Source organism: Carassius auratus, unplaced genomic scaffold (genome assembly GCF_003368295.1).
Source record: "Carassius auratus strain Wakin unplaced genomic scaffold, ASM336829v1 scaf_tig00044128, whole genome shotgun sequence".
NCBI classification, from domain to species: Eukaryota; Metazoa; Chordata; class Actinopteri; order Cypriniformes; family Cyprinidae; genus Carassius; species Carassius auratus.
In genome coordinates, this window is record NW_020526811.1 from 42,116 (window position 1) to 101,035 (window position 58,920).

A 58,920-nucleotide genomic window follows, 5' to 3' on the forward strand; every position below is an offset into this window, starting at 1 on the left:
ATAATCTAGCACAATCTTTGTTTGGCCTGAGCATTATAAATTGAGTCTGTTCTCGGAGACAAATTGACATTCATTAAAGCAACATCTGTAATTCTGCAATAGAAGACCTGGATTTTTATGTGAAATCCAGAGTTTAAGAATTCTGATTAAGAAAAAAAAATGCGATGGAGAAGGGAAACTTTCTCTTTGGCACTAAGTGACATCAAGAACCAGCATATGATTCTCAAGAATGGTGACAGACAGCATGATGGGATCCATAAATTAGTTTTGATTGGTGGCACCCAGAATGCAGTGCAGCAAGATTTTTGATGGTCACCATTGTTGAGATTCTCAGGCTGATTCTTGATGTTTGTGTGCCTAAATAAAATTTTCTTTGTTTTTTTTTTTTTAAATGTCCAGACCTTATGCTGTTCAAACATAGGACAACTGAAATCCAGACCAAATGCTGTCAAAACAAACAACACCACCTGATCTTACTCTTTATTGGCTTATCTAGCGGCAATCTCACAATTACAGCAACCAAAAAAAGTTTTGTTTGAAAGGTTAAGGGTAAAGTTCCCAACTACAGCAAACACTGACCACCGTAATGGTAACCAAAATTTAGATTATTCTCCTGCAGTGATTTTGTTTGTTAACATCAGGTGTCTCCAGTTTTGGTAGCTTGAAAACATGAGCTTTTGAACATGATGCCTGTATCATCTCCATGTAATCAACTAAAACATGACTTTGTAAATTACATTTTTGGGCTGTGTTTCTTAGTCGCCAACTACTGGCCTGGTATGCATAACATAATGTTCATAGTGTGTTGTTTTTCTTAAAGAAATGTAATTTTTTTGTTGTTGTTTCTATTTGTTTAAACTTAGCTTATTTTTTGTGCTATTTAACTCATTTTGAATGGTTAATTTCTAAGTATCTCATTTGATTAATTCTAATGAATTCTTATGTGTTAAATTTAATTAATAATATTGCTTGTAATCTGTTGCCACAATTTTATTAACTAAATATAATGTATTATTTTTAACAGTGTACACCAACTACACACGCATTTCCTATCATGTATGCCTATGAAAGATGGTCAAACCAATCACAGTAGGTATGGGGCGGGTTAATTTGTGCCACCCCGCCTCTATATGCAGGCTGCAGCTGGGTGCTTCTCGTTTTATCCAACAAAACCGATATTTTTAAATATATTTTAATTATTTTTTTCATGTTATTTTACTCATTTTGAATAATTTCTTTCAAGCATCTCATTTGATTAATTCCAATTAATTCTAATGTGTTAAATGTAATTAACAATATTGCTTGTAATCTGTTGCCACAATTTAATTGAGTAAATATAGAGTATCACTTTTTACAGTGTAGTTCTGCGTTATGAAAATGTGTGCATTGAATTGATTCAGTCATGTTCAAATGATCACTAAACGTTTGTCATGGTATCTCTCTTTGCATGATAAATATATTTGTAGAAATTAATAATTATTTTAGTTTAACGGTGATAACTATGAAAAAAAAAAGATGTACGACTATCTGAATACAGATACGAATCATTTAATAACACTTGTTAATCAAGTATACTTAAGTAAAGCTGACTCAAAATCATTTGTTGTGTTAACTTCTTATTATTGTTACAGATGCAAATACAGATATAAATACTGGCTGTTAGCCCATATGAAAATGTAACAAAATTTAACATATAATTATGAGGTTTTTTAATTATCTATATGTAATTAGGATATAAATTAATAAGCGTTTATTGATAAGAGCTATTTCATGTCTTTTCATTTACAGTAGCATGAACAACGAGTAGTCGAGTAACTCGAGTATTTTTTTAAATAAGAAATCGACTAGCAGAAATCAGTAGTCGTTCAACCCCTAATATATATATATATATATATATATATATATATATATATATATTATATATATATATATATATATATATATATATATATATATATATATAGATTTATATATATAGTATTTAATAATTAATGATCTACTTAAAATGTCCCACATACCAAAACAAGTGCCTTATTTCAATGGACATTTCAGCCATCTCTGATTTTTCTTATATCGTGTTATATTGTTATTGGACAAAATGCAGGTGATCCCAAAAAAAATTGTGTTCTTTAGCCCCGTAATGAATATGCAGAAGTGACCGCATATTGGATAGACTACAGTATTCTAATGTTCCAGATATATGTTTGCGCTCTGCTTAAACACTGGGTTTTGTTATAGGCCTAAACCATAAATATTTGACTGAAAGTCTATTGATATCTGTTTGCATGAACCTTAACGTTGAAATATTTTAACTGTTGCCCCACCTTCTATTTCTCAAACCTTGTATTTTCTATGATATAGTGCTAAAACACGGAGGAACATTGTGCTTCGCGAGTCACCCATCGAGAAGGGTATTCCTGCACAACCGGAGGCTGCAGTTTCAGGACCGCAGTTCTGGGACCCTAGTTTTTTTTGTGACAGCGCCACCTACTGTACTGGATCAACACTAATTAAAGATGGACGACGTGGACAGCAATCAGACGGTGAGTACCAATATTTAATTAAGTTTTATTTTATAACGTTTAAACGGTGCAAAGTTTACATAGTGAGAACTGCTAACTATTAATTATTAATTAATTCCCACCAAATTAAGAATTTGTGAGCTAGTTTTATCAATTACTACCCATGTTAATTCGTGGCCATGATTTCATAAATCCTTGAGTTTTAATGATGAAGTATTATAAGTGAATCTAGCCTGCACATTAATTAAACTTATCAGATGACAAGAGCATGGTTGACGTAAGGTTAGTAAGATTTACCTGCAGCTTAATGTATTAGTGTGAATACTGGCTTAATAGTCGTTGTTTTATCATATTTATGTATAAAATATCTTTCATAATGTAATAATAAAATCTCCAGAACTACGGGAAGAAGGAAGCGGGAATCGGCGGACAATCCAAATGAAACTTTAATAATTCAAAATAAACACAAAACAGCGCATCAGCCCCTCACGGACGACTGATGTGCACAAATAAAAGCCAAAACATAAAATAATGGCCCAGGCCTGGTCCTCTCTCGTCCTTCACTGTCGTCGCTCCAGTTTTATATCCTTCCATCTCCTCTGTGGGACTCGAGACCTGTGGTGGGTCGCAGGTGTTGCTCATTTCCCAATCACTCCACCGGCCTCGCTCGTTCCCACATCCCTCGGCCCCGCCCCACTCGTCACACATAATTAAACTGCACTGACTGCCTAGTTGCAGTATGTGTTAGCCTGTTGTTTTGGCATTGTTTTGCAATGATGAATTAGGCGTTTGGCAGTGTTAATAGCTTGTTCCAATTTGGCCTAATCTGCAGGTCTACTCCACATACAGTCTATTGATATCATGTGTTAGTTTCTGTCATGTTCTGCATGGGCGATATGAAATGATTTTATGGATTTGGTTAGGCTCATTGTAGGACAGATGATTAAAAAAGGCACTAGGGATATTTTCATGATCTCAAAATATTCTAACAAGTAGGCTCTCTCTTTTTCAAGATACATATAACAATCCAAAAATGTATATATATATATATATATATATATATATATATATATATATATATATATATATATATATATATATATATATATATATTCCAGTTGAATTTGTTAAATGTGTTAAATGTTTCTTATTTATCTCTCTCTGTCTGTTGAAGTTGAAGCCTACAGCCATTCTATCCATGCAGCAACTGATGGAAAAGGGGTTCACTTTGGTGCTGTTGTCGAGAAGGGTATTCCTGCACAACCGGAGGCTGCAGTTACAGGACCGCAATTCTGTGACCGCAGCTTTAGGACCCTAGTATTTTTGTGACAGCGCCACCTACCGTACTGAATCAACACTAATTAAAGATGGACGACGTGGACAGCAATCAGACGGTGAGTACAGATATTTAATTAAGTTTTATTTTATAACGTTTAAACGGTGCAAAGTTTACATAGTGAGAACTGCTAACTATTAATTATTAATTAATTCCCACCAAATTAAGAATTTGTGAGCTAGTTTTATTAATTACTACGACGTTAATTCGTGGCTATGATTTCATAAATTATAATTGTGTTTTAATGACGAAATATTATAAGTGAATCTAGCCTGCACATTAATTAAACTTATCAGATGACAAGAGCATGGTTTATGTAAGGTTTGTAAGATTTACCTGCAGCTTAATGTATTAGTGTGAATACTGGCTTAATAGTCCTTGTTTTATCATATTTATGTGTAAAATATCTTTCATAATTAAACTGCACTGACTGCCTAGTTGCCTGTTGTTTTGGCATTATTTTGCAATGATAAATGAGGCATTTGGCAATTTTAATAGTTTGTTACAATTTGGTCTAATCTGCAGGTCTATTCCACATACAGTTATACATTGCTATCATGTGTTAGTTTCTGTCATGTTCTGCATGGCCAATATGAAGTGATTTTATGGATTCGATTAGGCTCATTGTAGGACAGATGATTAAAAAAGGCACTAGGGATATTTTCATGATCTCAAAATATTCTAACAAGTACACTCTCTCTTTTCCAAGATACATATAATATAATATGGGAGATCCCTGCCTGAATTGAAGAGATGCACCACATGCTGCAAGGACTTTCACTTTTCATATATATATATATATATATATATATATATATATATATATATATATATATTCCAGTTGAATATGTTAAACAAATGTTTCTTATTTATCTCTCTCTGTCTCTAGAGTTGAAGCCTACAGCCATTCTATCCATGCAGCAACTGATGAAGAAGGGGTTCACTTTGGTGCTGTTGTGATGTTGTCACAAAAATGACATGTATAGACTGTACAGACCAAGAGTTTGGACGCACCTTCTCATTCAAAGAGTTTGCTTTATTTTCATGACTATGAAAATTGTAGATTCACACTGAAGGCATCAAAACTATGAATTAACACATGTGGTATTATATATGGAATTATATACATAAATAAAAAACGTGTGAAACAACTGAGAATATATCATATTCTAGGTTCTTCAAAGTAGCCATCTTTTGCTTTGATTACTGCTTTGCACACTCTTGGCATTCTCTTGATGAGCTTCAAGAAGTAGTCACCTGAAATGGTCTTCAACAGTCTTGAAGGAGTTCCCCGAGAGATGCTTAGCACTTGTTGGCCCTTTTGCCTTCACTCTGCGGTCCAGCTCACCCCTAAACCATCTCGATTGAGTTCAGGTCCGGTGACTGTGGAGGCCAGGTCATCTGGCGCAGCACCCCATATATATATATATATATATTAAAAAAAAAAAAAAAAAATATATATATATATATATATATATATATATATATATATATATATATATATATATATATATATATTTATGTATGTATGTATGTATGTATATAAATAAACATTCTTGAATCATTCTTGTGTTTTGTCTTGCCTCTCAACAACTTTTAAAATATTGGCAGTAATTTAGTGACTCGATACCCTGATTCCAACTTTAACTTACCTGATAATGAGCTAATTCACCTTAAGGAAGTGAAACAATATACTGTATAATTCAAGAGACTTTTCAAGAGACAATTCAAGACTTTTAAGGTTCTTCATTTTTTACAATTGTTTTAACATTGATATACATCAATTTTACAAAATGGACATTTCATTTATATTTTGTGTAAATTCATGTTTAAATTTAAAATTGTGACTCAAAGCACACTTAGTAATTAAACTCTGCTGCATTTTGAATCAAAAATCACATTTAAAAACAAATGCTACTGAGATTAATATATTGACGCTATATACAAAGTAACGTGACTGCAAACTAAACCAACAGGATACTAGAACTGCGTTCCTGAAACTGCAGCCATCGCTATATCGTCCAGTACGGTAGGTGGCGCTGTCACGAAAAACTAGGGTCCTAGAACTGCGGCCCAGATCCGCGGTCCTGAATCTGCAGCCTCCGGTTGTGCAGGAACATACTATTGCTGTTGTCGCAAAAATGACTATATATATATATATATATATATTAGTGGTGGGCCGTTATCACCGTTAACGTGCTGCGTTAACGTGAGACTCTTATCGGGTGATTAAAAAAATATCGCCGTTAATCTATTCTCAAAGTTGGGTTGGGAGCTGGGTCTATACTAAGCAAGCTATGATGACTTTCACCTTAATATTTTATATAACCGCCTGACTGAGGCCAGCCTATAGGGACAGCGACACTGAACCGAGCTCTCTTCTGCGAAGTTCTCCTCAAAGTCCCTCCTGCACCGGAACGAACAAATACAAATCGCAGTTTGAAACAAACAACAAGATGTGAAAGAGCCCGATTCAGTACTCGCGTTGTTCTGGTGTTCAGGACTCACGCAGAGAAAGGCGTCTCGAGACGTTGCCTTGTACCTTACATGTGCAGTGACAATAAAGTTGAATCTAATCTAATAAAAAAATAAGCGTTTTCTAGTGGTTTTGATCAAAACACTTGAATATCGAATTTGCTTATTTTTGCTCTAGTGCCGACAAATACATACGAAATGTGTCAAAATATCCACCTTGGAAATTATGCTCAAAAAAAAACTGTCAGTTATTTCTTAAGTGAAAGTAAACAGTTGAGGAAAAAAAATGGGATGTGTATTATATTGGATGCGTTCATCGTCTCTTAAAGGGACCGCGCCTAATTTAGCGACTGGCTGCTGTAATCTTAATCCAAGAAAATGAAAGAAAATCACTCACTGCTCTTGACTACTTTGTAGTTTTAACAGTCAAACCAAAAATTATTCAGACACCAGATATATTTTTTTATATATATAGCAAAACTGTAATAATGTGAGAAATGTTGAAAGTGTCTGAATAAATGTAGGTTTGATTGTATATTTCATTTTTACATTGAAGACTATCCAGTGCTATTTTACATTTAATTATTTGGTTTCTGTACCTTGACACCTACAAACTTGAAAAAAACGTAAACATTGTGTAAATATCACAAATAAATCAAAATAAACGAACATACAAATAAAACAATTTCAAACAGGGCCCACTGGTACAGCCTTCACCGGGTCCCCGCTGACCCCAGCTACGGCCCTCACGCCTGTTTCACACATACTCCGTCTGCAGTGCGTTTGCAGTCCGTGTGCGTTACGGATGTGGTTCAGCACGGACTCGATGTGCTTTCACACAGGACGTGTTTGCAGTCCGCTACTCGGTACGTAAACGATCGCTGCACTGCTGCAGACGCAACGCTCCTGGAACACAACTGGAATCCGTTAACATGGGTGCATTAAAAAATATGAAACACATACGCACTGCAGACGGAGTATGTGTGAAACAGGCGTATGGTTGTTTGCACCTTGTGCAATGTGGAATTAGTTTACAGCTTTTTCAAGCAGTTTGTGATACATTTTGGAAACAGGAGATGAGCCCCTTTTCTAATGCACCACCTAGCTTGATAAACCCCTTCTCAAAGACTTACTGTTTGACAGTTTTATTTGGGTAACACACATATTCTGAATGCCATTGGCAGAATTCGAATGAGCCATTTTAATCTAGATTAATCTAGATTAATTTCAGGATCACAGTGAGATTAATCTACATAAAAAAAAAATAATCTATGCCCACCTCTAATATGTATATATTTATATTTATAAATAAACATTCTTGAATCATTCTTGTGTCTTGTCTTGCCTCTCAACAACTTTTAAAATATTTGTAGTAATTTAGTGACTATACGCTGACTGATGATGAGCTAATTCACCTTAAGGAGGTTCATCAATATACTGTATAATTCAAGAGACTAAGACTTTTAAGGTTCTCCATTTTTTACAATTATTTTAAAATTGATATACATCAATTTTACAAAATTGATATTTCATTTATATTTTTTGTAAATTCATGTTTAAATTTAAAATTGTGATTCAAAGCACATTTCGTAATTAACCTCTGCTGCATTTTGAATCAAAAATCAAATTTAAAAACAAATACTACTGAGATTAATATATTGATGCTATATACAAAGTAAAGTGACTGCAAACTAAACCAACAGGATACTAGAACTGCGTTCCTGAAACTGCAGCCATCAACAACCCAAGATTTTAGAATTTAAAATTAAACTGAGAAACAATTATCCATTTGTGAATTATTCCAAAGAAATGGAAAATGAAAGTGTGAAGCCAATTTTTCATTTTGTTCATTTTGATGGTGCAAATTGAACAACGCACTGCAAAGCGTTACACGGACCAACAGACCAGACACAAAACTCTTTAAATGTAATTGTACATTTTCTTGTGTATGTTCTGCCGTCATACTGTTCATTCTGTTTTACAATTTCTAAATTTCACACAATATTTTAACCATTGTTTATCTCTGTTAGTTGAAGAGAAGTTGATGCTACTGATTCTTTAAGATACATGTACATTTGTGAGATTTCCTATTTCTAATGTAACCAGAATTGTAATATTGCTGTTCCTTTTCTTATTAGGACTGTGATTGTGACACACCCCAGATTTCCATCGGGATTCTGACTGTGATAACAGAAGGCAAACAGGATTCTTAACAAGCACTGCATTTAGAGGATTCACACACAGCAATTATCCTCGAAGGAGTCATTGTGAGGGACAATACTGAAAACCTCCCGGATGCCATGTGGCTACTTTTTGGGATGATATATGCACTCAATTTGGAGTACCCTCAAATCCCTGAAACCAAAACTACAGTCCCTTAAAAACATGCTGCTCATGTAAGTGAAAGCTTTTTCAGATTGTTTTAAAGTGATAGTCCGCCCAAAACTGAACGTTCTGTCATTATTTACACTTCCTCATCTCGTTCCAAAACTGTAAGAGAAAGGGTCTATAGCCTTAAAAACAAGTCACAAAGAAATCTTAATCTTTTTGGATCTTTTAAGTTTTGGTTATGAGATGTGGGAGAGTTAAGGTTTGGTATGAGATGTGGGAGAGTAAATAATGACAGAACTGTCAGTTTTTGGCTATCCCTTTACTATACCTTTAAGCTTGTTGTTGATCAAAATTTCTAAAATGCAGAAAAAAGTGTTTCATTTAACATATTTTTACACTACAAGGTGTTTTTATTTTTTCATTATTATTATTTCTTAATATGTGTAAAAAATTGTCCTGCATTAAGCTAAAGTTTATGGCTCTTAAAAGGTCAACTGTTCTGTTCATTTCAGGTCACAGATTGTCAAATTTGAAATTCATTCATCAGTCATGTTTTATTTTGGTTGCACTTGCACTGCACATTTGTTAAGGAGAGATGTGCTTTTTGTGATTAAAATAAAAACATATTTTATATTTAGGAGTGTCTAAATGACTGTTTGGTACACTGTATTTTACAATTGATAATAAATAATGTTTTACCTGAAGCCAGGTGTTGTTGTTTTTTTTTTTTTGTTAGTTTTTTTTAGTTCAGAATCAGACTAAAAAAGTTTGGTTCTTACTTCAAATTTTTAAGGCAACCGGTTTCCAAATTTTTTCCTAGTAATGTGAACTCTAATAAGAAGTTAACACAACAAATGATTTTGAGTCAGCTTTACTTAAGTATGCTTGATTAACAAGTTTACTATACAAGTGTTATTAAGTTGTGCCAACTAAAAACTAATAAAATACTTTACTTGGAAATTTAAAGGCAATCAGTTTCCTACATTTTTCTAAGTAAAGTCAACTAATTACAGTTTACAGTTCATTGACTGTATTATTGTAGCTTTACAAATTTAAAACAGCCTTGTGTCTCAGGAGATGTAATATAAACACTAAAGACAAAACACTATCAGCTGCATTTGAGACAAAAAAAGACATTGAAGTTGTTGAAAATGGCACTTTTTAATTAAATTTTCCTTCACATCTGAGCCAAACTTATCTGTCACAGAATAAAACTACTACTTTGAGATGGTGTTCAGTTACTTTCTCACTTCTCATCTTCTCACGCCACATCTGTTTTATCTTGCAACTAAAAAATAATGCATAGCAAAGATGACACTGACAACAGGCCATCAGACAAGAGAATAGTTTACTGTCAGCTTTCAAAGTATATTATCTTTTTATAGTTTACAGTCATTTACTATTTAATGTGATTTATTTCTTTATTTTGGACAAACACCAGCACTGATGGGCATTTCAAAGTAAAGCTATTCTGTGTAAAGCATAAGGCTTTAAAAAAAGCTGTGAATATCATATGCCTCGAATAGAAAAACACCGTTAAACCACACGCTACTGACACATCAAGACAAACACGCACTGACGTTACCCACACATGTCCAGTAATAGACTCATGTACGTGAAGACTCTGTCTATCCAACAGATCAAACCACATCTCTGAACAGATGGAAATATATCAGACCACAGCAGCTCTTATTTATATCTTAAAAACTGAGCTGCTAGAGCCTCATACTGCCAGGGGTCTCTAAAAGTAGTAGAACAAAAAAAGTAATATTTACAGAATAACAGTAAAATTGCAATAGGTCTACTAATATTTATGGCCATCTTAATTTCTTTGATTTGAAATGTTAAACCATCAGGTTTTAATGATAGTTATACATACACTCTGCATTTGGTGCTTGCAGAGTTTTAATATTAGTGACGTGACATTCAGCCAAGTTGGTGACCCATACTCAGAATTCATGCTCTGCATTTAACCCATCTAAAGTACACACACACAGCACAAAATAAAAATGCACATTTTAATGGTAATGTGATCACACAGCTGATCTTGCACTGAATAAAGAAGTTTGCTTATCTTCTGACACCTGCGTACACCACTTCATCCTCTCTAACATTCTGTAAGAAACAAAACAAACAAACAAAATACAAGATATTAATAATAATAATAAAATGTTTGAAACCTGAACATTAAATGAGATTGGGTTTGAGGTCATTTGATATAGCATTGATACACATAACTCCGACATGCAAATATTCAAACAAATTCTATTACAGTGGACACTGATGACAAAAATGAGAGAATTGAAGCAGATGGACAGGAACCAAACAGGCATATAATGTTGTAAGTTCAAATAATAAAAAAGTTATTTTTTTGTGTGTGTTTTAAGCAAATACGGCCCTATTATAAAGCAAGATTGACTTTTTATTGAAGTTAGAGATCCTGCAATGTTTTTTGCAGTGTTTCTCAGTTGCTTAAAAAAATATATTAAATACCTTACATGGACATTAGGTTCTGAAGTTGTTTATTAAAAATGCTGGACAGTGATGTCATCAGCTGACACAGGAAGTACTTTATCTTTGGCTCATCTTGAGCACTATGGAAATATAAGCTTATGTTCTTTAAATTGACCTGTTGATCTGTTATTCTTCAGTTGTCATGGTGCAATCAGTGTCTTAAATATGGAATATGAGTCAGTTTCTTGACTAATGGTCCTAGGATTTTCATAAATATCTCATATGGTGCTATTTATGATTGTGTTTGTGAAATTACACGTCACGTACAAGCACACTACTATAAATCTGACTGCTAAAATCATGCAGAGATTTATAACATAAATGAGCAATAAATGATCTTACTGGTTTCTGTGTTGTTCTTTTGTAGAACGTTGGATCAGCGTAAGTGATCTCTTTTGGATGCGTCTCAGCTGTTTAAACAGAAATGACAGAAGAATTATTAACCCAAAACTCAATTTGATCTAGATCTGAAGTAGTTTCGGTACAACATGTTATTAACATCCTACATTTGTTTTAGTTCCAGAAACTGTTTTCACTTGGATATACATCACAATAGGAAAATAATAGAATATTGCAACTTGTTTTCACTCAAACTTTAATCAATTCCGAATATAATATTGACCAAAATAATAGATTTTTCTTTTTTAAAGTAAATCCTTCAGTTATCAGTCAGTCAAAAAGTTGATTGCTAAATATTTTATTTTAATCCGTAAATAATAATTTTTTGTTTGCATTGTTCATAAATAACACAACTTCTACACTGTACATACTTCAAAGATGACATTCTTGTTCAAAGCTGTTAGTGTTAATGCAGAAATATGTTTCATGCATACTTGTTTTTAGTGATATTAACAAATTCATATAGACATTAATAGCTGTTTAACTTTTACAAACCAGTCCGATGAATTTATAATTTAAAAGGAAGAACAAAGCATTATTTGCAGATAATTTATAAATAAAACCCAGAGGAAAGTTTAATAAAAGTAATTAGCTTTTTTTGTATGGTGAACTGTAATTTTCATTGAAGCTTTCATTGAATATAGAAATGTTTGAACACCAGCAATGGGCTGCATCTTGACAAACGTCATAAAATTTTAAGAAAGCTGATTTATTATTAAAATAATTTGGATTTGCATTTTTGTTTTGATGCAGTTTTGAGAAATACAGAGTTGTGTTTTGTGTGAGTGAGATGAGTAAAAAGTGCTGACTGGTGCAAATATAGATAATTGCCAAACACAATAATATTGTAGCTTCTTCCATAAAAAGGAACTCTAAAGCGTTAACTACATATTTACGGCAATAACTGTGATTAAACCATAATTAGGTCTATTACAATATGGCATTTTAATTAACTCATTTTAAGTATTACTTATAGTCACACGTTTGTTGCACTTGCCTTCTTGACCAGTATTTCTGTGTTTCCTGCAGAAGCAGAAGATCCCGACTGAAGCTACAATCAACAGAGATCCAGCAACAGCAGAAACCAGCACTATCTGAGATACTGAATCTGTAATTATAATCATTAATGAAAGTGAATATTTCAGATTGATGTACAACAAAAGACAAGATCAGCTCAGGAAATAGTCACATATATCAGCGCTTCTGTACCTGAACATATGTGACAGAGTTGAGTGATGTTCAGATGTTGAGTCTGGTTGCTGCAGAGTTTGCTGATGTCCAGATGTGTGGTCTGGTTTGTGATGGGATTGTTGATCACACAGCTGTAGCTGTTTTTCTCCTGATATTCCACCTCCAGAGGTAGAGAGAGACTGATGCTGAGATCAGACACACTGATGCTGGACAATAAACTGTTTCCTTTGTACCAGGAGAGAGTCACATGACCCACATTCACCACTGAACACACCAGTGAACAATTCTGCTGTGATGAAGATGATGATGAAGAACAGTTTGAAGAGTCTCTGATGATGACAGGAACAGGAAGACGAGCTGAAAAATAAGCATCAGATTTCACTTTTGATGTTTAAAAGATTACACTGTTTGAGATTTTGATGATTAATAATAAGAAAAAACATTAAAAAGTGTGGAAAGGGAATTCTGAGTTAAATGAATCAGTATTTAACTCACCGTAGACAGTGAGAGTGAATCTCTTCCTCACACTGCTGGTCTGTAATTGATAGTCTCCAGTGTGTTCAGTTCTGGTGTTTGTGATGATCAGAGATCCAGTTTTATGATCCAGCTTCAGTCTGTCTCTGAATCTCCCACCAAGAACATTATCAGGTACAGTGACGGTGCCGGCCAGTACATCGATTTCAGCTATTAAAGTGTTTTCAGATCCAAACCTCCACAGAATCTGTTCTACATCTGTTATAGCAGTCACACCAGAGTGAAGAGTGCCTGAATCTCCCTCCGTCACTGACACTGACTCCACTGTAACCGTATCAGCAAACACACCTGAAGAACAGAGAGTTTGTCACAGTTTAAAAGGTAAATAATGCTATAGTGGCTTAATTAATATATAGTTTTTGCTATTTAAAAGTTTAAAAATTGAAAGCTCCACAAAAATGACACTATAATGCCACATTAAAATAAAAATAAAATACTGAAAGCTAAAACCAATAACTAAATTAGTAACATATAAAACATAGTTATAACTTACCGGCTGAATGCCACAAACAGAAGAGGATCAAAACAACATGAAACATTTTCTTTAAGATTACAACCCTGCACATTTCTGCATTTCTGATAACAGACTGCTTCAAGATGAACAAACTAATGTGTATTTGAATCCACCCCTAACAGGAATTAACCACTGTTCTGCTGACGCGCTCTAGCTGTGATCACATGTATTACAGTTACAGTATATTCACCACAGGGCAGTGGTCTCAAACTCAGTTCCTGGAGCACCACTGCTTTGAACAGTTTAGCTCCAACCAGCTCCATCTATCTATCTATCTATCTATCTATCTATCTATCTATCTATCTATCTATCTATCTATCTATCTATCTATCTACCTTATTTTTATCTTTTTTTTCTTTAATGTATACACATACATTGTTTTTGAATTTCTTTGTTACCTTGATTTTATTTCCACACTTTAAACAATGATTTGGTTTTGTACGAAGAAATATGATTCCTGACAGCTCTCTCCCATGTTTGTGGATTATGCATGAGAGATAAGAATCCTGTACTTAAACAGCAGTGTGGATGGATTCACTTTATTTCAATAAAATTGTTCTGCTTCGAGTAGAAGATCAAATTCATATTACCAGAAAGAGGAAAAAGAATAAGCAAAGAAAGTACAGAAACACTGATGTGTCCAGCAATAGACACTCTAATGCAGAATCTGTTTCTCCACCCAACAGATCTGACCACATCTATTCAAATAAATATGTAAATAACTGCGATCACAGCAGGGTTCAGTTGACTGTCTGCTGAAGTGTCACATGCATTCAGTGAATTATATTCTCTCCTCTAGACAAAACACACACTGAGGTCTACGGTGAACCTATAAGCTTTAAGCAAATTTCAACTCTTTTTTTCTTTTTCTTTTATTAAATACAGTTGAGGGAAATACTCTGCAGCCAGCTGTATTTTAAAGGCTATATGATTCAAATTATTAGTGTGTGCATTATAATCTTCTTGATGGCTCTTGTATAAAGCTAAGGATTATGCACCTGATAAACGCAGCCACGATAATAAAATAAGGAAATCAAAAATGGCACGTAAGGCTTGAAGTCCTCGTTCTTCCTAGTTAGTCAAGCCTGAGACACTTTCACTTTCGCTTGACCAAGATTAGTATGCAATAGCCAAGTTTTAAAGGGGTCATGAAATGAGAAACCAAATTTGCCTTGATCTTTTGGAATATAAGAGGTCTTTGTACCATTAAAACGTCCTGCAAGTTTCATAGCTTAAGACGTCCTCCCCATTATAAACGAGCCATTTATTTAATCAAGCTCTAAATACAGCTCGTTCTGGATCCATGGTAAGAAGTGACGTCACGGTGCGAAGTGACGTTCCAACCATTTGCATATGACCGCCTCCAGCACAAGACAACTACGCTCATTTCGGATCGTTGTCGCGCTGCGCGCCTCACAAGTGTTCAGTCGACGGACAGCGAGTGGGTCTGTGTACAGGAAAATTACAATGCCACGCAGATGTGCTGTTCCTGGCTGTGTACAAACAACATCTTTGAATACGCTGCCGAAAGATCCTGACGTCAGGGAAAAATGGATGCAGTTTATTTGTATAAGAGAATCTTGAAAATATGTCGCCTTTCTAGTAGGCCTACATGTAATAGAAGATTAAAAATGTTGCCTTATCAATGCTGCATCTTCAAATATGGCCTGTGCATGCATTTTTGTCCGCAGTACACCCTATCATTTCATTGAAATTAGGTAAATAATGTTGAACTGTTAGCATATTAAACTATAGAATAATTATGCAACAATAAACCGTTTTCAAGTGTCTCGGGTTACAATTTTTTTATTAATTCAAAATAGTTTCACTTTCCATGTGGACACGGGCTGATCCAGTCTTCGTTGTTGTGGTGATGGTTCATTTTCCTCTGATTCCTCATCTGATTCCGGCTCAAACATATAAGGTTTTATCATTGCAAGAGCCATCGCTTCGAATGCATCACTCGCTACTAAACAGTTACGCTCAATCCGCAAATGTTCCGTCAAATGTCGTTAGCCAATCATAACAGTGGGCGTTAACACTGAACTCTTAAAGGGGAAACAACCCAAAACAGACTGTTTGAATCAAAGGATGAGAAACAGGGTGGGAAAATGTCATAATTCACTACATTTTAAAAGTTTTTTTTTTTTTTAACTATAGTAATACTATAATTGCACCTAGGGGACCATAATAATAAAATAAAAAAAAACCATGTCATGACCCCTTTAATTTAATTTGACGCAAAACAACGGTTAATGTCATTCCATCTGTGTAAAGAAGCAAACTGTGTTGTTTGTATATATATATATATATATATATATATATATATATATATATATATATATATATATATATATATATATATATATAATGACTTTTTTTCTAACTTTAAATCTGTATGCTAATAAAAGTAACTCGCCGTTACTGAAGTGAAATGACGCATTGAGCAGTGTTGCCAAGTCCTCGGTTTTCCCGTTGAACTGGGTTACCTTATCACTGTTGCCTCGGGTTGTTATTCATGTCCCCCGCGAAATGCGATTATGCTAGTTTAGAGTTGCAAATTAGCGGGTTTTGTTATGAAAACCTGGCAACCGTGGCATTGCAGGCGGGGTTTCCTGTCTCCTACTGAGACAGGAAAAGAAACCACAGACTCCATTACAGCTCAGCGAAAGACCATCTATCTGATCTCCAACAATTCTCCAGTGTTTAAATCTTCAGAGTTGCGCCAGTTAAAATGATGGGAAGATATATGCTCATTCTGTTTGCTTTTCTCGTCGAGGGTAAGATGATGTATTTATTTCTGTAGGCTATTTTTTACACGTTACGTTTTCCACTGACTATAAAAAACGAGACATTTTCAACTTTGTCCAACAACATTTCACCTATCTTGCCTTTTATTCAGCGCTATTTTAGACATTACTATAATGAATGAATACAATGATTTTGTTCATATAAATCCACTTCATGGGTGGAAGTTGTTTTGTTTCATTAGTTTTTCCTGTTCTAGACTAGACATGGCGGACGAAAGTGACGCAGTTAAAATTCTTTAAGGTCATGTCCACACTAATACGTTTTCGTTTGAAAGGGTATATTTTTCTCTCCGTTTTCGCCTTCCGTCCATACTGAGACGGCGTTTTAAGTCAACAAAAACTTAGCTTTTGGAAAACGCTCTTTAAAGCGGATAGATTTTAAAAAACGCCGTTCTCGCGTCGTAGTGGACTGTGAAAACGGAGGCTTTTGAAAACGATGACGCAAGCTTAGTCACAGTTTGTTTTATTTGAATATTTGTAATGTTTATCTTTCTTCTCATTTTTAATAACAGAGAAAATAATGACAAAGGTATTTACGATCTTTGCCCACTTTGGCAAAATATTAACCATTTATTTTTTATTAAATATTTTGTTACCTTGAAAGGCTTTGTCTTTATAATGGGGAAAATAGTTTGGCTGTAATGCTCAAACCACTTGGAATATTAAAAAAACCCACATGGCAAAGAATCGTGAGATTTCTAATAAAAAATAAATATTTTTGTTTTATTGCCCATCCCCATTTAACATTTACTCTATTAACGAAGGTTAGAAAAAAAGGGGGTTATGTGGTTTTGTCAGATTTAGTTCATTTCTGTTTTCAAATGTATTCTAAAAATATTTCTAAGTCACACACAAACACACGCGGTGTGTATATATATATATATATAATAAGTACAGAACAAACGTTTGGAAACATTACTATTTTTAATGTTTTTGAAAGAAGTTTCTTCATCAAGCCTGCATTTATTTGATCAAAAATACAGAAAAAACAGTAATATTGTAAAATATTATTACAACTTAAAATAATAGTTTTCTATTTGAATATACTCTAAAAAAATATATATATATATATATATATATATTCCTGTGATGCAACGCTGAATTTTCAGCATCATTACTCCAGCCTTCAGTGTCACATGTAACATCAGTCTATCACATGATCATTTAGAAATCATTCTAATATTCTGATTTATTATGAGTGTTGGAAACAGTTCTGCTGTCTAATATATTTGATTAATAAAAGGTTAAAAAGAACTGCATTTATTAAAAAAAAAAAAATTCTAATAATATATTTTCTTTACTATCACTTTTTATCAATTTAACACATCCTTGCTGAATAAAAGTATTGATTTTATTAAAAAAAAGAAAAAAAAAAACTACTGACCCCAAATTACTGACCAGTAGTGTATATTGTAACAAAATATTTACATTTTAAAAACATAGCTTCTTTTTTTTTTTTTTTTTTTTTTTTTTTTTTTTACTTTTTATTCATCAAAGTATCCTAAAAAAGTATCACATGTTCTGAAAAAATATTAAGCAGCAGAATTGTTTCCAACTTTGATAAGGAATCATCATATTAGAATGATTTCTAAACGATGATGTGATAATGATCCTAAAAATTCAGCTTTGCATCACAGAAATAAATAATAATTTAAAGTATAATAAATTAAAAAACAATTATTTTAAATTGTAATGTATCACAATATTACATTTTGTTCTGTATTTTTGATCAAATAAATGCAGGCTTGATGAGCAGAAGAAACTTCTTTCAAAAACATTAATGTTAATTAGTAATGTTAATTAGTAATGTGGTCTGTACTGGATATATATATATATATATATATATTATATATGTTGGAATATTATTTTGCCATCTGTTGTATTTATATTATTATATATAATGAGTATTAGTGGCGTGCAATTATATATCGTCTATTATAATTTCATAAAGTTGTGGCCTAATGGTTAGAGGGTTGGACTCCCAATCAAAGGGTTGTGAGTTCTATTCTCGGGCCGGACGGAATTGTGGGTGGGGGGAGTGCGTGTACAGTTCTCTCTCCACCTTCAATACCACGACTTAGGTGCCCTTGAGCAAGGCATCGAACCACAAACTGCTCCCCGGGCGCCGCAGCATAAATGGCTGCCCACTGCTCCGGGTGTGTGCTCACAGTGTGTGTGTGTGTTCACTGCTCTGTGTGTGTGCATTTCGGATGGGTTAAATGCAGAGCACAAATTCTGAGTATGGGTCACCATACTTGGCTGAATGTCACTTCACCATAATTGTCTTTAAAAAATCACATTATGGAAGGTTAATTTTATAACGAAGGCTAAAAGTGTTGACTAAAAAAATATTTTCGTAAAGTGTAATTAAATAAAACTGTAAAAATAAATGAAAAACTCAACAAAACAAACAACAGTAACTGAAAAACTAAATAATTAGCAAAAAAGTCTCCTGACCTGTGGTTGTTAAGGGAAATACCTGTAGATGGCGCTTTATGCACGTGAGCTGATTCATAAGTGGCTATTCTACTCACCGAGAATGCCTTGCTGCTTTTGAAAAACAGACATGGGAAATGCAATCATAAAAAAAAAACTATCATGCAAATATGAAATTGGAAATAATAATAACACACGGATGTTTATAAGGAGGCTTGATGTGCGAGAAAAACACGAAAGTGAGTTAACTCATTTTTATTTATTTTTTGGATGAGCTGACTTTAGAGAATAGTCATTTTGTCACGCTTTACTAATACTATGGCAATTTTTGCCTGGAGTTCATGACACAAGCACTGCTTTGACTGTACAAAACACATCCAAACTGAGGGAAATCAGCAGCACACAGTGTTTTCACCGCTTACCATGTCATGTGTAAAAGGGGCTTTATGGGATTGATTGTGTCGCTCATCTGAAGTGTGTGCGCGCTGGAGCGGCTTGACAAAGTTAAGTGCAAACATCATTTAAATCACCAAATCTCATTTAGTTTCGACTAGTTTGAGGTGTCTGTATTATTTTTTTATAAATGATGACAGGACTTCTCTGTGAACTTCTACACATGCGGTCTCATGTTTTATTTCCTATTACTTCTGCCGCATACATTGCATCACCTCCTATTCACCCACTGCCCCCTAGTGTCTATATGCAAGAACTACGTAACCCATCAGAATTACAAATCTATATTCAACAACTTGAATATTACAGTGTCAAAGCATTTTAGATTGTTTCTTCTTATTTTGTACGTTCATAGAGGAAGACACAGAACACACAGTAGTGTACAATGGTGGCTCTGTGCAAAAGATCCAATAAACACAGATGGACAAAAATAATGATTACAAAGAATAGGATTTCTCAAATCCAGTGCAAGAGGGTCATTTTCCTGCAGAATAAAAACTCAACTGTCTGTACCTTGTTTGTAAACTATTGGCATGTTTAACAATATTACATCTTTAATATGAACAAATATGAACCCAAATATGAATTAACATATTTTATATATATACATATATAAGCTGCATATTTTTGTTTTTTGTTAATTTTGTGAATAATAGTTTTAGTTTCATTATTAGGAGGTTTGCACAAGAGGTAACTGTAAACTGTGCAAACATTAAACTTAGCTAAGATTAAATGTCTTGCTTTGGTCTACACTGGAATAACTCTGCTAAACTATAAATACTAAAACTGAAAGTAAAATATATATACAAAAAACTCAATAGAAATGTGTTCATGAAATAAAACCTGAACTAAAACTAACACAGCCATCAATGAAACTAACTAAAACTAAATTGAAATGACAGGAAATGTGAAAACGATGTTAAAATAAAAATTAAAAATTAAAAACTAATATATACTTGTTTTGGAGTGATAAAACCAAACACACTGAGAGAGTGCACATTGTGTGATGTAGGTTAGACTTCTGTGCACGTGTATTTAGAGTTCAAGCATTTACTGCATGATTTAATTTATAAATGTACATTAGTAATGAATCCCCCAGAATACAAGATATGAGCGCAAAAAATTCTGTGACTTTGTCTTTTATATAATCTGATGCAGTTAATCAATATCAGTTTTTCTCAGACCGTAGTTAGTTTTTTTTTTCTTCTCTTTTTTCTATTTCACCAAAATCGTTCCAAGCAACCCACAGCAGACCCTGTGAGATCACCCATACACAATATGATCATGCTAATTTATTGAATTATTTAATAACTAAGTTTCATAGCCAGAGAGTGAACCGACTGCAGCATAAAGTTAAAAGTAGCCTACTGTCTGTGTAATGCACTAACTACACACTTTCAGTCAAGTAGCACATGGATGGATGTCATGTCATTAAATGGTTTTAATATGACTGAACTTGTATTTTACAGGATAACTGCTTAATTAAAACATTGTAAGTTAATATTTATAATGCTTACATTTTTTATTTCAAAAAGTTTTTCAAAAAGCAGCTACAGAAAACGAGCAAAAAACATATTGCACATACATATACATTTTAATGGTGAGAATTTGCAGTAGAGCAGAATTCAGTCAGAGTCAGCTCACCAAAACTACAGTGACTCGTCTGAATGTCTCTGATTGACACTGCATTCAGAAACTCAATGGAAGCGTTTGTGTGATTGGTTATAATGTGCAACACTGTAAAACATGTCAGAAGAAATACGATCTTCTTGATATCGTCAAAGGCATCACCCACAGGTCGTCTATCAGCACAACTCTACCCTGCAGTATAATAGATTTTTATACATCTGGTCCCCGCATTATATGCAAGATACAGATTCTCACACACACTAGTAACTGTTCATTTGTGTCTGTCTGCAGGTGTGTTTGGAGCTGAAGTGAAGTCAGTGAAGGAGGGAGATCCTGTCATTCTACACTCTGGTGTTATCAAAGAACCAGATGACATGATGCTGTGGTACTTTAATAACACTCGCATAGCTCTGTTCAATGGAGATCCCAAGGAGACCTGTTTATATGATGGTCCTGACGGGAGATTCAAAGACAGACTGATGCTGGACGTCAAGACTGCATCTCTGATCATCACAAACAGCAGACCTGAACACACTGGACGTTATGAAGCAGAGTTCAAAAAAGGAGACAATACTACAAAGTTGGACAGAGAGAAGCTCGAGTGTAAAAACACAACAATCATTACCAAAAAGGGCAACCTTGATAAAACCATAAAATCATTCAGTCTGACTGTCAGTGGTGAGTTGTTTGTCATTTAACCTGAAATAATTACATTTTCATTTTGGACACTTTAAAAAGTGATCTCCAGACCTGCTTATAGTCTTTTCTCATATGTTATTGTTCATCTACATAACCTATTTTACTGCTGATTTCTTGCAGAAGAAAATCGTGTGAAAAGAAATCAGTTTTCATTGCCAGTGCTGTTAGTTTCATTGCAACATTGAATATTTTTCATTGGTCAAGATTAAGATGTCTCCCATTGATCATAGTGAGGACAAATATTCTGTGAATAACTCGTACTACAATACTATTTTAAACATAATATAAATAGTGTTTTCTTTATCTTTATCAGCTGATACACTGCAGTAAGTTTATTTCCTGTTTTTACATAAATGACCCAAAATATGGCCCAATTAGTACCAGAGGACAAAGAGAAGAAAAGTATGTGCCATCCTTCTTTGTCAAATTACACAAAATATATTACAGTGTAATCATAAATGTAGATTGATCTGAATCTGAAGGGGGTGTTTTCCTTGTACTTCTGTTAGTCATGTTCAAGTGTGTCAGCAAGAATGTTACTGTTATTAAATTTATGAATAATAATAATAAGTCACCACTGATAAGCTATATCCAAATATTGTAGAAACGTACTTTTCTGTAAAGTTGCTTTGCAACGATTTGTATCATTAAAAAGCGCTGTACAGATAAACTTGAAATAAACTGAATTAAGCAAAGCAAGTTGGTAATTTAAAGTTCTCTGCATAAAAGTATTTTTTTTTTTTAATTGTAATCAAAAATAGGTTAATGCTAAAAAAAAAAAAAAAAAAAAACTAAAAGGAAATATTTAAGAAAAAATCTGAATTGAAGAAAGTTTAACATTAAAATGAATGTGAGGAACCCAAAATGACAAGGGGCCTAAATAAACAGTACACTACAAGAAACTGTGTTCAGTCAGGGAATACACAGATAAAAAGATGTGTTTCTTTCAATCTGGATCTAAGAGGAGTTACTTAGAGGCTCATCTGACGTCTTCTAGGAGCTGATTTCATCTCATCATGTTTTAAATGAACTAGATGTTATGAACTGGTTTGATCTTTCTGATCTGAGAGCTCTTTGTTTTTAAACCATCTATAATATGAAATAATCTCTGTATGTTAATAAATAAATAAGTTTTTTGACATCTTCACACTGGCCCTGTAAATGTATCCAGAGAATATATATAAACAATGAAAATGGCATAAACTCACTGTCAGATTCACTCTCACAATAATGATGGTCTGTCTTCATCTGTTCCAGGTTCAGGTCTGTCTTCATGTGAGGTAGCAGTAATTGTTGGTGTTGTTCTGCTGCTGGTTGTTGGTGTTGGTGTTGGTGTTGTTGGTGTGATTTACCTTCACTGCAGGAGCCCCAGAAATGGCAAGTATCAGCTACAGATACTGTAGTGAGAGGAAAACCTTTTCATTTTGCAAAATTTGGCGTTTAATTGTGTGTAATGATTTTTCAAAACAGACGAGAAGAAAAACAAACAAGTGCCTGAGAATAAGGTAAGATACTGGACTCCTGTAGTGTGTTGTTAGATCAGTGTTTGATTTCACCTGCACTGATAGAATCATCTCCATAAGAAACATATTTAAAACAGTAATTCTGACTGATGACAGATGTGCTGTAAATGGCTGTAAATGACATTAATTTCTCTCTCTTTACTTTGTCAGTCTTTCTTCCCGAATGGAAAAGTCTAATGATCTGAGAGGATCGCAACAGCTTGGGCAAAGAAAGCTTCTCTAAAAATATGTAATAGCAAAATGAGCTGAAACATTGAAATGCTTTGCCGATCTCTCATTAATGATTAAGCGCTTGGTGTTATCTGTTATTAAAATAATAAAACAGCTGTTACAGGAAACATAGCTAATATTAACTGTGTGATGCTCAGTCATATTGTCTTTCTTATTGTCAATTTCAAATTTTATCATTTAAATATCCTGTAATTATTTGTCAAAGACAGATGCTTTTATCCAAAACAACAAAAGAACATCTGCAGTTTATAGTTTTTATATAATAAGTACTTTTTGGTTTATTGTTGTTTTATTTTTAAACCGTAAGTGAATGTTGTTTGTGCTTCATTAATTATTTTTACCTTTGTAAGTGGTTTGCATTTAAATATCAAATACATTTATTGTCTAAATTCATACTACCGATGCTTTGTGATTATTAAAATAATGAAACTAGCTAAAAAGCCCATTTATCAGAAACAAAGAATCAGTTGAGCTCACTGATGAAGATGAATGAATGTTTGTAGCACCAAAACAAGGACAAAAAGACACTGTTCATAGCTTTTACTTTGACAGAAGTTGACAAAGAAAAGAGCTGTAATAACTTTTTTTTTTTTTTTTTAAGTATATAAACTTGTACATCTGAAGTTAAGTTTGTTGTATTTTTTTCCTTTTCAGACTAAAGTGTGTACTGGTCTGATTTATATTTGAGATTTTAGTAAAATCCTGATAGAAAAAAACAAATAAATAGGAGAAATACTTCCAGATCTAAGGCTACTGAAACTGTCGCTGTATTGCACTTATATTGTCTCATAATAAACTTTACACTTGGTTTTAAATAAACTGTTTACTGCTGCAAATGTTTCTATTCAACCATAATATAGATATAAATCTGATTCTGAATTTTTATTAATTCTGATTATTTTATTATGGCATTCCTGCAGTTAAAATATAGGCCTGTGTATGATTCATAGATGTATATGAGTTCGGTCTGTAAATATTCAGTTTCAGTTCAATTCTAGTGATTTATTGGTGTGACAAATATTACATTTTTATTTTCATGGTTACTGAAATCTGTTAGAAAACAAAATGAAAAAAAGCAACATTATATAAATTAATTTAAAAAAATAATAAAAATAATAACTGTAAATAAAGAAATGTACAGTCCATACTTGCGTACACTGTAAAAAATGATTCACTTTATTTACTCAATAAAATTGTTTAAAATGTTACATTCAATATTATTAATTACATTTAACACTTTATAATTAATTATAAATAATCAAATTAGATGGTTACAAGCAACCATTCAAAATGAGTAGAATAACATGAAAAAATTAAGTAACATTTTCACAAAAATATTGATTTTATTGAAAACAAACAAAAAACACTATGCTGAAGAATACTATGTTATACATGCCAGGCCAGTAGCTGGCGATCATGAAACACTATACATGTTCACATTTTTGTTGCTTACATAGATATGATACAGGCATCATGTTCAGAAGTGTGTGTCTTAAGGCCCCCCAAACAGAGTTATTGAAGACACCTAAAGTTCACAAACAGAATCACTGAAGGAAAAAAAGGGTACATTTATAGGGTTACCATTATAGTGGTCAGTGTTTGTTTTAGTTGGGCTCTTGACCCTTGACTTTTTAATGTTAACATTTTGTACTGCTGTTGTAACTGAATTATAACAGCTAGACTTGCTAAGAGTATTGTGGTGGTCCTGGTTGCAATTTAGCACAATCTTTGTTTGGCCTGAGCATTATAAATTGAGCCTGTTCTCGGAGACAAATTGACATTCATTAAAGCAACATCTGTAATTCTGCAATAGAAGACCTGGATTTTTATGTGAAATCCAGAGTTTAAGAATTCTGATTAAGAAAAAAAATTGTGACGGAGAAGGGAAACTTCCTCTTTGGCACTAAGTGACATCAAGAACCAGCATATGATTCTCAAGAATGGTGACAGAGAGCATGATGGGATCCATAAATGAGTTTTGATTGGTGGCACCCAGAATGCAGTGCAACAAGTTTTTCATTGTCACCATTGTTGAGGTTCTCAGGCTGATTCTTGATGTCTGTGTGCCTAAATAATTTTTTTTTTTTTTAAATGTCCACACCTTTTGCTGTTCAAAAATAGGACAACTGTTGCCTGTAAGACAAAACCAACTCAGAAATCCAGACCAAATGCTGTCAAAACAAACAACACCACCTGATCTTACTCTTTGTTGGCTTATCTAGCGGCAATCTCACAATTACAGCAACCAAAAAAGTTTTGTTTAAAAGTTTAAGGGTCAAGATCCCAACTACAGCAAACACTGACCACCGTAATGGTAACCAAATTTAGATTATTCTCCTGCAGTGATTCTGTTTTGGTAGCTTGACAACATAAGCGTTTGAACACGATGCCTGTATGATCTCCATGTAATCAACTAAAACATGAATTTGTGGATTACATTTTTGGGCTGTGTTTCTTAGTCGCCAACTACTGGCCTGGTATTAGGGCTGGGCGATATATCGAGCGATATGATCATGCGCATCTAATCAGTAAACCTGCTTCCGTGATCACCGCTAAAATCTCCATCACCTGCTTATAATTGGAGTGGCGTTTAATAGACAGAGCCGTAGATCGCTGACAAGCCACGCCATATCGCGTTCATTATCGCAGATGAATCGCCTTCGATAATGAGAGCGATATGGCGTGGCTTGTCAGCGATCTACGGCTCTGTCTTTCAGAGGTGGGACTTTCAACTCACAATCAAGTCTTCAAGTCATATTCAAGTCCTCAAAGGGTTAAAGCTAAAGAGATAATTAAGTGACTAATTAAATGATGATTGTGCATTAGTGATGAACATCTGCTGTTAACAATCAACATCACTGAAGTAAAGCGAAACACAAGAACTACAACTGAATTTAGCCACACTTCAACTGAAAAAAAAAAACACTATGTCACCATAATTGTGGTCAAGGTTTGCTTTAAGTAGTGTCTTGACCCTTTTACTAATTCAAACCAATTTGATTCAAAGCAATTGCAATATTATTTTTGCAACAAACATGTATGCATTGCTGAATCGAACCTTGCAGTAACAGACGATCTTATGCTTTTTCTGTTTATAACTCATGTTGACTGAACATCATGAAATGGTGTTTATCTTTGGATAGTAGACTGACACTCAGCTATTACTGAACTGAAGTAAAAAAAAACAAAAAAACAATTACAATGCTTCAATGTTGAAAGACACAAAAGGAGACAATCAGTTCAGGTTTTTAGACAAACACACTTATCACACGATCCTCAACAGTGGTGACAATTTTTCATACTGCAGTGCATGACGGGAGTTTTTACTAAGGTTTTACCCAGCATGCAACATTTTGTTGATTGTCACCACTGTTGAGAGTCATATGCTGGTTCTTGATGTCTGTGTGTGTCTACAGAGTATAGTTTTTCAACTTTTGTATGCACTTACTTTAATTTTTTTTCCCCCATAGTGTTGATTTACTGGGTTGATTATGCTAAACTTAAATAGAGCTAATGTTATTTTAATGGAAATCTGACCACCTATCACATAGAGATTAATTTCTTCTCTCTGCTTTACAGCACCTCATGCAATGCTACATAAAGAGATCTAACATGACAGTCAAGGGTCAAGAGCCCCACTAAAGCAAACACTGATCTCCATTATGGTTGCGTCACTTTAACCAATAAAACATCAACATCTGATCCTCTGTAATTCTCAAGAACAGCAGGTGTTCATCATTAATGCACAGTCATCATTTAATTAGTCACTTAATTATCTCATTAACTTTAACCCTTTGAGGACTTGGATATGACTTGAAGACTTGCTTGTGACTTGAAAGTCCCAACTCTGGTAAAAGCTGAATGTCAGTCAACAATCCAAAGAAGACTATCTCATGATGTCCAAGTCAACATGAGTTATAAGCAGAAAAAGCATAACATCATCTGTCACTACAAGCTTTGATTCAGCAATGCATACATGTTTGTTGCAAAAACAATATTGAAATTGTTTTGAATCAAATTGCTTTGAATTAGTAAAAGGGTCAAGAGACTACCTAAAGCAAACCCTGACCACAATTATGGTGACATAGTGTTTTTTTCTTTTTCTTTTTCAGTTGAAGTGTGGCTAAATTCTGTTGTAGTTCTTGTGTTTCTCTTTACTTCAGTGATGTTGATTGTTAACAGCAGAAGTTCATCACTAATGTACAATCATCATTTAATTAATCACTTAATGATCTCATTAACTTTAACCCTTTGAGGACTTGGATATGACTTGAAGACTTGCTTGTGACTTGAAAGTCCCACCTCTGCTGTCTATTAAACGCCACTCCAATTATGTGATGGAGATTTTAGCGGTGATAAGGGAAGCAGCTTTACTGATTAGATGCGCATGATGATATCGTTAGATATATCGCGCAGCCCTACCTGGTATGCATAACATAGTGTTCATTAGCATAGTGGTTTTTTTTTTCTTTCTCAAAGAAATGTTTTTTTTTTGTTGTTGTTTCTATTTGTTTAAACTTAGCTTATTTTTATCTCATTTTGAATGGTTAATTTCTAAGTATCTCATTTGATTAATTCTAATGAATTCTTATGTGTTAAATTTAATTAATAATATTGCTTGTAATCTGTTGCCACGATTTTATTAATTAAATATAGTGTATTATTTTTAACAGTGTACACCAACTACACACACATTTCCTATCATGTATGCCTATGAAAGATGGTCAAACCAGTCACAGTAGGTATGGGGCGGGTTAACATGTGCAACCCCGCCTCTATATGCAGGCTGCAGCTGGATATGACCGATATTCTTGAATACATATTAATTATTTTTTTCATGTTATTTTACTCATTTTGAATAATTGCTTTTAAGCATCTCATTTGATTAATTCTAATTAATTCTAATGTGTTAAAGGTAATTAACAATATTGCTTGTAATCTGTTGCCATAATTTAATTGAGTAAATATAGAGTATCACTTTTTACAGTGTAGTATTAAAGAAGAAAATGAAAGATTAAAGAATGTTCATCGTTTTGGCCACCAGATGTCTCCTAAACCACCAGATTCAGGTAATGAACACTTTCTGTTTAAATTCAGAGGAAAATGGTGAGAAAAGCTGTGTTTCACCATCATTAAACACTTTTAGACCACAATAGTTTCATCTTTACAAATAAAGTTAGAATAAATGTCAGAATATTTATATCTATGGCTGCTCTGTTTTCTTTTATCCTCTAGCTGATCTGACGTCATTGATCAGAAGAACAGCAGCAGCTGAAGAAGCCACGCCCATCAGAGCAGAGACGACCAATCAAATCACAGCTTCAACTGTATCACAGCTATGGATGTAGACTTCTGTAAGTAATGCATACAAATAATTGTGACATTTTCAATAAGCTGACTTTAGTTTCTAGGTGGGACTTAAAAACTGAACTTTTCTTCAAGCCTTTAGAACAGTGTTTCTCAACCTTGGTCCTGGGCAGCCCCCAACACTGAACATTTAACTGTTGTACTGAAACTGTCCCTATATTGCATTTTATATTGCCTCATAATAAACTTTTTAATAAACTGGATAATGCTGCAAATGTGTTTATATTTGGCCACCATTAAGATCTGATTCTGAATTCTGATTAATTCTCATTATTTTATTATGACACCCTGCTGTTATAATATAGACCTGTGTAAGATTCGAAGATGAATCTATGCTTTTTAGGTAAATATTCAGTTTTCAATTAAACTGAGAAAATTTCAGATTTGTATTTTCATGATAGCTGCTAATAAGTATAAAACAAAATGGAAACTACAACATAATATATTAAGAAGTTTATTCATATTAAAAGTGTAATTAGGAATTGTAAAAATAATAAAATGAAACATTTAAGAATATTTATATCATTTTGGCCACCAGATGGCCCTAATACACAAGATTTAGGTAATAAACATTTTCCAGATTGGTTCAGATGAAAGCATTGGTAAGCAAAGTTTCATTATAACATCACTAAATAATTAAACCACACATATTTTAATCTTTACAATTAAAACTAAAACAGCTCTGTTTTCTTTTATCCTCTAGCAGATCTGACGTCATTGACCAGAAGAACAGCAGCAGCTGCAGAAGCCACGCCCATCAGAGCAGTGACGACCAATCGCATCACAGCTTCAACTGTATCACAGCTATGGATGTGTACATCTGTAAGTAAAATGTAATAAATAGTACATTTCAATAAGCTGACTGTAGTCTCTATAGATTAACTCAAAAACTAAACTTTTTACTGAAGTGTATATCTGCACGATATAGCCTCAAATTAATTAATCATTTCATTCATTGTTTCTGGCATCTTGAGTTATCAATTTCAGTAAAATCAACTGATTTGGTGAATAAAAGATGCTTGTATCAGCGCTTCTGTACCTGAACATCGTTGACAGAGCTGAGTGATGTTGAGATGTGTGGTCTGGTTTGTGATGGGATTGTTGATCACACAGCTGTAGCTGTTTTTCTCCTGATATTCCACCTCCAGAGGTAGAGAGAGACTGATGCTGAGATCAGACACACTGATGCTGGACAATAAACTGTTTCCTTTGTACCAGGAGAGAGTCACATGACCCACATTCACCACTGAACACACCAGTGAACAATTCTGCTGTGATGAAGATGATGATGATGATGATGAAGAAGAACATTGTGAAGAGTTACTGATGATGACAGGAACAGGAAGACGAGCTGAAAAATAAGCATCAGATTTCACTTTTGATGTTTAAAAGATTACACTGTTTGAGATTTTGATGATTAATGGTAAGAAAAAAACATTAAATAGTGTGGAAAGGGAATTCTGAGTTAAATGAATCAGTATTTAACTCACCGTAGACAGTGAGAGTGAATCTCTTCCTCACACTGCTGGTCTGTAATTGATAGTCTCCAGTGTGTTCAGTTCTGGTGTTTGTGATGATCAGAGATCCAGTTTTATGATCCAGCTTCAGTCTGTCTCTGAATCTCCCACCAAGAACATTATCAGGTACAGTGACGATGCCGGCCAGTACATCAATTTCAGCTATTAAAGTGTTTTCAGATCCAAACCTCCACAGAATCTGTTCTACATCTGTTATAGCAGTCACACCAGAGTGAAGAGTGACTGAATCTCCCTCCAGCACTGACACTGACTTCACTGTAACTGTATCAGCAAACACACCTGAAGAACAGAGACACAGATTTGTTGTTTTACTTAAATACTCCACACAGAACAAAACTGCAGCTGTTCAATCTTTAAAGCCCTTGATTTCTAAACATACACTCTGCTTACTCATGTGAAACAGCACAGATATATACACAACAAATTACAGTAGCGCAGTCCTTCTTCAGATCAATCAGTCATCAATTCAGTGTCATTGTTTATGTGGCAAATCATGAATTATTTGAAATAAAACAGATTTGCTGTTATTGCACCTGCCATATGATTCACAATCATTTGTCTCTGAATTATTGTGACATTTTATTTTGGAAATTATCTGGCTGATTAAAAATTACTCTGTTAAACTCTGTAAATGCAATCTATTAAACTAAACTAAAGCAAGAAGTGATTTCATAAAATGGATATCAAAACTTACCAAGCAGACGACACAAGAAGAACAAAATAAACATGAGAACCATTTTCAGATAACAGCACTTACACGTATGTGTCAGATTGTGAACCCACAGGACAGTGTTAAACTGCCAGAGTGATTCATCCACCAATAATATTTGAGCACCACCCACTCGTTACACATGCACACGCTTCTGCTTGCATTGGTTATACATATTCAGTTATATATATATATATATATATATATATATACATACATACATACATACATATATATATATATATATATATATATATATATATATATATATATATATATATATTTTTTTTTTTTTTTTTTTTTTAATCTTTGTTTTTTAAATAAAATTATTTTGCTCTTGAAAGTATAAAATGCCATTGTAAAAGGTGTTGATTATAACTGTTTTTCTGAAAAAAAAAAAAACAACAACAACTAATATACATGTGAAGAAAGGAAATAAAAAAAAAAATATCCACGGGCTCTATGTGTATCACAGTTGTTAGTGAACTGGTGTCATGTGCAAGTTTAGCAGGAGCAGGCAACTAATAATGAATGCTTGTTTCCACACAAGATAAAAGAAAGAGCACTGAAGCAGCAGCAGACTGACTCCAGAGTTTATTCCACACTTCACCACACAACACACAATACAACACACAACACAACAACAACACAACAGAACACAACACACACCACACAACACACAATACAAAACACAACACAGATGTGCAGCATCAGCAGATCACACTCACAAAAAAACACATTTGAATATAGAAATGCAGAAGCTGTTTTTTTTTTCACTCAGCAGATTAAACCACATCTCACGAGTTCATTAGAAGTTTCAGTTTGACTCAGAGATCAGAGAAGTGTCTATCATTAGATTATTTTCATCTATAGTCTCAAGTCAGATAAGACCAAGAATCATCAGGAGCTATTTATGAACAGTCATCTCAAGAACATAAAACAAGGAAATGAGGTTGTATCTATTTGGATCCCAGCCATTATAGGAAATTAATATAAAATATTTGAATTATAAAATAGCCAATTAAGATTTTGAAAAAAAATAAAAATAAATAATATGATGACCAAAACAACAACAATATTTGAAACAATAAACACTTAACAGAGAAACATCAGAATGGATTGTGTGGACACTGGAGCACAGAACATGTGTTTGATATTTGCAGGAAATATGAAATGGAGAGGAAGGATATGATAACAGACATGGACAGAACAGGACTAACAGAACATGGAGTAAAGAACATGGGGAAGTGATGTGAGTGATCAACTGGACGTTCGTAAGGTATGGTGGATATGAGATATTACTTTTGTTTTCTTAAAAATTTGCATTTAAATAGCTTTTAATTATAAGAATGCTTTGGTCATAATCATAGAGAGTATCATTGCAAATGTGTGTGATTTCAAACATTTATGACATGTTTTATGATATAGTATTCGAATGCTGGTCTTTCAAATTTTTATTTAGCCTAAAATGAACCATTAAAGATGTCTTAAAATAGAGCAGAAAGACTTTATTAATGTAAGTAATGCCATTGATGGTTGCATGCATTGCAAAAAAATATCATATGTGTAATCTTTTTCATTAACATTATCAAAGATTAATAGATACTGTAAGACATGTATTGTTCATTGTTAGTTCATGTTAATTAATACATTAACAAGTGTTTACCAATGACACCTTATTGTAAAGTGTTACCTCTTAAATTGACCTTCATATGTCTTAATATGACTTTTTGGGGACATTGTCAGTGAGAAGAAATTCAGAGAAGAGACCCACTTCATGTGGCTAGAGTATTGTAATTATCTGTTTTTCTTCCTCTGACAGACTGTATAGCCCTCAACTGTAACATTTTCAAATTGACAAAAACTTCAAACGTTCAGGCCATGCTTTCTCAAGCTAAGCCAACCTAAATTTTGACTTGACAAAATGTATTAATTTAGTTGATGTTAATGCTGGTTATAAATTAAATCTCTTAGGTAGTTTACAGACAGAGCAAATAACACTTTTTCTAACACCATGCTATAATATATTTAAAAATACATGAAAAATATTTTCCTTGTATGGCTCTTCTGCCTTTCTTCAAAATGATTTAATATTGCTTTAGTATTTGTAGTAAGTTCGTGTGTGGCAAGGAAGAGGACAAAGGGGTCGGCTAGACTGCTGACGTATTTATTTAACAGAAAATAACTAAAACTTTGCCACCTTTTTGCCAACTTTTTTTTCTTGTGTCATGTCTTGTGTAAAATGGGATGCAGACACTGAAAATATACTGTATGTAGTCAACTGAACTTAAAACTACTTTATTGGGTTAAATGTTTCACATGCAGAATTGCCAAAGTAAAAGAAAAATGTCCAAATTTATAGTTAAAAAATAGATAAACAAGAACCATAGCATAAGAAAGATTAAAATAAGAAAGGCAGTGGCTATTTACACTAAGTGCAAATGGCTATAGATTCTATTTATACTATGTTTTCTGCTATTTATATTACTTATTGCAAATAGTGGCAATTATTTGCACCTCAGTATTTTAGTACATTATAAAACAGTATGCAATAATTACTGAGTGTAAATTATAATTTTAATTCAAATTATTAAATGGATGCCACCATATTAGGACAATAAAGCCCCCCCCCCCACAACTTTTTGATTATTTCCTTCATTTTTATTTAAAATAAATGCTTTTCTGATGTGATTTGAAATTTGAAAAGGGAGAAAAAAACTGTCAAAAGGCACTATTAGAGCTGACGACTGTACTTTATCTGTTGTAATTTTGACTAGCTCAATAAGAAATATAAGGTGCCATTAAAGTGTAATATTACAATATACACAGTGAAGTAAAGTGCAACAGAATGTTAATATATTGTAAATAACATACTACACAGATATTGTAGATTTGTCAATAACTGAAACAATGCAGACTGGATTTAACCGAACGTGTTCCTCGTTTTATTTTCCTTCTCTCTCTAGCTTACACTCATGCAATCCTGCACACTGGTGCACCCCGACCTCACCCACCTTCCCATGTAACATCACCCTTAAAGGTCTATAGCATTTATCAGCTATGATATAACATTTATCAACACTACATCCCTTCCCTTAAGCTAACACTCACCAACTGAACATATGAATAAACAGTATAACATGTAACACTGTAATAACTGTGACGGGCATTTTTAGCCAGTTACATAGTCCTGATAACGTGGGTTAGGATGGCTAACTCTCCCTGAACGAGTCAGTACAGGTTGGGCAGTTTCAGCGACAACACCAGTGGCAGGTGCTTCGCTCTGAGGTGGTGATACTGTAGATGACAAGAGGTTTGTAAGAGGTGACACTGGTGGAAGTGGTCTGTAATCATCTTCTGAACAATCAGTGGGCACAGGCTCTTGAACACCGAGAAGCAGACGTCGATTTCTTACGTATTGTCTGCCCTGAGAGGTCACCACATAGCTGTTAGGTTGAGCAGCATGGCCCTGTACAACTGCCAGTTTGTCGAAACCGCGAGCCGTCTGCATCCTTACTGTCTGACCCTGTTGTAGGGGTGGAAGGGTATGGGCATTGCGGTCATAGTATGCTTTGCTTTCCTTTCTCCTCCTGATAAGAGCTGCCTGGACGTTGCTGCATACAGAGGGCATCAGTCTGTCTTTCAGCTCAGGAAGAAAAGTTCTCGTCCGTCTAGAGAGGAGCAGTTGGGCAGGTGATGGCAGGTCAGCGCGTGAAAGGTTACGCAAGTGGAGTAAAGCAGCCTGAATGTCACTGTGCTCTCTATGGGATTTCTCTAGCAAATGCTTGGCAGATCGCACTGCACGTTCTGCAAGCCCGTTGGATTGTGGGTAATATGGGCTACTCCGAATGTGCTCAAAGTCCCATGCACGTGCAAAACCAGAAAATTCACTACATACAAACTGCCGTGCATTGTCTGTCATGAGCGTCTGAGGAATGCTGTGGACGGCAAAGTGCCTCTTAAGTTTTGTAATTACAGTGACACTTCTCATATCAGGTAGGTGGTCAAGCTCGAACCAACCAGAGAATGAGTCCACTAGAACCAAATGCATTTTTCCATGCCATTCAAATATGTCTGCCGCAGTGAACATCCAAGGAAGATCAGGAACATTGGGTGGAAGCATCGGTTCATGTGATTGATGGGGTCTAAGGACGTTACAAGGAGCACAACGAGAGATTGCTCTCTCGATATCATCATGCATCGTGGGCCAGTACATTGTTTCTTTTGCCCTGCGTTTTGTGGCCGCCAGACCTGGATGGCCTTGATGTAGCTGAGTCATGTAGTAACTTTGTAGCGATGGTGGTATCAGGAGTCTCTGTCCTCGAGAAATCAGTCCATCATAAACAACAAATTCCTCTCTCATGGAAAAGAATGGGCGGTGGTCATGTCAGAGCTCTTTAAAGGAGTTCGGCCAGCCATGCATTATCATGTTAACCAGTCTTTGGCATGTGGGATCAGATTTTACAACAGTTCGGAGTTCCTCTGTCCGCTGTGATGAGAGAACTTGAAGTGTCATAACCTCTAGCAGGTCATCCGAAAGGGGAGGGTCAGTGGAGGGGAGATGAGCACGTGATAGGGCATCAGCGACAAAGAGTTCCTTGCCCCGTTTATAAATCACGTTGAGACTGTAACGTTGGAGCTTGAGCATCATACTTTGAAGACGTGCTGAGGTGGTGTGTAACGGCTTTTTTAAGATTGTGATGAGGGGCTGGTGATCTGTTTCCACGGTGACAGGTCGACCATAGATGAAGTCGTGGAACTTCTTAGTTGCAAATACTAATGCCAACATTTCTTTCTCGATTTGGGCATACCGAGATTCAGTTGGCGTTAGGGCACGTGAAACAAATGCAACAGGAGTGCCCTGCTGAAGACACAAAGCACCCAGTCCATGTTGGGATGCGTCAGCTGAAAGGATGACAGGTTTGGTGACATCAAAGTATTGCAGAACTGGGGGACTGGACACAGCATCCTTCAGCTTTTGGAAAGCGGCATCCTGCAGCTCATGCCACGACCATTCCACATCCTGCTTCAACAGTTCACGTAAAGGGCCTGTAATATCACTATGATAAGTAGTTGGTCATACCAAGAAATCGTTGTAAGGCCTGTTTGTCCTCAGGTTTTGGCATTTGGCGAATAGCTGTGGTCTTGTCGGGGTCGGGTTTGACACCATGAGCAGTCAGGAGATTGCCTATGTAGGAAAGTGAGGTGACACGAAATTTGCACTTGTCAGGGTTTAATTTCATGTTACTGCCGTGGATTTTGTGGAGTACCTGTTTCAGTCGCTCATCATGTTCCTGTAGTGTGCAGCCCCAGACTAGTATGTCATCTACCACAATTTGACATTGTTGTGCATCAAAGAGCTGCTCCATGGATCGCTGGAACACTTCACTGCCAGTCGAAATTCCATACGGCATGCGCAGGAATCTGTACCTGCCAAAAGGCGTCATGAATGTGGTCAGCTTCGAGGATGCCTCGTCCAAGGGGATTTGCCAAAATCCACATTTTGCGTCGAGAATACTGAAAACCTTGGCAGCCGGCATGTCAGCGATGACCTGCTCAATGGTTTTCAGTGGATGGTGGGGCCTTAGGAGTGCCTTGTTGAGATACACTGGATCTATGCAGATTCTTACAGAGCCATCTTTCTTTTTGGCAGCGACCATGACAGACACCCATTCAGTGGCTTCGGTTTCAGGGGTGATTACACCCAATGTAGTCATTCTCTCAAGCTATGCCATGACTTTCCCTTTCATTGCTATGGGCACTTTCTTAGGTGCACAGACAGAGGGCGCTATTGACATGTCTAATCGCATGTGATAAACAACAGGCAGTTTGCCAAGCACTGGAGAAGGGTATTCCTGCACAACCTGAGGCTACAGTTACAGGACCGCAATTCTGTGACCGCAGCTTTAGGACCCTAGTATTTTTGTGACAGCGCCACCTACTGTACTGAATCAACACTAATTAAAGGTGGACGACGTGGACAGCAATCAGACGGTGAGTATCGATATTTAATTAAGTTTTATTTTATAACGTTTAAACGGTGCAAAGTTTACATAGTGAGAACTGCTTACCTATGAATTAATAATTAATTCCCACCAAATTAAGAATTTGTGAGCTAGTTTTATTAATTACTACGACGTTAATTCGTGGCTATGATTTCATAAATCCTAATTGTGTTTTAATGACGAAGTATTATAAGTGAATCTAGCCTGCACATTAATTAAACTTATCAGATGACAAGAGCATGGTTGATGTAAGGTTTGTTAGATTTACCTGCAGCTTAATGTATTAGTGTGAATAATGGCTTAATAGTCATTGTTTTACCATATTTGTGTATAAAATATATTTCATAATTAAACTGCACTGACTGTCTAGTTGCCTGTTGTTTTGGCATTATTTTGCAATGACAAATGAGGCATTTGGCAATTTTAATAGTTTGTTACAATTTGGCCTAATGTGCAGGTCTACTCCACATACAGTCCATTGATATCATGTGTTAGTTTCTGTCATGTTCTGCATGGCCAATATGAAGTGATTTTATGGATTCGATTAGGCTCATTGTAGGACAGATAATTAAAAAAGGCACCAGGGATATTTTCATGATCTCAAAATATTCTAAGTACACTCTCTCTTTTCCAAGATACATATAACAATCAAAAAGGGAAATCCCTGCCCGAATTGAAGAGATGCACCACATGCTGCAAGGGCTTCCATTTTTCATATATATATATATATATATATATATATATATATATATATATATATATATATATATATATATATATATATATTCCAGTTGAATATGTTAAACAAATGTTTCTTATTTATCTCTCTCTGTCTCTCGCTCTCTCTTTCTCTAGAGTTGAAGCCTACAACCATTCTATCCATGCAGCAACTGATGAAGAAGGGGTTCACTTTGGTGCTGTTGTGATGTTGTCACAAAAATGACATGTATATACAGTACAGACCAAAAGTTTGGACACACCTTCTCATTCAAAGAGTTTTCTTTATTTTCATGACTATGAAAATTGTAGATTCACACTGAAGGAATCAAAACTGTGAATTAACACATGTGGTATTATATATGGAATTATATACATAACAAAAAAAGTGTGAAACAACTGAAAATGTCATATTGTAGGTTCTTCAAAGTAGCCACCTTTTGCTTTGATTACTGCTTTGCACACTCTTGGCATTCTCTTGATGAGCTTCAAGAGGTAGTCACCTGAAATGCTCTTCCAACAGTCTTGAAGGAGTTCCCCGAGAGATGCTTAGCACTTGTTGGCCCTTTTGCCTTCTGTCTGCGGTCCAACTCACCCCTAAACCATCTGGATTGGGTTCAGGTCCGGTGACTGTGGAGGCCAGGTCATCTGGCGCAGCACCCCATCTCTCTCCTTCTTGGTCAAATAGCCCTTGATGCCTTCAGTGTGACGCTACAATTTTCATAGTCATGAAAATAAAGAAAACTCTTTGAATGAGAAGGTGTGTCCAAACTTTTGGTCTGTACTATAATATATATATATATATATATATATATATATATATATATATATATATATATATATATATATATATATATATATATATATATATATATATATTTATGTATGTATGTACGTATATAAATAAACATTCTTGAATCATTCTTGTGTTTTGTCTTGCCTCTCAACAACTTTTAAAATATTGGCAGTAATTTAGTGACTCCATACACTGATTCCAACTTTAACTTACCTGATAATGAGCTAATTCACCTTAAGGAAGTGAATCAATATACTGTATAATTCAAGAGACTTTTCAAGAGACAATTCAAGACTTTTAAGGTTCTTCATTTTTTACAATTGTTTTAACATTGATATACATACATTTTACAAAATTGACATTTAATTTATATTTTGTGTAAATTCATGTTTAAATTTAAAATTGTGACTCAAAGCACACTTAGTAATTAAACTCTGCTGCATTTTGAATCAAAAATCACATTTAAAAACAAATACTACTTAGATTAATATATTGATGCTATATACAAAGTAACGTGACTGCAAACTAAACCAACAGGATACTAGAACTGCGTTCCTGAAACTGCAGCCATCGCTATATTCACCAGTACGGTAGGTGGCGCTGTCAGGAAAAACTAGGGTCCTAGAACTGCGGCCCAGATCTGCGGTCCTGAATCTGCAGCCTCCGGTTGTGCAGGAACATACTATTGAAGCACTGTGGTGTCAAACAGATCACTGAACTCTTGTACCTCTGGTTCTTGGTTTTGTACAGCATGCACATGTGGTCCTAACTGTATCAGACCCATGGCTATACTGTCTTGCAATCCTAGTAGTGGTCTGACATTGCGATTTACCACATGGAATTTTAGTTGGCCTTGTTCACAATCCAGTATCGTTGTGCCCTCAGTATTGATGGTTTGCCCACCATATGCAATGAGATTGACTTTTTCAGTAGTGTTTATGTGAGCTGAGGGTGCGATGAGATATAACTGGTGGGCGGATATAACGTTGCACTTGGCACCTGTGTCCACCTTAAGTTTCAATTGGCCAAGCCCGTGTGTCAGTTGCACTGTTGTGAATATTTCACCTTTCTGCGAAACATTATCCACTGTCTCACAATAGAAGGTGTCCTGAGGGGCATCCAGATTCGTGCCTAATTCATTCACCCAATTACGCTTATAGTTTCTGAATTGTGCAGTAGTTCGTTTGGGATGGTAATCATGAGTTTGTGACTGTGGGCCCGTTTTGTATGATGGAGTTGATCTATTTGATCCATTTTGCAAAATGGTTCCATTTTCCACAGTTGTTGCACTGTTTACTGAAAGCAGAGCACTTGAGTTTATCAGGGACGTGATATCTGTTGCAATTTATGCAGCGCTCTTGTATTGCACATACTTCAGTCTCGTTTTTCAGTTCTTTTGTGCTCTTTTCAGATTGCTCATATAACAGGCATATATTAACTGCAACGTCAACGTCAGGAGTCCAACGTCAGGTTTTTTTTCACGGAGCAGCTATTTCCCCGCACGCCGTCACTTTCAATCCCGCAAACAATGCGGTCACGGATTAGCTCGTCATTTAAAGTTCTGAAGTTGCATTTTTTTGCGAGTAACTTTAAGGTGGAGACATACGACTGAATGGACTCACCAGGTTTTTGATTAGTCGTGTTGAAGACGTGTCTGTCCATTATAATGTTCTTTGTAGGCAAGCAGAGTTCTGCAAACTTTTTCAGTAATACTTCGGGATCTTCTCTGTCCTCTCCCTCTGCAAACGTGAAAGCCTCGGATTTCTCCACCGCGTCGGGGCCCACTAAATTCAGCAGAGTGTACGCCTGCACCTTTTCCGATTTGTCTGATAGACCAGCATTGCAATATATGCGCCATTCTTTTTCGAATTTGCTCCACTTGTCAGCAATGTGCTCGTCGAAGATGAGCGGATCAATACAGCGGAGACCTTGTGCCATGTTCGACCTCTTCTGACACCATGTAGATTTGTCAATAACTGACACAATGCAGACTGGATTTAACCGAACGTGTTCCTCGTTTTATTTTCCTTCTCTCTCTAGCTTACACTCGTGCAATCCTGCACACTGGTGCACCCCGACCACACCCACCTTCCCATGTAATTCAAGTGTAATTCAAATGTCTATTCAGATTCAAACTGAAGCGCGCAGCTTAAATACGCCCACACAGAAGAAAAAGCAGCGAGACTGTTCAAGTTTTTTATTTTACTGTTTGCTTCACGATGAGAGGAATAAGACATAATTCACCCCAAAAAGATGCTAACGCATTGTTTACCATGAAGTTGTGTGCGGAACAACCAATCAAAACTGACTATGTTAGTTGACCAATCAGAACACAGTATGCTACCGAAAGGTGGGGTTTAAGGAAACTGAATCTTTTGAACAGCTTTGCGCGAACCGTTTGGGGATCTCTGAGAATTGAGGTAATTTTAAAATGATATTTTGATAACCTTGGATGGATTTAAACCTATTGTACAGGACTTATAAACAGTGATTTATAAGTCCTATAAAAAGAGTTGTCAGACTGCAAAATCACACTAGATTATTGTTAAAATGAATGGCAAACTGACATATCCTTCAGACACACTACAGCAAAATATATAAATAATTGGCTTAAAACCCTTTTTGGGGTGAAAATACTACTGTGCCTAAGATTTTGCACAGTACTGTATTTTACAAATGACATTGTTGCTACTTTATAAAGACTGAGCATCCAGTAATTCACAGAACTGATTTAAGACACTGACAGACAGCACTCATCTTAACTAAATATCAGAGTGATTGACAGAGATACAGTAGAAACATTATGTGTGGTTTTGTATTAAATAATGACCCAGATTGTGAAATACATTTATTAGCCTTAGATTAAGGGAAGCACAACTTGAGAAATTAGTGCATCCAAGGAGCGTGGGAAAGCTATGGATTTATTTTAAATATTTGTAATATTCTTTAATGTTATCCATAGTTTTTTTTTTTTGTGGTTCTTTTTTTTTTTAAGTATCGGTTCAGGCACCGTTTAGGCCCCGGTACTAGAGCTGTAATCGGGCCTTAAAAGTTAGGCCCGACAGGACCCGAGCCCGACAGGTTTCGGCCCGAGCCCGACAAGTACATTTTTGATTGACAGCTTTTTTAAAGGGGTGGTGAAATGTTATTTCATGCATACTGAGTTTTTTACACTGTTAAAGAGTTGGATTCCCATGCTAAACATGGACAAAGTTTCAAAAATTAAGTTGTACGTTTGAAGGAGTATTTCTGTTCCAAAAATAATCCTTCCGGTCTGTCACAAGTTTCGGAAAGTTTTTTTCGAGTATGGCTCTGTGTGACGTTAGATGGAGCAGAATTTCCTTATATGGGTCCTGAGGCACTTCTGCCGGAAGAGCGCACGCTCCCGTATAGCAGAGCACTGAGAGCACAACAGACAATCACTGATCAGAGCGAGAGCGTCGCGAAATGTCACAAAAGGAGTGTGTTTTTGGTTGCCAGGGCAAGACAACCCTGCACAGATTACCAAAAGAAAAACAGCATTAAGGGACCAGTGGATGGAGTTTATTTTTACAGAGCATCAACGGAGTTGTGCAAGTGTTTGTGTTTGTTCCCTGCATTTCTAAAATGCTTGTTTTACAAACAAAGCCCAGTTTGACGACGGATTTGCGTATTGTTTATTTCTTAAGGATGATGCAATCCCAACGGAAAAGGGTCACGATTGTGTGTTGGAACCACATGCGGTGAGTAAAACTGCTTAAAATATCTCTGCCTCCTTGTTAGTGCGTCCGCCTCCCATCGGAGACCCGGGTTCGAGCCCCACTCGGAGCGAGTCGTTGCTGCTGCTGCTCTCGTTCAGTTTCAGCCTTCACAGCTGTCACAGCTTCCAAACGCTCTCAACGCAAAAGCTTACTGGCGCTCGTGATTCTTTAGCTCCGCCCACACGTCACGCCTCCAGGCGCTCGTGTTTTTCCGGGAAAAATCGGTACAGACTATCTTTCTCTTATGAATATAATAAAACTAAAGACTTTCTGGAGTTATGAAGGATGCAGTACTACTCTATAGGTACTCATAAATTTACTCATAAATCACCAAACTTGTCGGACAATGAATATCTTGAATTATTCACACTTCAAAGCCAATTATATGATATTTATAAAAGGAGGGCAGAGGGTGCCTTCATTAGATCTAGACAGAGATGGTTGGAAAAAGGTGAACAGAATTCAGCATTTTTCTTCAATTTAGAAAAAATCCATGCAAAAACAAATACAATTGTGCAACTGAATATTAATCGTACAATAACAAGTGATTCAAAGGACGTTGCAGATTACTGTTCAACCTTTTTAGCACCCTCTACAATTCAAGATTTAATGAGGATAATTCCTCTGTTTTTATAGATAGTCTTACTAATTCGAAAACTATAAGTGAAGCTCAAAAAGAATATTGTGATAGTCCTTTATCTTTAAATGAAGTCCTTTAAGCTATTACAGAACTCAAGTTGAATAAATCCCCTGGTATAGATGGTTTAAACTCTGAATTCTATAAAACCTTCTCAGAAGAACTTGCTCCTTTCCTTTTAAAACTCTTCTTACAATCTATTGAGTATGGTAAACTCCCGCCTACCCTGACACAAGGCCTAACTATCTTAATTCCCAAACCAAAAAAAGACACTTTAATTTTAGACAGTTGGAGACCAATTTCCTTACTTAATAATGATTATAAAATTTTAGCCTCCATATTAGCTTCTAGAATTAAGACAACCCTGGATTCCATTATCGATTACACACAGTCAGGTTTTATGCGTAATAGACACATTTCAAATAACATTCGCTTGGTACTTTACCTCATCGATTACCCACATCTATATCCAGAGGAGAGTTTCATTCTTTTTTTAGACTTCCATAAGGCCTTCGATACTATTGAACATCATTTCATGATTTGTGATTTCTTTATTAAAGCTGCGGTAGGTAACTTGTGACACTCTAGCGGTTAATAAACAGCACTGCTTGCGTCTTGCGGAAGAACATCGTTGCCGGAACTACTTCTCTCTGTTTATATCTATGAAGAATCACAAAGGTACTGGGCAGAGATGTATAGTAACGAAGTAGAACTACTTCACTACTGTACTTAAGTACTAAAAGGCGGTATCTGTACTTTACTAGAGTATTATTTTTTCCCCTACTTCCACTTTTACTTCAGTACATATTTTCGATGAGTTTAATACTTTTACTCCGTTATTTTTGTTATGTGCTGCATCGTTACTCGTTACCCACATTACCACTGCCAGAACTGTAGATGGCAGGTTTGATGAAGCTGGCACATCATTGAGCGAATCAAGCGATTAAGAAGACTGCGCATGCTGACTGAACTGAACTGCTGTGAAGAGAGACATGAACACAGAGCCGAGCCAGATAATGACTCGTTCACGAGTGAAGAACCGGTTGCATCGGTTTCCGGATCACCAGTAGTTCTTTCTGACAGTTCGATTCAATAAACCGGTTGAAGAAAACAGTTTACCGGTTCTTTTGCGCTTGACGTAATGACGTCATTGGCGATGATTGCAAGCCTTCGGTTTACCTGGGCTCATAACATTAGCACTTAATCGGTCCAGCGCTGTGTGTCGGTTTGCTTCATGCTGAATCACACATGCGCAGTATCATCAGCTCCTCGGTTCTCGAATCGGACACGAATTCGTAAACGGTTCTTGACTCGTGAATGAGTCAGTCTTTTGTTCGTTATCTGGCTCGACTCGGTGTTCATCTTCAATTCTCTCTTCACATCAGTTCAGTCAGTGTACTGTTTGAGTAAATGAATTACTCCTGGATATTGGTTTGTTTTAACTCAGAGGGAGTGTCAGCCACATAGAACAAGTTAACAGCTTAAGTAATTTGTGGATTAATGCGTATTAGAGAAGTGAACAGTTTAAAACGATTCAGTTCGATTTGGTGAACTGTTTCAAAAAGATCCGGTTACATCTAATGATTCGTTCGTGAACTGGATATCACAAACTGCTTTGTTTTGGACAGACACGGAAGAGAAGACAATGCTGAATAAAGTCGTAGTTTTTGCTATTTTTTATATTTAACTGACCCTCTGATGTCACATGGACTACTTTGATGATGTTTCTCTTACCTTTCTGGACATGGACAGTAGACCGTACACACAGCTTCAATGGAGGGACTGAGAGCTCTCGGACTAAATCTAAAATATCTTAAACTGTGTTCCAAAGATAAACGGAGGTCTTATTACAGGTTTGAAACAACATGAGGGTAAGTTATTAATGACATAATTTAGCAAATTGGGCGAAATAACCCTTTAATCATTTTTTTGGTTTACAAAAAGTTACAGTCAAAGGAATTGTGATGGTCCTTTAGGTTAATCATTTGAAATAGTAAAAACAATATGTTCAAACTTTTGACTACTTTCTTTAATAGCTACATAACACAATACTTCTACTTTTACTTTCAGTACTTGAGTAGTAAATTTTAAAATAGACTACTTGCAATACTTAAGTACAATTTTTTTTTTAATACTTTAGTACTTCTACTTAAGTGTGGTGCTTAAAGAGCACTTCAACTTCTACTCAAGTTACTTTTTTCATAGAGCACTTGTACTTTTACTCAAGTATGGGTCTCTAGTACTTTATACATCTCTGGTACTGGGTTACTCCGCCGCGGTACCCCCGAAGCAATCTAAAATAGTCAGAATATAAACACTTATTATAGGTGCACCCTAGTGATTCAGGACAAGCCAAAAACACGGTTTGGAAAATGGATTCATGGTGTACTCGCTTATTATATACATTTTTCTACATTTTGAACACAAACAAAGTTACGGACCGCAGCTCTGATTGGTTGTTTTTTACCGGGAGCGATGGATTTCTGCAAATGGCAATAGGAGCACTGGGAGGAGCCAGAGGAGCTTGATTTATACACAGATTATCTGTCTCATATTCTACTGTCAGGACATAATGACAGGTTTAATAAATATGTAAAAAATATTTTTTTACAAAAGTTCCCTACAGCACCTTTAACTCCATTAAAACTTTATATTATGATGCAAATTGTTCAATCAAGTTGCGTAATGGCACCTCACCCAGATTTAATCTCAGTCGTGGTATCAGACAGGGATGCCCTATTTCTCCTTATTTATTTTTACTTTGTTCACAACTTCTTGCAGACCATGTTAAACAGAGCCCTTTAAGAGGAATCACTGCAGTTGGCAGAGAAATTATCATAAGCCAATTAGCAGACGACACTACCCTTTTTTTTTAAAGATGCAGGGGAAATACCTTTAGCCCTTAATATTATCCACAGTTTCTCTAAAGCTTCAGGGCTTTACTTGAATTTAAATAAGTGTGAATTAATGTCCCTTAAAAGCAGTAATCTTCTGTCAATTTGTAATATTCCCATTAAAGATGAAATCACATATTTAGGCATTAAGATCGTAAAGAATGAAGAGGAACGATGTAAACTTAATTTTACACCAGTCATTGACAAAACAAAGAAAAAGTTAAATCAGTGGTTACTAAGAGACCTATCCTTGAGGGGGAGAGTACTGATCACAAAGGCAGAGGGCATATCGAGACTTACGTATGCAACGCTATCCCTAGCAGTTAACGATAATACTTGTAAAATTATTGATAAAATGCTATTTAACTTCTTATGGACAAATAAAACCCACTATATAAAGAAATCTGTGGTTATGAACTCAACTGAAAATGGAGGCTTCTTAGATTTCACCACCCTTAATCACTCCTTCAAAGTTAACTGGATTAAGCAATTCCTTAAAAAACCAACATCTATCTGGAATATTATTCCTCATTTTATCTTTTCACAAGTTGGTGGACTTCAATTCCTTTTATTTTGTGACTACAGTATTACCAAACTTCCTTTAAAACTATCTAATTTTCACAAACAGATGCTTCTTTCATGGAATTTAATCTATAAACACAACTTCTCTCCTAACAGGTGTTTTATCTGGAATAATAAGCACATTCTATATAAATCTAAATCTTTATTTCTTTTGAATTGGTTTTGTAATGATATAATTTTTGTCAGGCAACTTTATAACCATGATGGTCTTATGTTGACCTACTCTGAATTTCTTTCTAAATATAATATTCCAGTAACTCCTAGGGATTTTGCTGTGGTTATGGATGCTATCCCCTCTGGTCTTAAAATTCTTCTTAAAAATACCTGTCCTCTGCTCTCTCCATACTCATTGGATCCTGCTGATACTGAAATAGGACGGATCTGTTTCTCTATTCCTTGTATTAAAAATAATAACCGTTGTATATAGGCTTTGTTTCAAAGGGATATTGTCTCCAGACCTGCTATTATATCATTCTGGAATAGATATGCCGATAATTTGTTATGGTTTAAAATCTGGAAACTCCCACATAAATACTTAATTACTAATAAAATCAAAGAAATCTCGCTTAAACTTATTTATAAATTTTACCCATGTAATTATTTCCTTGTGAACAGATTTAATTGTGAAATTGATACATTGTGTACATTTTGTGATCTACACAATGAAACATTGTATCATTTATTTTGGAGTTGTCCTCATTCAGTTTGTTTTTGGTCAGATTTCTGTTCCTTTATTAAGGCTCATATCATGTCCAGCTTTCAACTGTACTTTAAAAATTTATTATTTGTTTTTTTCTCTTATGACAAATCTTACCATAAGGAATATTATTTAATTAATCTGCTTCTTCTGTTAGCTAAATTTAGTATTCATAAATGTAAATTTGGAGGAAATAAGCCTTTATTTTTTAGAAATTTTGCAATACCTAAATAAATACAATAGTGGGGCTGAAAAATAAGAAAGCTGCAAAATGTGTTTCAATCTGTAAGCATTTTCACATCTTTAGCCTTTAAATTTTCTCTGAATTTGTATATGTATTTATTGTATGTTTATTTGCTTTACTTTTTGTACCCCCTGACTGCAGTTGTAATTCCTAAAAGTCAAAAAAAAAAAAAAAAGACTGTAGCGCGGCGACGTCACATATGTATGCTTTGTTCATAATCATAGAGAGTATCATTGCAAATGTGTGCGATTTCAAAAACTTATGATATGTTTTATGATATAGTATTCAAATGCTGGTCTTTCAAAGTCTTATTTCAACTAAAATGTCTCTAATAAATCTGAGCAACTGGAAAATGACCCTGTTGTACTGAGCCTTCCGAACTCCTTCCTGGCCTCTCAGTCACTTCTACCCAACAAGCATCTATTGCATCTTTTTTGTTCACTGGATTTATTTGTTGATTTTACTGAAACTGATAACTTAAGATGCCAGAAATCATGAATCAAATAATGAATGAACTTCAGTAAAATCACTCATGTATTTCTAAACAGGCTATGTTGTGCAGGTAACTTTTTTTTTTTTTTTTTTTTTACAATAAAGGACAAAAATATCAGCATCTAATATCAGATATATAGAAATTAAAGTCAGCTTATTGAAAATGACTATTTATTAAATTAATTTATTTACAGCCCTGCACATCCATCATTAGGATACAGTTGAAGTTGTGATCCGATTGGTGGTCACTGCTCTGGTGGGCGTGGCTGCTGCGGTTCTTCTGCTCAATGACATCAGATCTGCTAGAGTTCAAAAGCAAATATAACAGCTATAGAAATTAATAATGCTTTTTTTTTTCTTAAGTTTTTTTATTTTTATTTTTTGTATATTTATATTTATTAATTTTTTTGTGATTGTAAAACGAAGCTTTACTAACAAATGCTTTCATCTGAACTGGATTTTAAAAAATCTGGTGTACTGAGGCCATCTGGTGACCAAAACGATTAATATTCTTTAATGTTTATTTATATATTTATTGTCTTTAATGTGAAAAGCATAGTATTAATTACAGTGTTCTCAGCTTTTCATTAATTTATGTTATGTGACTATTTTCATTTTGTTTCATTATTGTACGTAGCAACCAAGGAAATACAAATCTAATGTTTGTTACACTAATAATTCACAACATAATTGAAATTGAAAGCTGAATTTACATTTATTTACCATAGCTACATAGGTCTATATTGTAACTGCAAGGGAGGGAGAATACATTTGAATGGTGGTTAAATATCAACACATTTACAGCATAAAAATAGTTAATTCAAAAAATCAAATAGTGAAAAGTTCATTATAAGGTGATGAAGTACAATGGACTGTTTCAGTGCAACAGTTCAGAATCACTACAGTAGTCTGAAGCAAAACAAAAAAAGTTTTACCAGGGAATCCTTTTCACATTTTATGTCATGTCGCTGCCTTATGTAAAATTATTTTAAATTACTTCACTCCATACACCACAACAGTAAGGCAAAAAACAGGTATTTAACATCTTTGGAAATTTAGTAAAACTAAAAGAAATGAATAATTCTATTGCATATATATCCATACTGTAGATCATGCTTCCACGCCAGATAATGCAGATCCAGCCCCAGATGCCAGATCCCCTGTCCCTGTTGTCTGGTAACAGTAATATCGAATACCAAAGACCTGTTCAAAATAAGTATATTAACAGTCTTCTGTCAGCCAAGAAGTTGACTGAAGAAAAACCCAGAGAAGAGCTGGAGACGGAGTGATGATAAAAGAAGAAGAGTTTATTGAATAGTCTTAGCTGTGTATGTTTCAATGCTTAGACTTCATCTGAGCAGCACAAATTCAAAACGTATTGTTATACCAAAACATTCTTCATATCTCTTATTCGTGAAGACAGTCCTTGAAACACAGTCAAGACTAAACAATGGCAAAACAATATAAAATAAATAATATAAATGACTAATCCATAAATGAATCTATGAAATAGGAATATAAATGACTAGAATGATTAATGTAAATTATTATATGATTAAATACATTATTATAAATGAAGAATGTATGAATAAATTAATTTTAAAAAAGTAAAACACATAACAAATGTAAAGAAAAAAAAGTTTGAATTTGAGGATCCTCAGATCCTTCATCCTCTTGTGGATCTGATGTCATAAACCAGAACAGCTGCTGAAGCCACGCCCACCAGAGCAGAGAGGACCAATCGGATCACAGTTTCAGTAAAACCACAACAGTGGACAGAGTCTGAGGAATAAAAACATCAAACTGAGATCAGCTCAGTCAATAAACTTAAATATCAGCACCAACATCAACTAATATCAGCTCCATCGTACCTGAACATGTGTGACAGAGTTTGCTGATGTCGAGATGTGTGGTCTGGTTTGTGATGGGATTGTTGATCACACAGCTGTAGCTGTTTTTCTCCTGATATTCCACCTCCAGAGGTAGAGAGAGACTGATGCTGAGATCAGACACACTGATGCTGGACAATAAACTGTTTCCTTTGTACCAGGAGAGAGTCACATGACCCACATTCACCACTGAACACACCAGTGAACAATTCTGCTGTGATGAAGATGATGATGATGAAGAACATTGTGAAGAGTTCCTGCTGATGACAGGAACAGGAAGACGAGCTGAAAACATGAGTTAAAAAGTCTGGATAAATCTAATCAATAGTCCTATTTTTCATTTGATATGTTTAAAAATGTTTGTGTGTGAAATGTTTTTAAAAATGTAGTATGTAAAAAATACAAAATAATATATAAGGGCATACAAATAATCTCTTCTCACCATAGACATAAACATTGAATGTTTTTGATGTCAGTTTTGCTCCACGTAGCTCTAGTTGATATTCTCCAGCGTGTTGAGTTGTGATGTTTGTGATGGTCAGAGATCCAGTTTGATTGTCCAGCTTCAGTCTGTCTCTGAATCTCCCGTCAGGAACATCAGATGTGGAGAAGACTCCAGAAGCTTTATTGATTTCAGCTATCAGAGATTTTTCAGCTCCATATTTCCACAGTATGTCATCATGTTCAGGTATTTCAGTAAGATCAGTGTTTAGAGTGACTGAATCTCCCTCCGTCACTGACACTGACTCACTAAACACACCTGGAGAATAAACAGATTTAACACAGATGAAACTTCCTGTTGTTTCATTTGAAGAACATTCAAAGAACAGCAGCAGAGACAGACACTCATTTCATTGTTATGGTTACACAAGTACAAGTTTATTAATGCAGCTCACGTTCAATTCATTTCTTCTATGAATGGGATATTTTATATATGAGAAATCCAGCTCACAATATCTCACTGCATTTTGACCAATGAATTAACATCACTTTTACAGTTGTTAATTACTGCTGTATTTTTTTTTACTACAACAAATACACACACACACACACACACACACACACACATATATATATGTATATATACACACATTTATACATTTATATAAGTTGCAACATCATTTTCAACAATCAGTTAAATGTAATAATGAACCCCCCCACCCATCCACCCTAAAAAAAATTCTGTGCCTCTAATGTACTTAATTGTAAAATCTTCATTACTTTTCAATTAAATTAAATGTAAAAAATTCTGTATATTTCTCATGATTTCTGATGCATGCAAATGGAAAACACAAATACCTGAATCTTAACTGGATTAAAATACTTTTGAACAGTATCATTAGTTTATTGCTCTGAAGCAGAATGAAGCTGTAAAATGTTTTCATAACTCACCAAACAGATGACAGAAGAACAAACAGAACAAAACAAATGTGTGAATCATTTTCTTTAGGTGTCTGAAGTAATAATACTGTCCACCAAATACATTTTGACTGTTAATCTAATGTCTGAATCCTCCCCCAACAGTTAGATCCTCCTTTAGTTCACACACACACACACACACTCGCTAAAAGGTGTATAGTTATGTAAAAACCAATGTATAACGGTTACATTTTTAACATTACATAAACATTTGTCTGGCCCCTATGAACAGTTTGAAGACTGTAACTTAATGGTAGGGGGGAAATGTAGGTGTCCAAATACTGAAGGTGCAGAAGGTGAATCTTTTTGATTGCTAAAAAGAATCAAACCCTGGTAAAAAACAACAACAAAAAAATAAAATAGTTTCACTTTCATCAGTTAGTCTTGTTGAATCAATGAAAGCAGTTAAATCTTCTGTTTATTCAGCTGCAGCGAGAGGCATTTCCTGGACTCTTTTGTGACATGTATTTGGAGTTTCAGCGTGAGATCCCCTCTCTGGCTTTCAGATGGAGATTTACTGCTGATCACAGAATCACGCTTCACTGAAAGATACACATGACAATCACAGCTTCTGCCCTAACATGATCAGTGTGATGAGAGATTCAGAGACAGATCATCAGAATATATCTCTGACCATCATGAACATCAGAAACACAGACTCTGGAGAATATGAACTAAAGATCAACAGTGGCAGCAGCCGTCATCACCGGAGCAGACAACATTAAGAGTTTTGTTGTTACTGTACAAAACTATAGGGGCCTACGTTAATGGCGAGTATAATTCATGACACATATCATTTGGGAAAGTGAAAATACCCTTACAGTGGAATATGAATTAAGATTAGGGATGTCAAATTTCGATTATTTCCATGATCGATCGTCGTTTAAATTAACGATCAATTAATCGATTAATCGTTAACCATAATACTGCAAAATGCGTCTATTGCAGGCACGCAGTCAGCGGTATGACAGGATGTGCAAAAGCCACACACACACACAAAACGCTTTCTCACTTGAATTAAAGAGGTTTTAGTCTGAATAAAATGCTAGTAGCAGGATTATAAAATGAATAGATGCGATTATGATCATTTGATAAAATGAAGAGAGCGCGCCATACTTTTGGGGTCATTTTACTTTGTTGACAGTTTCCAATCCCGCACGGAGAACGCTGAACGTGCCTCTTTAAATGGTTTTGTGGTGCTCGTTGTTGTATTTTAAAGCACAATTGCAATGTTTTCAACTGACATTATTGTATAAAATTATCCAAAATGTGGAGCGCGTGACTGCGCTGCACATTAAGTGAACTACATCGGCGCTGCTGCACCAAAACACAGTTGCTCACATTAATTTGATCCTGCTGGATTCTGTCCTAGAAAATGTCAGATTTTTAAAAATCCGGCATACAGCGCATTAGATCGTGACAGTGCATGCGTGCAGACGAGGATGAGCGAGCGCGGCTTTGGCTAGATTTATTTGGAGGTTATTGCTCATGTCTCATTCGGCACAAATCGAAATGTTTCCATATTCGCAATGTATTTGAATGTTAAACTATTATTTATAATGTAAACTAGGCTTGTACTTAACACGCATTCGCATATAGACGGAAAAGATGATCCTCTTCATATGAGCAAAAACGTCCTTGGAACAGCAGAGGACCGGTATACTACGGTCTATTTAAACTGACCAGTGTAACCTTTTAATGTTTAGTTGACATTTTATTTTGATAATGAACAGACTGCGATGTAAGTTTGAATCGCTAGAATATACGTGTGCAGCAGGCTCCGGCGTGATCGAAACAGCTGAGACATTAAAAAATATATATATTTTCCGCAGAAGTGTTTACTTTCATTTGTGCACACTCACAATAAAAACAGAAGATTTGTGCTCTTGTAAAATAAAGCAAACAAACAGAATGCGTTGTCATCCTTTTTTTTTTTTTTGTGAACTTATGGAGCGCCCACACTTCTGTTTTAAATCCGTTAATCTTAATTAGCCTATTTAAGTCGGATATATTTCGCATTGCCTATTTAAAAAAAAAAAAAAAAAAAAAAAACATGAAAACAAATTGTTATTTTTATGTTGGGCCTATTACTTAGTAGGCTATAAATTTTCCTTAAAACATCCCATTTTGTCCCAGGGCTTAGAACCTGTGCCCTAGTCAGGTCCATGCAGAAACTTGTGAACGATGCTCGGCGTCACCGTTTAGTGACAGCAGTGAATGCTCCAGGAATGTGTCGGTCACAGCGCCTATTAATCGCTGTTTTGAATCCAGCAATTATTTATTTAGAAATGATAAGATCTGATTATGACAAGTGTGGTATAAAAGCTTTGTTTATTAGAGGAATAATAGGTTAACTGTAAAATGTTAGATCGCGACCATGCTTTTGGACCCCATAGTCTTCATTTATGCGGCTTTGTTCTGGTTTGCCGGTTGGTCACGAATTTCCACAAATTCAGTATATTTAGGCATCGTTTCTTTTCCTAAATCTTCATAGTCTAACCCTCTAATTTCCCAGGTTTATTTTATTATCTTTCGCTTTTAATAACTGTTTTCGCATCTCTTACTTTGGTAAACATGGGAAGGGAAATTAAAGATTTCATGAATTAAGAATTTGTTCGATTTATTAATTTGTTCCCTTATTTCACTTAAATCATGGGTTATTTAAGGAACAAAATTAATGAAACATGGACAATTGCCACATTAATAATTCGTAGGAATGAATTAACAAGTTGTAGGAATGAATAGACTACCTGTCCTGTCACTGTGTCCCGCAGCCCTGCAAAGCGCACGATATAAAACAGTTATCTGATGAAATGATTAGTAACTACATTTCTATTGCATTTAATGTTGAAGAACTTTTATGTTGTTTCTATTTTAATGTACTTTAAAGTTTAAATCACATTAAAAGCTTAATTTGTACATTGTGAATGAATGATGATGCTTTTATATATCATCACCGTCACTCACAGCCGCTCGCACGTGTTGAGTGCGCATGAGCCGCACGCAGCCCAACATTGAATCGGTTAACCGACCATCGATAGCCTTAATCGATTGCATCTCTTATCGACAATTAATCGATCATCGATTAATCGTTGACATCCCTAATTAAGATTGTATTGTTTCATCATTTTATTTTATTATTTTGATGACTTGGTTCAAAAGCATTGGTATTTTTGACAACGATGTATAAAACAGTGCTCTGTTCTACACTGAATCAGATTTGTATTTTACTCAAACCTCAAATCTCAGTGTTTCTTTATTATAGGTCAGGCTTCATATTATTAATAAAAGGACTTTTAAACGGTCATGAAAATATTAAACCAGCTGTTTCTGGAAACACAGACAAAGTGGTACTTTATGTCTATTATTTTGTTAAGTGCAGGAATTAAGTTAATTTTCACTGCTATTTATATATTTATATACTTTCATTATATTTAAAATGTAGGTGAGCACTGTTAGATCCTTGGTTTGATGCATTTGTTTCTTGAACAGATTGATAATAACACGCACACTGTCCGTACCGTTAAAGTTGGGTCATTCTGTGCCAATTCAATCAGACGTTCCCGGCACAAAATTTAGATTTTGCTCATATTTTTTCTGAAGAAAGATAAACATGTATAGTGATGAAAGCCAAATATTACATGTCATGGATAAATATTTACTGAGTAATCCACTATTTTGTAGAGAGGGGTCAAAAATGGCTATTTTCACCTGAGATTCAGAGTCAAAAAACTACGAAGGGGTAAAAACAAGTTCATAAAAATGAGAACATCATAATGTTATTTTTACAGCTAGATTGGTAGATCGGTTATTAAAATCTGTTGACTTTAGGATTCTTTGTTGCATTATATGCCAATGATGACCGTTCAAAAATGGGGAAATGGCACTTTTAAATTTTTACTCCAAAGCTTGCATTTCTGTAACTCAAGAATTACTAAACATATTTTAACGTCCTTTTAGACAAACTAAACAAACTTGCCTTTTAGTATCTTCATTTTTAAGGCCCTACATGTTTCAGTTCCAGAGATTATTAGAATTTCAATATTGGCTCCAGGGGTAAATCATTAAATTGTACACATTTTTCAATTTGTCACTTCACACTAGTCAATTTGCAAAAATATGAGGAACAAATAATGTCGAAACTAGAGATTTATCTCATGTCCTTCTGTCAAAACAACTGCATGCAAAATATCAGAGTGCTATAAATATATATTAATTTTTTTTAAACTTTACATTCCTATAACTCAAGAAGCATTAAAGATATCACAATATGATTTTAGACTCCTGTTCTTAACTTTTCTTTTGTAATCATAATTTAAGGCCCTACACTATTCAGTCCCAGAGATATGGGGATCTCAATGAGGCTCTATGTCCAGATTGTTATGTATTAAAGAACAATGTCTGAAGAATAAATAATGTTGAAATTATAATTCTACCTTGTTTCTTTCTATCAAAAGAATTGCACAGAATATATCTGTCTGGGTGCAAAACATACACTGAAATGGTCAAGTTGAGGCACATTTCCTTGCTTTCGCCACACATTCACATCAATGAATACAGATTTACCACAGCTGGATTAATTATTAAAATGTATTTTTTATTGCTATAAAATGTGAAGCACGTTTATAGATTGAAGTAGAGTCTACTTTGGCAGAATCACTGATAATACATCAAACATTGAAGGTCTCTTACACGTGAAATAATGAACACTTGTTCATTCTAAACCCCAATTAAATGGGATCTTGGGTAATCTTATTTTCCATTTCATACTGTTCAGAGGTTTCTGTCAGTAGTTTATCTGTGCTGAAATATATATTTAAGTAATTATGAAACAGTGAAGGCAAAACTCAACATACAATACATCACAAAGCATAAAAATATACAGCTTCACTTTACCGCAATGCTGCAAACAAGTACATTTGAAAGTTGCATCTTTTTTTTTTTTTTAATCGAACTAACTCCAATGTCTTTGAGCACCACTGATATAAAGCAGATTAACAGCATTTATCAAACGTCATATTATCTTAGCAGTAGTATATAGATTTCCTTCTGAAATCAATGCTGATTGCTTTTATTAGATAAAAAATAAAAATAAAATCTCAGGCAGTCTTTAAGGTTTATTTGACACATTAGAATTTAGAAGACTTTATTATTATACCTGTGTGATGTGTGTGTTTTCTTTTACAGAAAGACAAAGAAGAGAAGGATGTGTTGTATGCTGGAGTCACCATTAGAAGATAATACATTTTCAAACTGTCTCATAAACTTTATTATCTGACTGGGATTGTTAGTTATTTTGGGATTGGTAAAAATGACCACATACAGCAGCAGAATATACAATTAATTCTGAAATACTTTTGATTTTCAGTTTTGCACTAGTTTTTTCGCCACTCAAAATGGGCCTCCATTTAAAAACAAAAAAATAAATGTAATTTTTATCTCACAATTCTGAGAAAAGACAGATTTGCCACTTTTTAGCAACTTTGACATTATATATCGCAATCACACTTTATAACTTGCAATTGTTTATATCAAGAAATTGAGAAAAAAAGTCAGAATTGTGATATATACATTTTATATTTTAATTTCACTCTCAAGAGCTGCTCTGTTCACAGTAAATGCCAGAGATAAATTAAAAACAAATGTAATCTCTGTGTTATGACTTTAATTTGCTGATCATTTACATCCATCTTCCAACATTCGTAACAAGAATCAGATATAAATGTTTTGTCAACGAATGAGAAGCTTTAAGTTCTACAAGAGATTTTCTGCCGAAATAAATGCGGTTTTATCGTTTGAAGCTAAAGATATTAAAAAATAAATAAAAATCAGTCCTGCATTTGCTGCATCTGCAAAAAAAGTCATTTTGTTCTACTATTTTTTAGAGGCCCATGCCAGTTTAAGGCTCTAGCAGCTCGGTTGCAAATTAAAAATAAGAACTGTCTGATATTTTTCCATCTGCACAGAGATGTGGTTTGATCTGCTAGATACACAAGCAGCATCTGTATGAGTTTATAACTGGACATCTCTGGTATGTGTCGGTTTGTGCTTATTTATCTTGATGTGTCAGTAGCGTGTGGTTTAACAGTGTTTTAGACACATACCACATTCACAGTTTGACTTCTGCTTTACACAGAACAGCTTTACCAAGAAATATCCATCAGTGTTGTGTAAAATAAAAAATAAAAAAATCAACAAAAGAGAGAGAACACATCAAAGTGTGATTATTATTGTAAAATAGGAAAATATCATTTTCTTTGAATTTTCTTCGATTTTGTTTCTTATCAGAAGTAACCTACTGTCTCGTCCTCTTTGCTCTGCAATGTTTTTCACTGCAAAAGAAAATGGACATGTGGCCTGAGAACATGAGAAGTGTGAAAAATAAATGTTGTGACTCTGCAGATACATTTCCAGCTCTAGCAAGACAAACAGAAGTAATTTCTAAGAATAACGTCTGTTGTTATATAATGTATAATATCACATCTTTATTTTTTACAAACATTGTATAAATAAATCTTATTTGTCTTTGTGTGGTATTTAAGTCACAACACCATATGACTGATGACTTTATATTGCAAAATCTCTTTTAAGATGCTTTAAATCTGTTTTTTATCGGTTTTATTTTTAAAATAGAGCACTGATATTGAAGAGTGACTCTCTTTAGTAGTAGTTTATATTTTCTTAAGTCCTTCTTCTTTTAAAATCTTGTGCTCCATTGTGCACCCCAGTAATAACTCAGAGGAATTATGAGTCTAAATACCGAATCACCACACATAGATATTTTGAGACACTGACATCATTCGACACATCTAAAAGCAGACTAAACTCATCTCCCACATCTGATGTCATTATCTTCAGAAAATAAGAAGCCAAAACTCCCTTGAGCATTTCTTTGCACTTGGAAGTCTGTTTCTGCCACATAATCTGAAAAGGCAGCTTTGCTAGTCATAGCTAAATGGTTGCATGCTAGCAGTAAACAGTGTTCCGGAAAGACCATTGCCATAGTAGCTTCTGCGCTTTTGCAGTTATCCACTTTCTTAACTCGCTGTGGTAATGTCGACTGCTTTGTGGGGTTATATGGTTTTGTTTAATTATTTATTTATTTAGCATTTAGTTTGCAAAGGGCTGGACAATAATGGCAATATCAATATGTATCGTGATTAGGGGGTGTAACGATTCACTCGTTATCTCGATGCATCGATTACAAACCCTGTCAAATTCATATGCATCGATCTTGAAACATGATTTTTGAATCGTGAATCGCCAATTTCGGACAGTAATAGATTCAAAATGCTAAGGATCGAATGAATCACGATTCTATAGCGATTCAATGCTTTTTAAAATGTATACACATTAAATTACTACACGCACAAATTAATGGAGACCTTGAAGAGTGTTTCGTGAATCGTGCCTCTTGATCTGTCCTTCACGCGCTCCACCGTTTACTGCCTGATGAGACTGTCACAGGATTGCGCTCGGTGCTCCGTTCGTCTCTGACGCAGCTGACGTGTGAATATAGGACTCAGTGGCCAGTAATGCTAACGTGAAATAGTTTTACTTTCTGTAGTTTGTCAATGGCTCTCTGCATCTTACGACG

The 58,920-nt window shown here is 34.9% G+C and overlaps 4 protein-coding genes across 4 annotated transcripts; 1 reads left to right on the forward strand and 3 right to left on the reverse strand.

Annotated features, from left to right (window-relative positions):
* Positions 1 to 12,844: 12,844 nt before the first annotated feature.
* Positions 12,845 to 14,079, reverse strand: LOC113086833 (SLAM family member 9-like; the record flags this gene model as incomplete). Its single annotated transcript, XM_026255509.1, has 3 exons — positions 14,007 to 14,079; positions 13,264 to 13,590; positions 12,845 to 13,125 (listed from the first exon to the last, which is right to left on the reverse strand). Coding segments are annotated over exons 1-3 (681 nt in total), but the record flags the coding sequence as incomplete, so codon positions are not given.
* Positions 14,080 to 16,440: 2,361 nt separating this feature from the next.
* Positions 16,441 to 24,225, forward strand: LOC113086830 (uncharacterized). Its single transcript, XM_026255507.1, has 5 exons — positions 16,441 to 16,596; positions 21,436 to 21,822; positions 23,101 to 23,220; positions 23,314 to 23,348; positions 23,517 to 24,225. Exons 1-5 carry the CDS (start codon positions 16,551 to 16,553, stop codon positions 23,541 to 23,543), a joined length of 615 nt encoding a protein of 204 aa, XP_026111292.1. The 5' UTR covers positions 16,441 to 16,550; the 3' UTR covers positions 23,544 to 24,225.
* A 5,180-nt stretch (positions 24,226 to 29,405) lies between these two features.
* On the reverse strand, positions 29,406 to 30,848 carry LOC113086834 (CD48 antigen-like; the record flags this gene model as incomplete). The annotated part of the gene is made up of 3 exons (XM_026255510.1): positions 29,406 to 29,784; positions 30,004 to 30,315; positions 30,455 to 30,848. Coding segments are annotated over 3 exons (834 nt in total), but the record flags the coding sequence as incomplete, so codon positions are not given.
* An 18,816-nt stretch (positions 30,849 to 49,664) lies between these two features.
* On the reverse strand, positions 49,665 to 50,664 carry LOC113086835 (CD48 antigen-like; the record flags this gene model as incomplete). Its single annotated transcript, XM_026255512.1, has 3 exons — positions 49,665 to 49,797; positions 49,887 to 50,189; positions 50,347 to 50,664. Coding segments are annotated over 3 exons (737 nt in total), but the record flags the coding sequence as incomplete, so codon positions are not given.
* Positions 50,665 to 58,920: the final 8,256 nt, after the last annotated feature.

What these genes read in the sequence shown, in the direction of transcription:
- LOC113086830 (XM_026255507.1), top strand. Translation starts at nt 16,551, where the DNA reads ATGATGGGAAGATATATGCTCATTCTGTTTGCTTTTCTCGTCGAGG. An exon ending in CTGCAGGAGCCCCAGAAATG is followed by an intron (nt 23,221 to 23,313) that starts GCAAGTATCAGC and finishes TTTTCAAAACAG; the next exon opens with ACGAGAAGAAAAACAAACAA. An exon ending in AACAAGTGCCTGAGAATAAG is followed by an intron (nt 23,349 to 23,516) that starts GTAAGATACTGG and finishes TTACTTTGTCAG; the next exon opens with TCTTTCTTCCCGAATGGAAA.